The 72,089-nt window shown below is 48.8% G+C and overlaps 1 long non-coding RNA gene across 1 annotated transcript; it reads right to left on the bottom strand.

The window, feature by feature from the left end:
• Positions 1–25,610: 25,610 nt before the first annotated feature.
• Positions 25,611–66,500, bottom strand: LOC138498701 (uncharacterized). Its single transcript, XR_011278845.1, has 2 exons — positions 66,306–66,500; positions 25,611–25,874 (listed from the first exon to the last, which is right to left on the bottom strand). It is a non-coding gene; the product is annotated as an uncharacterized lncRNA (long non-coding RNA).
• Between the last annotated feature and the right edge of the window lie 5,589 nt (positions 66,501–72,089).

The following is a 72,089-nucleotide window of genomic DNA, read 5'->3' as shown; positions in this document are numbered from 1 at the left end:
GACGAGTTCCGCTACTCCTGACTGGTGGGCACATATGGGAATACGAGGTAGCGCATCAATGTCCTGGATAGTGTGGCAGACCTCAAGCAACGTGCAGCAGCTGGCCATGACCCAGGTCTCATGCCTAGGCAAGCATCCTCAAGCCTGGCAGGGTGGTGGTAAACCAGAGCTTCCAGCTGGCATGAGCCTCAGACAAGTTCTGCTACTCCTGACTGGCGGGCACATATGGGAACAAGAGGTAGCGCACCAATGTCCTGGATAGTGTGGCAACCACAAGCAATGTGTGGCAGCAGGCCATGACCTAGGTCTTACGCCTAGGCAAGCATCCACCATGATTGGTAGGGTGGTGGTAAACCAGAGCTTCCAGCAGACATGAGCCTCAGACGGGTTCTGCTACTCCTGACTGGCGGGCACATATGGGAACACCAGGTAGCGCACCAATGTCCTGGATAGTGTGGCAGACCTCAAGCAACATGCGGCAGTGGGCCATGACCCAGGTCTCATGCCTAGGCAAGCATCCCCATCCTGGCAGGGTGGTGGTAAACCAGAGCTTCCAGTTCCAGCGGGCATGAGCCTCAGATGAGTTCTGTTACCCCTGATTGGCAGGCAGATATGGGAACACGAGGTAGAGGAGCAATGTCCTGGATAGTGTGTCAAACCTCAAACAATGCGCGGCAGCGGGCCATGCCCCAGGTCTCATGCCTAGGCAAGCATACCCATCCTGGCAGGGTGGTTGTAAACCAGAGCTTCCAGTGGGCATGCGTCTCAGACGAGTTCTGCTACTCCTGACTGGCGGACCATATGGGAACACGAGGTAGTGCACAAGTGTCTTGGATAGTGTGGCAAACCTCAAGCAATGTGTGGCAGCAGGCCATGACCCAGGTCTTATGCCTAGGCAAGCATTCACCGTGATTGGTAGGGTGGTGGTAAACCAGAGCTTCCAGCAGGCATGAGCCTCAGACGAGTTCTACTCCTCCTGACTGGCGGGCACATATGGAAACACCAGGTAGCACACCAATGTCCTGGATAGTGTGGCAACCACAAGCAATGTGTGGCAGCAGGCCATGACCCAGGTCTTACGCCTAGGCAAGCATACACCGTGATTGGTAGGGTGGTGGTAAACCAGAGCTTCCAGCAGGCATGAGCCTCAGACGAGTTCTGCTACTCCTGACTGTCGGGCACTTATGGGAACACCAGATAGCAAACCAATGTCCTGGATAGTGTAGCAAACCTCAAGCAATATGCGGCAGCTGGCCATGACCCAGGTCTCATGCCTAGGCAAGCATCCCTATCCTGGCAGGGTGGTGGTAAACCAGAGCTTCCAGCGGGCTTGAGTCTGAAACGAGTTCTGCTACTCTTGACTGGCGGGCACTTATGGGAACACCAGGTAGCGCACCAATGTCCTGGATAGTGTGGCAGACCTCAAGCAACATGCGGCAGCGGGCCATGACCCAGGTCTCATGCCTAGGCAAGCATCCCCATCCTGGCAGGGTGGTGGTAAACCAGAGCTTCCAGTTCCAGCAGGCAAGAGTCTCAGACGGGTTCGGTTACTCCCGACTGGCGGCACATATGGGAACACGAGGTAGTGCACCAATGTCCTAGATAGTGTGGCAAACCTTAAGCAATGAGCAGCAGCGGCACATGACCCAGGTCCTACGCTTAGGCAAGCATCCCCAAGCCTGGCAGAGTGATGGTAAACCAGAGCTTCCAGTGGGCATGAGTCTGAGACGAGTTCCGCTACTCCTGACTGGTGGGCACATATGGGAATACGAGGTAGCGCATCAATGTCCTGGATAGTGTGGCAGACCTCAAGCAACGTGCAGCAGCTGGCCATGACCCAGGTCTCATGCCTAGGCAAGCATCCTCAAGCCTGGCAGGGTGGTGGTAAACCAGAGCTTCCAGCTGGCATGAGCCTCAGACAAGTTCTGCTACTCCTGACTGGCGGGCACATATGGGAACAAGAGGTAGCGCACCAATGTCCTGGATAGTGTGGCAACCACAAGCAATGTGTGGCAGCAGGCCATGACCTAGGTCTTACGCCTAGGCAAGCATCCACCATGATTGGTAGGGTGGTGGTAAACCAGAGCTTCCAGCAGACATGAGCCTCAGACGAGTTCTGCTACTCCTGACTGGCGGGCACATATGGGAACACTAGGTAGCGCACCAATGTCCTGGATAGTGTGGCAGACCTCAAGCAACATGCGGCAGCGGGCCATGACCCAGGTCTCATGCCTAGGCAAGCATCCCCATCCTGGCAGGGTGGTGGTAAACCAGAGCTTCCAGTTCCAGCGGGCATGAGCTTCAGATGAGTTCTATTACCCCTGATTGGCAGGCAGATATGGGAACACGAGGTAGAGGAGCAATGTCCTGGATAGTGTGTCAAACCTCAAACAATGCGCGGCAGCGGGCCATGCCCCAGGTCTCATGCCTAGGCAAGCATACCCATCCTGGCAGGGTGGTTGTAAACCAGAGCTTCCAGTGGGCATGAGTCTCAGACGAGTTCTGCTACTCCTGACTGGCGGACCATATGGGAACACGAGGTAGTGCACCAGTGTCTTGGATAGTGTGGCAAACCTCAAGCAATGTGTGGCAGCAGGCCATGACCCAGGTCTTACGCCTAGGCAAGCATTCACCATGATTGGTAGGGTGGTGGTAAACCAGAGCTTCCAGCAGGCATGAGCCTCAGACGAGTTCTACTCCTCCTGACTGGCGGGCACATATGGAAACACCAGGTAGCACACCAATGTCCTGGATAGTGTGGCAACCACAAGCAATGTGTGGCAGCAGGCCATGACCCAGGTCTTACGCCTTCGCAAGCATTCACCGTGATTGGTAGGGTGGTGGTAAACCAGAGCTTCCAGCAGGCATGAGCCTCAGACGAGTTCTGCTACTCCTGACTGGCGGGCACTTATGGGAACACCAGATAGCAAACCAATGTCCTGGATAGTGTAGCAAACCTCAAGCAATATGCGGAAGCTGGCCATGACCCAGGTCTCATGCCTAGGCAAGCATCCCTATCCTGGCAGGGTGGTGGTAAACCAGAGCTTCCAGCGGGCATGAGTCTGAAACGAGTTCTGCTACTCCTGACTGGCGGGCACTTATGGGAACACCAGATAGCACACCAATGTCCTGGATAGTGTAGCAAACCTCAAGCAATATGCGGCAGCTGGCCATGACCCAGGTCTCATGCCTAGGCAAGCATCCCTATCCTGGCAGGGTGGTGGTAAACCAGAGCTTCCAGCGGGCATGAGTCTGAAACGAGTTCTGCTACTCCTGACTGGTGGGCACATATGGAATACGAGGTAGCGCAGCAATGTCCTGGATAGTGTGGCAGACCTCAAGCAACGTGCAGCAGCTGGCCATGACCCAGGTCTCATGCCTAGGCAAGCATCCCCATCCTGGCAGGGTGGTGGTAAACCAGAGCTTCCAGTTCCAGCGGGCATGAGCCTCAGATGAGTTCTGTTACCCCTGATTGGCAGGCAGATATGGGAACACGAGGTAGAGGAGCAATGTCCTGGATAGTGTGTCAAACCTCAAACAATGCGCGGCAGCGGGCCATGCCCCAGGTCTCATGCCTAGGCAAGCATACCCATCCTGGCAGGGTGGTTGTAAACCTGAGCTTCCAGTGGGCATGAGTCTCAGACGAGTTCTGCTACTCCTGACTGGCGGACCATATGGGAACACGAGGTAGTGCACCAGTGTCTTGGATAGTGTGGCAAACCTCAAGCAATGTGTGGCAGCAGGCCATGACCCAGGTCTTACGCCTAGGCAAGCATTCACCGTGATTGGTAGGGTGGTGGTAAACCAGAGCTTCCAGCAGGCATGAGCCTCAGACGAGTTCTACTCCTCCTGACTGGCGGGCACATATGGAAACACCAGGTAGCACACCAAAGTCCTGGATAGTGTGGCAATCACAAGCAATGTGTGGCAGCAGGCCATGACCCAGGTCTTACGCCTAGGCAAGCATTCACCGTGATTGGTAGGGTGGTGGTAAACCAGAGCTTCCAGCAGGCATGAGCCTCAGACGAGTTCTACTCCTCCTGACTGGCGGGCACATATGGAAACACCAGGTAGCACACCAAAGTCCTGGATAGTGTGGCAATCACAAGCAATGTGTGGCAGCAGGCCATGACCCAGGTCTCATGCCTAGGCAAGCATCCCTATCCTGGCAGGGTGGTGGTAAACCAGAGCTTCCAGCGGGCTTGAGTCTGAAACGAGTTCTGCTACTCCTGACTGGCGGGCACTTATGGGAACACCAGGTAGCGCACCAATGTCCTGGATAGTGTGGCAGACCTCAAGCAACATGCGGCAGCGGGCCATGACCCAGGTCTCATGCCTAGGCAAGCATCCCCATCCTGGCAGGGTGGTGGTAAACCAGAGCTTCCAGTTCCAGCAGGCAAGAGTCTCAGACGGGTTCGGTTACTCCCGACTGGCGGCACATATGGGAACACGAGGTAGTGCACCAATGTCCTGGATAGTGTGGCAAACCTTAAGCAACGAGCAGCAGCGGCACATGACCCAGGTCCTACGCTTAGGCAAGCATCCCCAAGCCTGGCAGAGTGATGGTAAACCAGAGCTTCCAATGGGCATGAGTCTGAGACGAGTTCCGCTACTCCTGACTGGTGGGCACATATGGGAATACGAGGTAGCGCATCAATGTCCTGGATAGTGTGGCAGACCTCAAGCAACGTGCAGCAGCTGGCCATGACCCAGGTCTCATGCCTAGGCAAGCATCCTCAAGCCTGGCAGGGTGGTGGTAAACCAGAGCTTCCAGCTGGCATGAGCCTCAGACAAGTTCTGCTACTCCTGACTGGCGGGCACATATGGGAACAAGAGGTAGCGCACCAATGTCCTGGATAGTGTGGCAACCACAAGCAATGTGTGGCAGCAGGCCATGACCTAGGTCTTATGCCTAGGCAAGCATCCACCATGATTGGTAGGGTGGTGGTAAACCAGAGCTTCCAGCAGACATGAGCCTCAGACGAGTTCTGCTACTCCTGACTGGCGGGCACATATGGGAACACCAGGTAGCGCACCAATGTCCTGGATAGTGTGGCAGACCTCAAGCAACATGCGGCAGCGGGCCATGACCCAGGTCTCATGCCTAGGCAAGCATCCCCATCCTGGCAGGGTGGTGGTAAACCAGATCTTCCAGTTCCAGCGGGCATGAGCCTCAGATGAGTTCTGCTACCCCTGATTGGCAGGCAGATATGGGAACACGAGGTAGAGGAGCAATGTCCTGGATAGTGTGTCAAACCTCAAACAATGCGCGGCAGCGGGCCATGCCCCAGGTCTCATGCCTAGGCAAGCATACCCATCCTGGCAGGGTGGTTGTAAACCAGAGCTTCCAGTGGGCATGAGTCTCAGACGAGTTCTGCTACTCCTGACTGGCGGACCATATGGGAACACGAGGTAGTGCACCAGTGTCTTGGATAGTGTGGCAAACCTCAAGCAATGTGTGGCAGCAGGCCATGACCCAGGTCTTACGCCTAGGCAAGCATTCACCGTGATTGGTAGGGTGGTGGTAAACCAGGGCTTCCAGCAGGCATGAGCCTCAGACGAGTTCTACTCCTCCTGACTGGCGGGCACATATGGAAACACCAGGTAGCACACCAATGTCCTGGATAGTGTGGCAACCACAAGCAATGTGTGGCAGCAGGCCATGACCCAGGTCTTACGCCTAGGCAAGCATTCACCGTGATTGGTAGGGTGGTGGTAAACCAGAGCTTCCAGCAGGCATGAGCCTCAGACGAGTTCTGCTACTCCTGACTGGCGGGCACTTATGGGAACACCAGATAGCAAACCAATGTCCTGGATAGTGTAGCAAACCTCAAGCAATATGCGGCAGCTGGCCATGACCCAGGTCTCATGCCTAGGCAAGCATCCCTATCCTGGCAGGGTGGTGGTAAACCAGAGCTTCCAGCGGGCATGAGTCTGAAACGAGTTCTGCTACTCCTGATTGGCGGGCACTTATGGGAACACCAGGTAGCGCACCAATGTCCTGGATAGTGTGGCAGACCTCAAGCAACATGCGGCAGCGGGCCATGACCCAGGTCTCATGCCTAGGCAAGCATCCCCATCCTGGCAGGGTGGTGGTAAACCAGAGCTTCCAGTTCCAGCAGGCAAGAGTCTCAGACGGGTTCGGTTACTCCCGACTGGCGGCACATATGGGAACACGAGGTAGTGCACCAATGTCCTGGATAGTGTGGCAAACCTTAAGCAACGAGCAGCAGCGGCACATGACCCAGGTCCTACGCTTAGGCAAGCATCCCCAAGCCTGGCAGAGTGATGGTAAACCAGAGCTTCCAGTGGGCATGAGTCTGAGACGAGTTCCGCTACTCCTGACTGGTGGGCACATATGGGAATACGAGGTAGCGCATCAATGTCCTGGATAGTGTGGCAGACCTCAAGCAACGTGCAGCAGCTGGCCATGACCCAGGTCTCATGCCTAGGCAAGCATCCTCAAGCCTGGCAGGGTGGTGGTAAACCAGAGCTTCCAGCTGGCATGAGCCTCAGACAAGTTCTGCTACTCCTGACTGGCGGGCACATATGGGAACAAGAGGTAGCGCACCAATGTCCTGGATAGTGTGGCAACCACAAGCAATGTGTGGCAGCAGGCCATGACCTAGGTCTTACGCCTAGGCAAGCATCCACCATGATTGGTAGGGTGGTGGTAAACCAGAGCTTCCAGCAGACATGAGCCTCAGACGAGTTCTGCTACTCCTGACTGGCGGGCACATATGGGAACACCAGGTAGCGCACCAATGTCCTGGATAGTGTGGCAGACCTCAAGCAACATGCGGCAGCGGGCCATGACCCAGGTCTCATGCCTAGGCAAGCATCCCCATCCTGGCAGGGTGGTGGTAAACCAGAGCTTCCAGTTCCAGCGGGCATGAGCTTCAGATGAGTTCTATTACCCCTGATTGGCAGGCAGATATGGGAACACGAGGTAGAGGAGCAATGTCCTGGATAGTGTGTCAAACCTCAAACAATGCGCGGCAGCGGGCCATGCCCCAGGTCTCGTGCCTAGGCAAGCATACCCATCCTGGCAGGGTGGTTGTAAACCAGAGCTTCCAGTGGGCATGAGTCTCAGACGAGTTCTGCTACTCCTGACTGGCGGACCATATGGGAACACGAGGTAGTGCACCAGTGTCTTGGATAGTGTGGCAAACCTCAAGCAATGTGTGGCAGCAGGCCATGACCCAGGTCTTACGCCTAGGCAAGCATTCACCGTGATTGGTAGGGTGGTGGTAAACCAGAGCTTCCAGCAGGCATGAGCCTCAGACGAGTTCTACTCCTCCTGACTGGCGGGCACATATGGAAACACCAGGTAGCACCCCAATGTCCTGGATAGTGTGGCAACCACAAGCAATGTGTGGCAGCAGGCCATGACCCAGGTCTTACGCCTTCGCAAGCATTCACCGTGATTGGTAGGGTGGTGGTAAACCAGAGCTTCCAGCAGGCATGAGCCTCAGACGAGTTCTGCTACTCCTGACTGGCGGGCACTTATGGGAACACCAGATAGCAAACCAATGTCCTGGATAGTGTAGCAAACCTCAAGCAATATGCGGAAGCTGGCCATGACCCAGGTCTCATGCCTAGGCAAGCATCCCTATCCTGGCAGGGTGGTGGTAAACCAGAGCTTCCAGCGGGCATGAGTCTGAAACGAGTTCTGCTACTCCTGACTGGCGGGCACTTATGGGAACACCAGATAGCACACCAATGTCCTGGATAGTGTAGCAAACCTCAAGCAATATGCGGCAGCTGGCCATGACCCAGGTCTCATGCCTAGGCAAGCATCCCTATCCTGGCAGGGTGGTGGTAAACCAGAGCTTCCAGCGGGCATGAGTCTGAAACGAGTTCTGCTACTCCTGACTGGTGGGCACATATGGAATACGAGGTAGCGCAGCAATGTCCTGGATAGTGTGGCAGACCTCAAGCAACGTGCAGCAGCTGGCCATGACCCAGGTCTCATGCCTAGGCAAGCATCCCCATCCTGGCAGGGTGGTGGTAAACCAGAGCTTCCAGTTCCAGCGGGCATGAGCCTCAGATGAGTTCTGTTACCCCTGATTGGCAGGCAGATATGGGAACACGAGGTAGAGGAGCAATGTCCTGGATAGTGTGTCAAACCTCAAACAATGCGCGGCAGCGGGCCATGCCCCAGGTCTCATGCCTAGGCAAGCATACCCATCATGGCAGGGTGGTTGTAAACCTGAGCTTCCAGTGGGCATGAGTCTCAGACGAGTTCTGCTACTCCTGACTGGCGGACCATATGGGAACACGAGGTAGTGCACCAGTGTCTTGGATAGTGTGGCAAACCTCAAGCAATGTGTGGCAGCAGGCCATGACCCAGGTCTTACGCCTAGGCAAGCATTCACCGTGATTGGTAGGGTGGTGGTAAACCAGAGCTTCCAGCAGGCATGAGCCTCAGACGAGTTCTACTCCTCCTGACTGGCGGGCACATATGGAAACACCAGGTAGCACACCAAAGTCCTGGATAGTGTGGCAATCACAAGCAATGTGTGGCAGCAGGCCATGACCCAGGTCTTACGCCTAGGCAAGCATTCACCGTGATTGGTAGGGTGGTGGTAAACCAGAGCTTCCAGCAGGCATGAGCCTCAGACGAGTTCTGCTACTCCTGACTGGCGGGCACTTATGGGAACACCAGATAGCAAACCAATGTCCTGGATAGTGTAGCAAACCTCAAGCAATATGCGGCAGCAGGCCATGACCCAGGTCTCATGCCTAGGCAAGCATCCCTATCCTGGCAGGGTGGTGGTAAACCAGAGCTTCCAGCGGGCATGAGTCTGAAACGAGTTCTGCTACTCCTGACTGGCGGGCACTTATGGGAACACCAGGTAGCGCACCAATGTCCTGGATAGTGTGGCAGACCTAAAGCAACATGCGGCAGCGGGCCATGACCCAGGTCTCATGCCTAGGCAAGCATCCCCATCCTGGCAGGGTGGTGGTAAACCAGTTCCAGCAGGCAAGAGTCTCAGACGGGTTCGGTTACTCCCGACTGGCGGCACATATGGGAACACGAGGTAGTGCACCAATGTCCTGGATAGTGTGGCAAACCTTAAGCAACGAGCAGCAGCGGCACATGACCCAGGTCCTACGCTTAGGCAAGCATCCCCAAGCCTGGCAGAGTGATGGTAAACCAGAGCTTCCAGTGGGCATGAGTCTGAGACGAGTTCCGCTACTCCTGACTGGTGGGCACATATGGGAACAAGAGGTAGCGCACCAATGTCCTGGATAGTGTGGCAACCACAAGCAATGTGTGGCAGCAGGCCATGACCTAGGTCTTACGCCTAGGCAAGCATCCACCATGATTGGTAGGGTGGTGGTAAACCAGAGCTTCCAGCAGACATGAGCCTCAGACAAGTTCTGCTACTCCTGACTGGCGGGCACATATGGGAACAAGAGGTAGCGCACCAATGTCCTGGATAGTGTGGCAACCACAAGCAATGTGTGGCAGCAGGCCATGACCTAGGTCTTACGCCTAGGCAAGCATCCACCATGATTGGTAGGGTGGTGGTAAACCAGAGCTTCCAGCAGACATGAGCCTCAGACGAGTTCTGCTACTCCTGACTGGCGGGCACATATGGGAACACCAGGTAGCGCACCAATGTCCTGGATAGTGTGGCAGACCTCAAGCAACATGCGGCAGCGGGCCATGACCCAGGTCTCATGCCTAGGCAAGCATCCCCATCCTGGCAGGGTGGTGGTAAACCAGAGCTTCCAGTTCCAGCAGGCATGAGCCTCAGATGAGTTCTGTTACCCCTGATTGGCAGGCAGATATGGGAACACGAGGTAGAGGAGCAATGTCCTGGATAGTGTGTCAAACCTCAAACAATGCGCGGCAGCGGGCCATGCCCCAGGTCTCATGCCTAGGCAAGCATACCCATTCTGGCAGGGTGGTTGTAAACCTGAGCTTCCAGTGGGCATGAGTCTCAGACGAGTTCTGCTACTCCTGACTGGTGGACCATATGGGAACACGAGGTAGTGCACCAGTGTCTTGGATAGTTTGGCAAACCTCAAGCAATGTGTGGCAGCAGGCCATGACCCAGGTCTTACGCCTAGGCAAGCATTCACCGTGATTGGTAGGGTGGTGGTAAACCAGAGCTTCCAGCAGGCATGAGCCTCAGACGAGTTCTACTCCTCCTGACTGGCGGGCACATATGGAAACACCAGGTAGCACACCAATGTCCTGGATAGTGTGGCAATCACAAGCAATGTGTGGCAGCAGGCCATGACCCAGGTCTTACGCCTAGGCAAGCATTCACCGTGATTGGTAGGGTGGTGGTAAACCAGAGCTTCCAGCAGGCATGAGCCTCAGACGAGTTCTGCTACTCCTGACTGGCGGGCACTTATGGGAACACCAGATAGCAAACCAATGTCCTGGATAGTGTAGCAAACCTCAAGCAATATGCGGCAGCTGGCCATGACCCAGGTCTCATGCCTAGGCAAGCATCCCTATCCTGGCAGGGTGGTGGTAAACCAGAGCTTCCAGAGGGCATGAGTCTGAAACGAGTTCTGCTACTCCTGACTGGCGGGCACTTATGGGAACACCAGGTAGCGCACCAATGTCCTGGATAGTGTGGCAGACCTCAAGCAACATGTGGCAGCGGGCCATGACCCAGGTCTCATGCCTAGGCAAGCATCCCCATCCTGGCAGGGTGGTGGTAAACCAGAGCTTCCAGTTCCAGCAGGCAAGAGTCTCAGACGGGTTCGGTTACTCCCGACTGGCGGCACATATGGGAACACGAGGTAGTGCACCAATGTCCTGGATAGTGTGGCAAACCTTAAGCAACGAGCAGCAGCGGCACATGACCCAGGTCCTACGCTTAGGCAAGCATCCCCAAGCCTGGCAGAGTGATGGTAAACCAGAGCTTCCAGTGGGCATGAGTCTGAGACGAGTTCCGCTACTCCTGACTGGTGGGCACATATGGGAATACGAGGTAGCGCATCAATGTCCTGGATAGTGTGGCAGACCTCAAGCAACGTGCAGCAGCTGGCCATGACCCAGGTCTCATGCCTAGGCAAGCATCCTCAAGCCTGGCAGGGTGGTGGTAAACCAGAGCTTCCAGCTGGCATGAGCCTCAGACAAGTTCTGCTACTCCTGACTGGCGGGCACATATGGGAACAAGAGGTAGCGCACCAATGTCCTGGATAGTGTGGCAACCACAAGCAATGTGTGGCAGCATGCCATGACCTAGGTCTTACGCCTAGGCAAGCATCCACCATGATTGGTAGGGTGGTGGTAAACCAGAGCTTCCAGCAGACATGAGCCTCAGACGAGTTCTGCTACTCCTGACTGGCGGGCACATATGGGAACACCAGGTAGCGCACCAATGTCCTGGATAGTGTGGCAGACCTCAAGCAACATGCGGCAGCGGGCCATGACCCAGGTCTCATGCCTAGGCAAGCATCCCCATCCTGGCAGGGTGGTGGTAAACCAGAGCTTCCAGTTCCAGCGGGCATGAGCCTCAGATGAGTTCTGTTACCCCTGATTGGCAGGCAGATATGGGAACACGAGGTAGAGGAGCAATGTCCTGGATAGTGTGTCAAACCTCAAACAATGCGCGGCAGCGGGCCATGCCCCAGGTCTCATGCCTAGGCAAGCATACCCATCCTGGCAGGGTGGTTGTAAACCAGAGCTTCCAGTGGGCATGAGTCTCAGACGAGTTCTGCTACTCCTGACTGGCAGACCATATGGGAACACGAGGTAGTGCACCAGTGTCTTGGATAGTGTGGCAAACCTCAAGCAATGTGTGGCAGCAGGCCATGACCCAGGTCTTACGCCTAGGCAAGCATTCACCGTGATTGGTAGGGTGGTGGTAAACCAGAGCTTCCAGCAGGCATGAGTCTCAGACGAGTTCTACTCCTCCTGACTGGCGGGCACATATGGAAACACCAGGTAGCACACCAATGTCCTGGATAGTGTGGCAACCACAAGCAATGTGTGGCAGCAGGCCATGACCCAGGTCTTACGCCTAGGCAAGCATTCACCGTGATTGGTAGGGTGGTGGTAAACCAGAGCTTCCAGCAGGCATGAGCCTCAGACGAGTTCTGCTACTCCTGACTGGCGGGCACTTATGGGAACACCAGATAGCAAACCAATGTCCTGGATAGTGTAGCAAACCTCAAGCAATATGCGGCAGCTGGCCATGACCCAGGTCTCATGCCTAGGCAAGCATCCCTATCCTGGCAGGGTGGTGGTAAACCAGAGCTTCCAGCGGGCATGAGTCTGAAACGAGTTCTGCTACTCCTGACTGGCGGGCACTTATGGGAACACCAGATAGCACACCAATGTCCTGGATAGTGTAGCAAACCTCAAGCAATATGCGGCAGATGGCCATGACCCAGGTCTCATGCCTAGGCAAGCATCCCTATCCTGGCAGGGTGGTGGTAAATCAGAGCTTCCAGCGGGCATGAGTCTGAAACGAGTTCTGCTACTCCTGACTGGTGGGCACATATGGAATACGAGGTAGCGCAGCAATGTCCTGGATAGTGTGGCAGACCTCAAGCAACGTGCAGCAGCTGGCCATGACCCAGGTCTCATGCCTAGGCAAGCATCCTCAAGCCTGGCAGGGTGGTGGTAAACCAGAGCTTCCAGCTGGCATGAGCCTCAGACAAGTTCTGCTACTCCTGACTGGCGGGCACATATGGGAACAAGAGGTAGCGCACCAATGTCCTGGATAGTGTGGCAACCACAAGCAATGTGTGGCAGCATGCCATGACCTAGGTCTTACGCCTAGGCAAGCATCCACCATGATTGGTAGGGTGGTGGTAAACCAGAGCTTCCAGCAGACATGAGCCTCAGACGAGTTCTGCTACTCCTGACTGGCGGGCACATATGGGAACACCAGGTAGCGCACCAATGTCCTGGATAGTGTGGCAGACCTCAAGCAACATGCGGCAGCGGGCCATGACCCAGGTCTCATGCCTAGGCAAGCATCCCCATCCTGGCAGGGTGGTGGTAAACCAGAGCTTCCAGTTCCAGCGGGCATGAGCCTCAGATGAGTTCTGTTACCCCTGATTGGCAGGCAGATATGGGAACACGAGGTAGAGGAGCAATGTCCTGGATAGTGTGTCAAACCTCAAACAATGCGCGGCAGCGGGCCATGCCCCAGGTCTCATGCCTAGGCAAGCATACCCATCCTGGCAGGGTGGTTGTAAACCAGAGCTTCCAGTGGGCATGAGTCTCAGACGAGTTCTGCTACTCCTGACTGGCAGACCATATGGGAACACGAGGTAGTGCACCAGTGTCTTGGATAGTGTGGCAAACCTCAAGCAATGTGTGGCAGCAGGCCATGACCCAGGTCTTACGCCTAGGCAAGCATTCACCGTGATTGGTAGGGTGGTGGTAAACCAGAGCTTCCAGCAGGCATGAGCCTCAGACGAGTTCTACTCCTCCTGACTGGCGGGCACATATGGAAACACCAGGTAGCACACCAATGTCCTGGATAGTGTGGCAACCACAAGCAATGTGTGGCAGCAGGCCATGACCCAGGTCTTACGCCTAGGCAAGCATTCACCGTGATTGGTAGGGTGGTGGTAAACCAGAGCTTCCAGCAGGCATGAGCCTCAGACGAGTTCTGCTACTCCTGACTGGCGGGCACTTATGGGAACACCAGATAGCAAACCAATGTCCTGGATAGTGTAGCAAACCTCAAGCAATATGCGGCAGCTGGCCATGACCCAGGTCTCATGCCTAGGCAAGCATCCCTATCCTGGCAGGGTGGTGGTAAACCAGAGCTTCCAGCGGGCATGAGTCTGAAACGAGTTCTGCTACTCCTGACTGGTGGGCACTTATGGGAACACCAGATAGCACACCAATGTCCTGGATAGTGTAGCAAACCTCAAGCAATATGCGGCAGCTGGCCATGACCCAGGTCTCATGCCTAGGCAAGCATCCCTATCCTGGCAGGGTGGTGGTAAACCAGAGCTTCCAGCGGGCATGAGTCTGAAACGAGTTCTGCTACTCCTGACTGGTGGGCACATATGGGAACACCAGGTAGCGCACCAATGTCCTGGATAGTGTGGCAGACCTCAAGCAACATGCGGCAGCGGGCCATGACCCAGGTCTCATGCCTAGGCAAGCATCCTCAAGCCTGGCAGGGTGGTGGTAAACCAGAGCTTCCAGCTGGCATGAGCCTCAGACAAGTTCTGCTACTCCTGACTGGCGGGCACATATGGGAACAAGAGGTAGCGCACCAATGTCCTGGATAGTGTGGCAACCACAAGCAATGTGTGGCAGCAGGCCATGACCTAGGTCTTACGCCTAGGCAAGCATCCACCATGATTGGTAGGGTGGTGGTAAACCAGAGCTTCCAGCAGACATGAGCCTCAGACGAGTTCTGCTACTCCTGACTGGCGGGCACATATGGGAACACCAGGTAGCGCACCAATGTCCTGGATAGTGTGGCAGACCTCAAGCAACATGCGGCAGCGGGCCATGACCCAGGTCTCATGCCTAGGCAAGCATCCCCATCCTGGCAGGGTGGTGGTAAACCAGAGCTTCCAGTTCCAGCGGGCATGAGCCTCAGATGAGTTCTGTTACCCCTGATTGGCAGGCAGATATGGGAACACGAGGTAGAGGAGCAATGTCCTGGATAGTGTGTCAAACTTCAAACAATGCGCGGCAGCGGGCCATGCCCCAGGTCTCATGCCTAGTCAAGCATACCCATCCTGGCAGGGTGGTTGTAAACCAGAGCTTCCAGTGGGCATGAGTCTCAGACGAGTTCTGCTACTCCTGACTGGCGGACCATATGGGAACACGAGGTAGTGCACCAGTGTCTTGGATAGTGTGGCAAACCTCAAGCAATGTGTGGCAGCAGGCCATGACCCAGGTCTTACGCCTAGGCAAGCATTCACCGTGATTGGTAGGGTGGTGGTAAACCAGAGCTTCCAGCAGGCATGAGCCTCAGACGAGTTCTACTCCTCCTGACTGGCGGGCACATATGGAAACACCAGGTAGCACACCAATGTCCTGGATAGTGTGGCAACCACAAGCAATGTGTGGCAGCAGGCCATGACCCAGGTCTTACGCCTAGGCAAGCATTCACCGTGATTGGTAGGATGGTGGTAAACCAGAGCTTCCAGCAGGCATGAGCCTCAGACGAGTTCTGCTACTCCTGACTAGCGGGCACTTATGGGAACACCAGACAGCAAACCAATGTCCTGGATAGTGTAGCAAACCTCAAGCAATATGCGGCAGCTGGCCATGACCCAGGTCTCATGCCTAGGCAAGCATCCCTATCCTGGCAGGGTGGTGGTAAACCAGAGCTTCCAGCGGGCATGAGTCTGAAACGAGTTCTTCTACTCCCGACTGGCGGGCACTTATGGGAACACCAGATAGCACACCAATGTCCTGGATAGTGTAGCAAACCTCAAGCAATATGCGGCAGCTGGCCATGACCCAGGTCTCATGCCTAGGCAAGCATCCCTATCCTGGCAGGGTGGTGGTAAACCAGAGCTTCCAGCGGGCATGAGTCTGAAACGAGTTCTGCTACTCCTGACTGGTGGGCACATATGGAATACGAGGTAGCGCAGCAATGTCCTGGATAGTGTGGCAGACCTCAAGCAACGTGCAGCAGCTGGCCATGACCCAGGTCTCATGCCTAGGCAAGCATCCTCAAGCCTGGCAGGGTGGTGGTAAACCAGAGCTTCCAGCTGGCATGAGCCTCAGACAAGTTCTGCTACTCCTGACTGGCGGGCACATATGGGAACAAGAGGTAGCGCACCAATGTCCTGGATAGTGTGGCAACCACAAGCAATGTGTGGCAGCAGGCCATGACCTAGGTCTTACGCCTAGGCAAGCATCCACCATGATTGGTAGGGTGGTGGTAAACCAGAGCTTCCAGCAGACATGAGCCTCAGACGAGTTCTGCTACTCCTGACTGGCGGACACATATGGGAACACCAGGTAGCGCACCAATGTCCTGGATAGTGTGGCAGACCTCAAGCAACATGCGGCAGCGGGCCATGACCCAGGTCTCACGCCTAGGCAAGCATCCCCATCCTGGCAGGGTGGTGGTAAACCAGAGCTTCCAGTTCCAGCGGGCATGAGCCTCAGATGAGTTCTGTTACCCCTGATTGGCAGGCAGATATGGGAACACGAGGTAGAGGAGCAATGTCCTGGATAGTGTGTCAAACCTCAAACAATGCGCGGCAGCGGGCCATGCCCCAGGTCTCATGCCTAGGCAAGCATACCCATCCTGGCAGGGTGGTTGTAAACCAGAGCTTCCAGTGGGCATGAGTCTCAGACGAGTTCTGCTACTCCTGACTGGCGGACCATATGGGAACACGAGGTAGTGCACCAGTGTCTTGGATAGTGTGGCAAACCTCAAGCAATGTGTGGCAGCAGGCCATGACCCAGGTCTTACGCCTAGGCAAGCATTCACCGTGATTGGTAGGGTGGTGGTAAACCAGAGCTTCCAGCAGGCATGAGCCTCAGACGAGTTCTGCTACTCCTGACTGGCGGGCACTTATGGGAACACCAGGTAGCACACCAATGTCCTGGATAGTGTGGCAACCACAAGCAATGAGTGGCAGCAGGCCATGACCCAGGTCTCATGCCTAGGCAAGCATCCCTATCCTGGCAGGGTGGTGGTAAACCAGAGCTTCCAGCGGGCATGAGTCTGAAACGAGTTCTGCTACTCCTGACTGGTGGGCACATATGGAATACGAGGTAGCGCAGCAATGTCCTGGATAGTGTGGCAGACCTCAAGCAACGTGCGGCAGCGGTCTATGACCCAGGTCTCATGCCTAGGCAAGCATCCCCAAGCCTGGCAGGGTGTTGGTAAACCAGAGCTTCCAGCAAGCATGAGCCTCAGACAAGTTCTGCTACTCCTGACTGGCGGGCACATATGGGAACACGAGGTAGAGGACCAATGTCCTGGATAGTGTGGCAAACCTCAAGCACTGTGCAGCAGCGGGCCAGGACCCAGGTCTCAAGCCTAGGCAAACATCCCCCATGCCCAAAATAGTGTTGTTCCTACTGCCCATATCACCCCAGATACAACCGGGGTACCATGTTGTGATCCCATGGACACAGCTCCCAGCCTGGGGCCGTGTTGCCCTTGTAAGCATTGAGCTGTTCTGCAATTCCTGGCTCTTTAGCTCATTTCAATCTCTTTATTGGTACACAATGTATAGTTTTATTTTCTTACTATTAATGCAGGCCTAATGGTGTATGTTCTTTAGACCGTGTATCCTGGACTCTTTCTAGAAGAAACAGCGCAGGAAATATTGTGCAGATAAGACTGCACCGCAACAGACTGGCCGTGCAGTGGGTCCGGAAGAGTGGAGTGTTTGTAGGGGTTGGGGGATTGGGAGCGGCGGGGAGGAGGATAGGGGGTGCCATGGTTTCTTCGGACATATTTGGGCGAGTGTGGGCGTAGATGCAAGACTCATTAGGGAAGTTGGGAGAGGGGGAGGGGCAGGGTAGCATGGCATGGGTACTCTAAAACTATGTAATACTACTCAGGCAATGAGGAGACCATCTTGGGAACTGCTTGAGCATGGGCCACCTTGAGATGCATGTAATTTGTCCTCTGGGATAAATGTGTAATAAAGCCACCTACTCTTAGTCATTGTTTAATACAGTGATGCAGATTGTTCCAATGCGTAATAGGACTAAAAGTTGCATTCGCACAATAAGAGTCAGCAGAAGTGACAGAACATGATTATCGGTTTTAATGTATAAGTGTAAACCTTTTTTTCAGCCTGCAAAATTGAGCCTTAAATATAAAGTGGCAAAATTCCACAGTTATAGTTCAATTACATTGCCAGCAACAGTTTTTTCACTGCGCCACTATTTTAGCAGAATGCATTCCCTGTCAATCGTAGTCGCAGCCAAAAGGCATTGCGGGCATGGATGTGCTGAGGATGAAGCAGGAGCCCGTTTGTGTAAGCTTCCCGGCGAAATACAGCTAAGCGGAAAAAACACGACACACTCACAAACGAATCAATCATGCCAAGGAGTTAATATAATAAAATAATACATGCTGTGCCACATCCCCATTCTCCAGAGAAGAATAAAGAGTTCAACAAAGTTACTATTTATTAGTATTTAGCATTAGAAATGCAATTCACACACAGCAAGTCACAGCACCGATCCAGAGCTTCTCCCAGCTGCAATGAAGTGCTGATCAGCAGTGCCCAGCCACGCCACACGAAGAAAACATGAAGCGATAGCGATGTTTTTACTCTGCATGTGCACTGTACAAAACACCTCAATAAACTGTGAGGAACCTGGCGGTTTTGTGAGAAACCAGAGGGTATTCTCCCGGTAGAACCTCCGGAATCCCTTATTCAGGTGGCCAGGACATGGCCATCGCTGTTGGATCCAGTTTCTTAAGGGTGGACCAGTGGGAGAGGAAAACCTGGATGGGGAATCCGGGATTATACTCAGGGGAATGTCCGAGGTGAGACACTGTATTGTGCCAGAGAGAAGGGCAAGATGTCTGAAGCTTTCATAGGCTGTATTACAACTGCCTCCCTTCCTCCTGTTAAATCTCTCGGCCCAGATGCAACAACCCCTCCACAGAAACTCAATCCTATAAGGTCCCAAACCCGGTTACACCAAAAAAATATTACTCCCTGAATCATTGTTTCGCCAGTATCCATTCGAATACTTCCTATCTGTCTTCTTTTCGCTCCTCTGATTATCATTTTCTGCATTCCCAATCTGATCAGACAAAACCCTACGATTCCCACAATTCCCTTTGTTCATGTAACAACCCCAGCTATCCCCGCAAACCCTACCAATCCCGTCCCTCTGATTGTGGTTTTCCAAAATCCCTACCTGCAATGACAGAACGCTACTGTTCCCATCATCCCCTATGTTCGGTTTTTCATTCCGGTCATTCTCGTCCATTTCACAAACCGTACCCATTTTGTCCTTTTCGGTCTATCAACTGACTCCCGTCTGATAATCCAATCACTTCCCATATCCCGTAGGACAATCTGACACTCCAACCGCTCCCTTTCCCGACAGAAACACTGTTTTAAGAACTTGTAATACATCTGTGTACCTGAAATGTCCCAACCCGAGGGTCAGGCAAAGTCAGGCAATTGACTAAAATTACACACCCCTGACGGCCCTTTCCCTTCCCCACAGGGATAAAAGGTGGAGCTGAAGAGTACAGTATGAGCAGGATGGATACGACGGGCAGCACAATGAGACGGCAAATAGAAGATGGCAGTTCAAGAGAAGAAAAAAGGCGGCGGGAGAAGAGAGTGTGGCAAGGAAAAAAAATCGACCTCGCCCTTTTCACCCCAGGCCTGTGGAACCTTTTTGGAGAGGAATTTGAGACTGCATACAATAGAGCAAGTGTCCTGCTGAACATGTCAACGGTGCATGGGGCAAGCCTACGGCGATAAGGCAGAGCAGAGGAAACTCCCGCTCCTGTGGTACCAGCCTTGACTCCAAAGAAGCAGAAGGCCTAGCGGTTCATCACAGCCGGTGAGTCGAAGGGAGAATCGATAAGCATTGGGCTGTGTTGAGTGAGAATCGCAAAGTGGCAAGATTTGAACAAAGCTAATGAACTTTAAAAGGAACGGTTAAAAATGTGAAGGGGAGAGCAGCTGCAGAGGGAAAGCGGCACCACGTGGGTGCTAACTCCAGAGACTCTGGTCGAGCCCCATACTGAGAAACTACAGAAACCAGCAGCCCATAGGAAGGCTGCCAAATTAATGCAAAGTGGTCATACGTGAGGGTCGAGCAAAAGCCCAGTACTTTCGAAAGACTTTGATTCGTGAATTTGCATGAAAGCAAGGGAAGTGAATCCCGAAAACTATGAACTGTATAAAAGTGAACATTAAAAGGAAGGAGGGGTCAGCCCAGAAGAGGGGGACTCAAGGGTGAGCCACTATCACCCTGCTCAAGAGCCATACTAAAACCTGGTGAAGGAAGACTAAGAATCAAGAGGGGTCAGAGCCCGGCAGAGGGGGGTCCAAGGGTGAAAAGTGGTCACCCCAAAGAAGAAGTTAAAAGGGGCGGCAAGGGTGAACCTGAAGGAGGGATGCCAGAGATGAAGCTATCACACGAGTACTGACAGTCAAGCGAGGTCTGAGCCCAGCCGAGGGAGATCCAAAGGCAAAGCTTTCTTCTAAGCATTTTGTGAAAAACGACACGTGAAGGATCGGCCCAGAAAAGTGGGGCCCAGGGGTGAAACCAGCACCCTATTTTGACTTTGGAATACAATTTAAAAGGTTCAGCCCAGCAGAGGGGGGCACAGGGGTGAAACCAGCACCCACATTTAACTTGGAAATAAACCATTTGTTTAAAGGAACTTTTGTTTTGTTGATTAAATGAATCAGCCCCGAAGGCAAGAGACTTTCCCAGGAAACGAGACTTGAACATCGACGGTCCTAAGACTGTTTGCCTTGGAACTGTCGTCTCATGCTAAAGAAGCACGAGACTGTGTGCCTTGGAACTGTCGTCTCATGCTAGAGAAGGCCGAGACTGTACTTTGCTCCACCAGCTCCCATCTTACCCCATGCTAAAATGTGGGGAAGGGAGACCCTAACCACTGCATCCTGATTTATAATTTTAGAACACTTCCTTCTTTTCTTGAGAACTATCCCACCAGCTTTTCTGTAATAGTTGTAAGGTTTGGTGATAGGGTTCTTAGTATAAGCCCTTTTATTTTGACACAACGCCACTAGGGCTACGTTATTTTTTAATTTGATGGCTGACATCTGTCCTCATCTTAGATATAGGTTTAGATTAGGCATTTTTCCAACCCGCACACCATTTTTCATTGTTCAATAAACACCCTTGAACTGTGATCATGTGTGTCTGTCTTACTTGTGTCACCATGAGTTTCTCATATATGGTGCCAGGGGTGGGATGTGGCTCAATTGAAACAAATTGGGGAACCCTACAATTTCAAAATCTCCGCAGAGAGCCTCCAACCCTTCAATTACTCGCCATTTCACACTCGCCGGGACGTTAAACTCGATGAGAGGGCGGCTGGAGATTTGTCAGATCAGGGAAGGGGTTGGAAGCGAAGAAACAGCCCCCCATGGAGTTTAATGTCCCGGCGAGTGTGTGGAGTGAATTGGCCATGGATATTATGGGTCCTGTTGATCTCGGTTATGGAAGGGGAAAGTATGTTGTGTTGCTGATGGATTTGTTTTCGTGGTGGTGCAAGTTTAGAATCGTCAGGATCATTTCTGGGGTGAGTTTGGTTAATTTCATTCAAGAGGTTTTCGCGAGGGAAGGTGTGCCGGAGAGTATACTCACCGATAATGGCACACAATTTACTAGAGAATGTTAGGCCATAAGACTGTGGACATATTAGTCTCTGTCCAGGGCGGCAGTACACCCAGTGACGTGTGAAACGTCACCAATGAAGTGGTGTTTTATTGGCTGAGAACCGAACCTGTGATCATGTGGGCGCTAGGCGCGGACTCGGGTCATATCACATGTAATTGGTCTGTCTCGCATGGGTAGGCCAACCAGAACTACACAGATCTGGCATGGTGCTGAAAATCATTTCCCGCAAGGTGGGAGGATGCTCCGTTAGGAAGTTCATTGTTAATGCAATCAACTAAATGCATCTTACTTTTCAGTATGTGGCTCATTGAGTAAAACCCTATAGAAATCCCAAGGTTTGGCAGCTCGGGGTCATTATTTTGGGGCAAGGATACTCTGCCGGTTTCCCGGTCTACACCTGCTTCTACCTTTGCTGCCGGGGCTGTTTATCGGATTACTCGGTGCCCATTTTCTGGTTTCTCCAAGACAAAGAAAACGTGAAGACATCCTTTCAATTATGGAAAATAAAAAAACAGATGAACGCTGATGGAGAAGAAGACGAAGAAGAAAAGGAGAAGACAATCTGTGTTTTATCCACATAAACATGTGAATTGAAACCAGATTCCAAAATCAGAGACGCCAAAGGGGGTGCGTGTAGAGTAAACACAATAGGCCCTTGGGAGGGACCCTGGAGTAACCCCAAAAAGAGCATGTCACAATCTCTGTGATCAGCTGCTGGCAACACAAATAAGAGCCCGAGGTGCAAGGGTAGAGCTGAGAAATATTGGGGTGTCTGAGATTGTACCAGCATGCAATTCAGCGTACCTAGCTAAAGGGATATCGTGATGAGTTGGGAACAGCCACCTTGTTCCATACCTTTGAATGGAATAAACGCTATATGTTACTGCGACTGCTGTCCCTTCCTAGCTTCCTCGGTCATAGCCTATGTTTGCAGGATGTATCTCATTCACAACTTACATGCTTCAGACAGCAGTACTTTCACCCTAAATCACACCTCCTGCACCTCACATGGCCAGGCTCTAGATAGCAGAGCTAGCCCCATAAATCACACATATCACTCACACGCAACATGCAGACAGCATAAATACCCCCTAATTCAGACGCCCTGCATCATACATGGCCAGGCTCTAGACAGCAGAGCTAGCCCCATAAATCACACATATCACTCACACGCAACATGCAGACAGCATAAATACCCCCTAATTCACGCGCCCTGCATCATACATGGCCAGGCTCTAGACAGCAGAGCTAGCCCCATAAATCACACATATCACTCACACACAACATTTAGACAGCATAGATACCCCCGAATTCACACGCCCTGCATCATACATGGTCAGGCTCTAGACAGCAGAGCTAGCCCCATAAATCACACATATCACTCACACACAACATTTAGACAACATAGATACCCCCGAATTCACACGCCCTGCATCATACATGGTCAGGCTCTAGTCAGCTCTAGACAGCAGAGCTATCCCTATAAATCACATATCACACACACAACATGTAGACAGCCGAGATACCCGATAATTCACACGCCCTACATCATACATGGTCAGGCTCTAGTCAGCTCTAGACAGCAGAGCTATCCCCATAAATCCCACATATCACTCACACACAACATTTAGACAGCACAGATCCCCCTGCCCTAAATCACACATCCTGCACGGACATTTCCAGACCTTAATCAACAGAACTATCACACTAAATTGCATGTGGGTGTCCCCTTAAATTGAGAGCTTAGACGCCCCAAGAAAGAAGAACTACACAGACCCTATTCTCTGACATTCATCCTCAGACATCATACCAACTTCTATAAAAGCTGTAACCGGAAGAGAACACTCCAGTCAGCCCCCCACTTTCTGTAAGAAGGCAGCCTCTCTGCCACTTCCTCTCCTTGGTAGTGTAAAGAGCATTTTATGGGTGAGGCGGTACCTTACTGGCTGCAGGAGACCCCTATGGGGAACAGTTTACGCTGTGTACATTTGCAAATCCCCTCCTTAATCTAGCAAGGATGAAGCGTGTCTGCTTTTTCCCTGGTTCCATCATTTAGCTGTGGCAAAAAGCCTTGCATGGATATCGGCCAGAGAGCCTCACCCGTGAAGGTGCCAGAGAAACTGCAAACTCGAGATTGCAGTGTTACTGTATCGCGCATCCATCCACCCCGCTCAAACACCCTGACTGTCACTGCCAGGATGCTGAAGCTGCCGCACTTCCCTTAGGCCATTGTACTGCACTTTTGATGACTCCACATGCCACCTTTTATCTATTCTGCTCCTCGTTTCATCGGTTCCATGTGATAAAATGTCGCTATGCAAAAAATTCGCTGAAAAATTGCCATTTTTTGCGGAGACATTATTACATGGAACATGCGGGGGACACCCCTGCAGCCCTCCAAACCTTATTTTTCTTTCAAGTGGAGAGGGGGACACTCCCTCATCCACCGCTCTCCCTGTCCCTATATATATGGGTTACCTATATAATGTCACCACAAACTTTTTTCTGCAACATTATTTACGGCGACCATATATATATATAGGGGCATTATTACCTGATACCGTTTCATCAGGGCTGCATAATCTCTCTGATACCGTAATCCAGGTGCCACCGCAAAACCTGGTGATTTGAAGGCAGGGGGCAGAGCTAGCTAAACTGCGTGAGAAGAGTTTTGGGGCTTGAAGTAGACATCAGGGGAGACCCCCTAAGAGAAACTAGCAGAATGTTTGGCCTCCGATTGCTCAAGATGGGTCCTGCCCTTGATGGGCAGAATTCTCAGGTAGCCATGGAGCACAGCACCTGGGCATGCTAGAATGAGTTCTGAGGGATCTCTCAGTCTGCCAACCAGCACACTAAGGAAGGTGAAATGGGAGACCGGGGCCATCACATTTCAGGTAATCCTTTCTCTGGACAAAGTTTCTTGCCTCCCATGACTCTTAGCAAGTAGCTTATGGTAATTGAATGAAGTTTCCAGACTGCCCTGAGCTTGCAGATGCTTGTTCGGGGGGGGGGGGGGGGGGGGAGAGAGAGAGAGAGAGAGAGAGAGAGAGAGAGAGAGAGAGAGAGAGAGAGAGAGAGAGAGAGAGAGAGAGAGAGAGAGAGAGAGAGAGAGAGAGAGAGAGAGAGAGAGAGAGAGAGAGAGAGAGAGAGAGAGAGAGAGAGAGAGAGAGAGAGAGAGAGAGAGAGAGAGAGAGAGAGAGAGAGAGAGAGAGAGAGAGAGAGAGAGAGAGAGAGAGAGAGAGAGAGAGAGAGAGAGAGATATATATATATATATATATATATATATATATATATATGGGGTGGTGACTGGAGATGTGAGCTAGTGAAATGGCGCCTGTCGTCAAGAGGCCAGAGATGGGAGCGCAGGGGGTTCCAAGTGTTAAAATTGCAACAAAAACTGCAGTTTACACAAGAAATCTCAGCAAAAAGGCTGTGGTTTGGCTGCCGCAATCCATATAATGGATGCAGGGGACACCCCGCAATCGCCGGAACCCTTAAATGGCATAATGGGGTACACCTTTCCCGGGTCAATGGCATTTTTGCCGCGATTTTATTACTGCATAACGTGCAGCATTGCAGGTTGTTTTGCCTTATAAGGCCCACTCCCCACTTTCCCTTACTAATTGACTCCCCTCTAAAATCTCTTACCACCTTACAACACACACACACACACACACCCACACAACCAGCCACCAGAGGCCTAATAATGAGCACACCAAGACTAAACTCTTCCCTTCTTTCACACGCTCCCCCGTCAGCAGCTAACCAGACACAAAGCGCTGCAGTCTATCAGATCTTCCCTATGGATAACATACTGCAATGTTTCCCTGCCACACTCATACACAGAGGGTATCTCCCATGTCCCACTAAGGACCCTATCCCCTTTTCCTTACAGAGCCAAGCGCAGCAAGACCACCGATTGTGGCAGAAGGGTGCAGTACAAGAGCACTTATATAACAATACATTACCACATCCTTTCATGACTCTTATGCAGAATTTTGTAAGGCACTCTCCAAGACCCCCTTGACCGCCCACCTTTCACCAAACTGAGGGGATGGCCCCCTCTTTGGGGCCCGAAGGCTTTTTGGGGGGGCCCCAGATGCTACAAAAGCGGAGTATGGTGACTGCTTTTAATGGAAAATATAAGCAGGTATGGAAACTGAGAGGACCTGTCAACAATATTTTTACTCAAGGGGGGCACAGTAACAATATTGTTAATCAATAGGGGGGGGGCTCAGCATAAAACAAGTTTGAATACCACTGATATAAATGGACAATGTTATTACGTGAAACAACACCACAGTCAAGAAAGCATGCGTGAGTTTTTTTCTGTATTGCATACTTCAAGCATTCACTTCTAGGCGATTCAGGTTTTGCCAGTTAAGGAAAATAATGCACAGTGATGTAAAGTGTTTGCAAATGATCACATAGTCTGGATACAAAATGTGGTTTTAGCCTAGGTTCGTTTCTGATATAGTTTGCATTTCAGGCAATAGACTCCACCATCTTCCATCCGACCTTTTCTTTTACTCCAACGTACAATGCTTCAGTTGCAAAGACCCAAACCACATAGTAAAGAAACCTGTCAACATATAAGAGATCATTATAGAAATGGTAGGCAAAGTAAGTAGAGTTCCCTCTGACAAGCAAAGGAGCACAACAGAAAATGAATGGCTTCAGAAAGATGGCAGGGCAGTGCAGCAAAGTACTTAGGTTACATCTATGGTGCGCTCCACATTACATTGTTCAATGCAATGAAAGGAGATATTTGTGTACATACTAAAATCAGTGTTTTCCACAAATTTAACATGAATAACTACTTGAGAAGTTGACACGCTTGGTGAAAAAAACATTCTTCCACATATCATTTAGTGATTAATTAATTGGTTGGGTTCAGATATATGCAACAAAGTAACCCCCAACATGGAATAGCTCAGTGGGTTCAGGGACAACTGATGAGATGTGTGTGATCTCTAAGTTGCCAGTCAGAATTTTCAATAGGGAAGACAAGGTGTTTCATCCTTTTGATGTCATTAAAATTATTACTATTATGTCAAATAATAATAGCACAAGTTAATAAAAACTCATAGAAAATAAGGACTTGGGTTCTGTTTATAATTAGAACAAGTTCTGGCATTATTCACCTAACTTTCCATAAGCTGTCATCTATTGTATCCTATCCCCCAAGCCGATCTGAAAATCAAAAAGGCAGATCATAGCTTATGAGCGCTAAACTACTGCCATAAGCGTATCTGAGACATAATATGTGGGGGCTAGGGAGTCATTATAATTATTGTTACAGCTGGTTAGATAGCTCTCCCCTGCTATCCCTGCACACCCTGCTGTGGTAGGTTCTAATCCCAGCAGGGTCATCTCAGCCATTCATCCTTCCGAGGTCGATAAAGTGAGTACCACTCTGTGGGATATTTTTTTATTTTCTTTTTTTTCATTTTTAAAGCGCTCCCACAGCCCGCGCGCATCGAGGTGCTGTTAGAGGAATTGATTGTCCTAGTTGCGTATTTATAATGCGCTTAAATACACAGAGGTTTCCAGGGGATCGAACCTGTGCTGCTCGTCCAAGGCGAGCACGTTGCCGCTGAGCTATCCTCCAAGGATAATAATGTCTTCTGTTATTTCAGTGCTCTGAGACCTATGGTTGTGTAGCACTTTATAAGAAATAAAATAGTATTATAATATTTCAAAATTAAACATTTGGGGCAGCAGTATATCTTGCGTGGGTCAGCTGCTCAGTAGCAGTGAAACTGACAAATGGCAGAGCACTTTTGTCATCTAACATCACCTCTTCATTTACACAGGTGTTTCCAAAAGGCATGCAGAGGCAGAGCTCCTGTGTTATCCCCTTTTAATGTGAGATGTTCTCTGCCTGTCCTGGTCCTTTGGCTCCCCACATTTTGGATTTCCTATACGATATTAAGATTTAGAGTTTGAAAGGTGGTATGAGCCTGGAAGCCAGAGCTGATGGAATAGCGCCCTCTTGTCACTGGGCAGCTTTAAAGGGACCTGGGTGATCACTGAGACATTTTTTTTTCTCTTCAGGGAATTATATGCAGGCGTAAACTCCCCATTGAGCTCCCCCATATTCCACTTACATAGTGAACTACTCTAAGTCACCGCCACATATAATTGCGGCAAAAAACCCAAAATTAACTTTGGCTTTTTCGCATTCAGTATTTTAGTCAGCTCAGTAATTGACGGATACCCCCCCTTCAAAGGGGGGACTACATTCCAACAGGTCTTTGCGTATCACCTAGTAGAGCCATGACCTTAACTAATTACTTCATGAAGCCCTGTTTTCTCAGTCAAAAGCAGTGTGCACTCTGGGACTCGTAGTTTTGCTTTGCCAATATGTCATGACCAACAAATCATGAAATGCTGGGCGCTAAAGGTTTAAAAGCTAAGACTGGGCTCTTTATTTATTTATTTTGCAATTTTAAAGCACTCACGTAGCCCGGGGGCATTGAGGTGCTGTTACAGAATGTTTTTGTTTGTTGTTGTTTTAGTTGCATATTTATAACTCGCTTAAATACCCAGAGGTTTCTAAGCTAGGACCCAGGGATCAAACCTGTGTCGCTCTATGTGGTCTTGCTTACAAGGGGAGCGCGTTGCCTCTGAGCTATCCTCCCGGGACTAACTTTCCTACTTTCAGAGTTGTCCAACTTCAGGCCTCGAGGGCCGGATCCATGCCGGGTTTGTAGGATATGCCTCATTAATATTCAGATCAATTTGCATACAATGATTCTAAATGTATGCAAATTTGTCTTCACAAATATTAATGCTCGCGCCATTCTGGCACTTGCAGGATTCAGAACATGAGGCGGGGCTGGAGTGCAAATCCCACTGACATGGGACTATGCAAACGGACTCCCACAGCCTGAACTACTGAACACTTGCGCTTTTCGTGTAAGTCAGGGAACTTGTACCTCAAACCCCACTCTCGCTTTAGGCTCACACATGTACACGGGTCGACCAGCTACATCGGTTGGACCCCTTTCCGCTTCCGTTAACCCTCTTTCTTACACAGTCATTTTGAATTTAGTTGCTTAGACCACGTGTGGATTGAGGAAGCTGAAGCACATCCAATTGAAGTGGGCACCACACTGCTTTGGGGTGCTGAGCACATCCCATACAGCCAACAGCACTCAGAGTACACCTACGGGTTGTATCGGTGTTACTATCAATAATACAGCCATCGACTTAATGGTCAACACTTCATCTCACTCTAATTAGAAAAGTCCACATACATGCAGCCTTAAACAGGCAGACTATTCCCCCCCTGCTCCCCACCCAGCCCCCACAGCCTTTCCTTGCCCACCGCTTACTGGGTGCCTCCTGGTTCTTCAATTCCCTCCCAGTCCCGCTGCCTTATTGCCCTTCCACAGACCAAGGTCTGGGACCCAGGCGTGGGCACCATATGCCATGTCCACTCAGGCATGCCACGCCGCCGGAGGACCACTGTGGTGCTAACGGGAGTGGTATAAATGCCAGTGGAAGAAGTGTACTGAAAAAAGTAATGGAACTTTGGTCTCGGCAGGGGAGAGGGTAGGTGGACGCATTGTGCAACATGTGACAAAGTGTTGCACCTGGGGCATTGCAATAGCCAAAATCACTAGTAACCAAGGCTTTTATCACAACTTTACACTTGCATAGGGACATGAATGGATACATTCTCTATATAGAATGCTGAATATGGTCGTAAAAAGCAGAAGAACACCGCTCCCGACCGTTTCCGCTCAATTCGATCACTGATTAAATGCCCAGTACACTATAGTGGGTCATTTTCAGATCAAAGGTCACTGGCGATTAACTGGACCATACCAGTCCTTCCCAGTTCATTGCTGCCTGCTGCGGAAATGTCTTTTTCACTATAGCCCTGAGGAAAGCCATCAGATTTAAATTCTAATCGAAAGAAGAGCCTCGGGAGGATAGCTCAGGGGCAACGCTCGCCTTGGAAGCAAGACAACGCAGAGCAACACAAGTTCGATCCCCGGTCTGCGCTGAGAAACCTCTGGGTATTAAGCGCATTACAAATAACCAATCATAAAGAGCATGAGGCTTTGATGAAGCCCCATTGACTGCACTGGTCCCAACAAATAACTCAGACCAGACAAGAGATGCACTTCACCAGACACCACGTAAAACAAAGGGGGTGCTACACCCCATGTTCCCTGCCTTTAAATCTACACACCGGACGATGTGTATTTTTAAAACAGGGATCAGCAACATTTGGCTCTCCAGATGTTTTGGACTACATCTCCCATGATCTTCAACCGTTGGCTAGGCTTGTTGGGTCTGCTGGGAGTTGTAGTGCAAAACATCTGGACATGCAAAGGTTGCAGACCCCTGATTGAACCATTTCAGGCGTCTGTGGCTCATCTAGTCCTGGCTGTACTTTCCTTTGCATTTTTGGACTGGTGCCATGTCTTTACATCTTTGTGCACTTTAATTCAGGGGTCTGTGACCTTTGGCTCCCCAGATGTTTTGGACTACAACTCCCGTCAGCCGTATCCAGCAGTCAAATCTTGAGGGATCATTTAGTTATTTATGTATTGGTTATTTGTAAGGGCCTACACAACAAATGCTGTTTCAAGGCTTTTGGCAGCTCTGAAGCCAGACTGATGGTCATGGAGACAGCCAACAGATTCAGTATGGAGATTAAGCTGGGAGATGGCCAGTTTCTCCAGGAGCTTGCCCAGGAAAGGGGTAATGGAGATAGGACGGTAGTTAGCAGGGCAGGAGGGGTAAGAATAGGGCTTTTTAGGAGGTGGTGCACAGGGGAGTGCTTGAGGGGTGAGGGAAGGAGCCGTGGCAAAGGAAGAATGGTTACAGAAATAAGCCAGGGAAGGTGCAATAGAGGCCATGTTGTCCTTGATAGTTCTGGAGGAGCAGGTGAGCACCTGATTGGAGAGGACTTTCATAGAGAGGACTTGTCTAGAGACCTCATCCTGTGCTATGGTGAGAAAGAGGAGAGAAGTAGGGAAGTGGAGAGGGGAGCCAAGGGAGGCATGAGAGCTGGGTAGGGAAGCAGGAGGGGGTAGAGGAGAGCAAGGACATAATGTCCTGAGTTTTGGAAAGGAAGTGGGAGGCCAGTGAGGTACAGAGGGTCAAGGATGGCAGGGGAGATGTTTAAACTGCTGAAGGGTTGGCGAGTTCCTTGCAGATTTTAAACATTTCGCCAGAGTTGGTAGTGGCCCTAGTGATACGGGTTTGGATATGAGCCCTCTTCTTAGACCGGATGGAGAGTCTATATTGCCTTTGGAGCAGGCGACAGGCCAGTTTGTCAGAGGATGTGTCTGACGCCCGCCATTTCCTCTCAGCCTCTCTGAACTTGCTTTTCAGCGAGGCTAGGTCGGAGTCATACCAGGTGTTGCGCTTGGAGGCAGGATTCATGCGGATCCTCACAACAGGGGCAAGAATATCCAGGGTGTTGGTGATAGAGAGGTGGAGATTAGCAAGGGCAGAGTCAGTTTGGGAGGGCATGGCAGGAGTGGGCGGGGGGAAGGAAAGTAGTGGCAAAAGCAGCAACTGGCATTCGCTTCATTGGTCGAATCACAGAGAAGGAGATTGGCAGAGAAGGCAGAGGCTTAGCAGGGGGGCCTAAGAGATCCAGATGAGAAGACAGGAGGGAATGGTCAGACCAGGAAAGAGATGTAGTGGAATGGTTAGAGATAGAAAGGTCAGATGAGAGCATCCAAGGTATGTCCGGCAGAGCGCGTCAGCGTCGTCTGCATGCGTCGGTGGTGTAGTCCAAAACACCTAGAAAGGTGCAGGTTGCAGGCCCCTGATCTACTGCATTTGCATCGGCGTTCCTCCTTTTTTAGGGAACGGATAAAACAGATGGATAAAGGGGTAAGGTGCTAGAAAAAATATAAAGGTAGTGGGGTAAAGGGCGATTGCCCCCTGTTTTTACTCCAATAAGAAAAGATGCAAATGCGCAAACGCATAGAGCTGTGGGAGCAGCAGACGATAAGATATGTAACCCTAGGACTTATAGGCTCGCCTTTCCATTATCAGCGCAAAAATGTTAGGGCCAGAAGGAAAAGCAGCAACCAGGAGGGGTTGGGCTGCTAACACCTGACATAGGACAGTTGCGCGCCCCGCTGCTCAAGGACATCCTGAATTTGGGGTCGCCTCTTTTTGGCAATTGAGGAGGGACAGGCGGCTGCAAAGCTAATGCGTAGTTGGGCGCTCTGTCTGTTCACATTCGTCCCCATTTTTGGGTCTGCTCTTTTTCTCACTTGTGGGGGCCCAGGGACCCCAGAGCCAATGCTTTGTCTGTAGGCCTTCTCTTCTAAGCCTGGGATTTCTCTACATGGACCGAGGCAACGCCATTCATCTGCTTTCTTCTTTGTCCCTTCCCCAATTCTCTCCGACCCCGCCACCCCGCGCCCTTTCTGTTCCCCATAATCACACACATAATTTGGGGGTTACATAGAAGCTGAGGAATGCGCGCGAAGCACAAAAGGAGTGGGAGAGCCGGCGGCTGCTGCCCACAATGCCAGTGTCTTGGGGTGCATTTCTGCGCTGACCCCTGCTCCACCGTCGCTGGACCCCATGGCCTTTCTCTCCGCCTGCCCTGCCCGCACCATTGTCCGTCCCTAATGAGGCGTGCACCCCAAGTTCCTGTGAGCGGGCATGCGCAGCATCGGGTGTCTCTTTGTGTTGCTGTTTATGTGTGTGTGCCAGTGTGCATGAACGGGCGCTCCCAGCAGCGGCCCATCCCCTCTCGCCTGGCTGCACACCCTGCCAGCATGCAACCCCTGGAACAAGTGGCAATGCCGCCGACAGGAAGGGGTGTTTTCAAGCCCTACCGGGTGCAGTCAGCCGGGGACTCAGCCCTACCTAGCCCTGTGCTCCTTTCAAGTGTCTCTTTCTAGAGGCATAAGTGCTCGATAACAACACACTATAGTAAACAACACACCGCTAGGACACCACGCACACAGAGAACAACGCATTGTGTTATGCGTTGCTCTAGCACGCCATCAAGGCCCTTTGATGGGGCTTAACCCCGCATCACTCGGAAGGTAGGACGCATGAGTCTGTTTTTAGTTTATATAGTCTAACAATGGTCAGCGCTGGGGTGTCAGTCCACAGCTCACTCTCAGAGGAGGGTCCCCCACAAACATATTTATTTATAGCTATTAAAACCCAGGCACATTACATCAATCTGTATATGCTGTAAAAACGAAGTTTGCCTCTTTAGCTGGCAACAAGACGGAAATGAAGTCGCTGTGTGTTAGCAGTAAGTCTCCAGGGAGCTCTGCAGCCACCTGCCTTTCAAAAAAGGCATTACAATGACCTGAAAAGTTGGGCCTTATTAGGAGTTGGGCGGGAATTCAGGCCGCAGTGCCCCAGGCAGCAAAACACATATTTTACGTGGCCCATGTCATGCGGGCGGGGCGGTGGGAGCCACATTTTTCAATAGGCCCTGATGCACCCTATTGTTATTAAATTCAGTGCTTAATCTGTAAAAGAAAAATATGCGTCAGCACGTCTGGGACACATTGGGGCATACAACTCCCAGCCCACTGGTGCCACCATCCACGTCTGTGCCCCACAGTGTCAGCATATTTAGGGCAAAACCTGCAACTCTTAGAGGCCATTGCAGGTGATGTATGCACCACCCAAGGCCCCTTGTTGTGTGACAACTACTGAATGAGAGATAAATTATAAAGTTTCCAAAACACTACAGCATAATCAGACTGAGTCTGAGACAATAAGTGCTGTGGAATAAGTGCTGGTGCTGAGCCCTGGCAAACACACCCACAAATTAAGCAGTGAATGCGCTCTGCTCCCGAGAGCGGGGGGCATTTCATTTCATCGCATCTTCTCCCACCATGCCAGCCCTGGAGAGACCTTAAAAGACTCCCCCAGGCTGTCGTGCCGGGAGGCTAATGGTGCCACATGTGGTCGGGCCAGGGCGGCCCTACCCTAAGGCCAACCCTGGTTAACGCTGTGGTGTCCATCAAAATTGCAGCCACATTATTAGTGTACCGGGGAGCGCACCAGGCTGTACCAGTAATTCTCTCTGTCAGAATTGCAGCCGGAAATCATTTTAGATCAGTCATTCCTCCAATTTTCAGCAGAATTACCATTACCACCAGGATATTGGAGGAAATACCAAATGGTAATTCCACCGACAGAATTACTGCCGAGTACACAAACAGCATGTTTCCTTGTAGGGATGTTTGATTACACAGATGATGATATAAAACATATAACTCTGAATGAATACCATCTGGAAATGATTCCCTTGGGTTGGGACAGCTGTCTGGTGAGCATACTCCCTGTTTCACACCTTTTTTGTACACATTGCAACCACTAGATTGATGTCCAAGAATTCTATGAACATGACTTAGTTTTATTTTCTTGTTACAATACATTTGGTCCTCATTAATTATTTGGTTGATCCTGATGAAGGCACTTGTTTGGGAGGCGCCGAAACATCATGGACCTCAACCCTGCCCTCACAGATGTGTGGCCTTTCCGAATATGAGATACGTGAATTTAATTTGATTCAGCTCCCATAAATCACCAGTAGACTTGCATTAAAAACTCTCCCTTGGTCACCTAGATGGTACTATAATGAATGGGCAGGTTCTGATGTTATATAAACAAATAGAAACCCCTTTGAATACAGTCAACTATGTTGTGTTTTGAAATATACCACAAAATGTTTAATTAACAATTTTGTTAAAATTTGTTTTTATTGTTTCTTTTTATTAAAACACATTTTGGGGAATGTTTTTCTAAAATTCATAGACATATGCTTTTGAATCAGCAAACACAATTCATCTATTGATCAAGAGTGATAACCAAATTATCACTTTCCTTACTGGCAAAGTGACATATCCACGCTCCTCATTACCAGTGCTGTGTAACCCTGAAGAAGACTCTGACATAAAGGAGCCGAAACTAGTTGGGCTATTCAGATTCCTCAGAAGCACTAGATGTAGGAATCTTGTTTTAAATGTTTTCAACAAGTGTGTTGTTGTTACCGTCACAATACACATGGTGTGGTGATGGTATAATTTGGTTAGCACTAGTGATCACTACGTGAATGTTCTTTTTTGATTCACAAGGATATGTCTATGAATTTTTTTATAATTCCCCCCAAAAAATGTATTAAAAAAAGAAACAATCAAATCTAGTTTTAGCAAAATTGTTAATGGAAAATGTGATGGATTTCAAAACACGGCATGATTCACTGTGTTCAGAGGGGTTTCATATTTGTTTATATGTGTATTGCCCAATCGCCATAATCGCCTGTATCAGGTCCGCTTTTGAGGTTTTTAACATGATCTGATGTTACCCACACAAACGTATGATGATCTCTATAATTGATTTTACGAACTGGGAATTCAAATAAGTGATTGTTTACACTATGCACTTTTTGGCTATTTAAAATGTTTTTGGCTTATACTTTGTTTATCTGTTTAAAATATGTGAACTTTTATTTTTGCCTTTGATGTCAATTTTCATTTTGTTTGGATATCTGGTGGATATGCAAATTTGTCTGCATTTATTTTTCTCTGCTACACTTTTTTAATATTAAGTTTTATTTAAAGACTGTCCAATAAATTATGAACTGTGAAATACACATGAAGGTTCTCTAACTAGATATGACATATGGTTACCTAATAAACACACATGGATTGTTTGATTTGAATAATCTACACATTTTTGCCCAACGAGAACATTCTCGGATTTGTACGGAAAGTTCAGCTGTAGTCATCTTTAAAAACGCAATCCATTCTGAATCACCCATTTCCTGTTGCCATCCAAACCCACGAGTGCTAAACATGCCTCCAGACAAAGGCAAAGGGAAGGTGTCTGAAATGCAATGGAGTTAGCCCAAATGTGGTGTGTCGGAGGCTCTAGGTCCTTAAGGATGAAGGCGTCAGCCAAGCTGAGGAATTGTTTGGGGGCACAACAGAAAAAAACCTCTCTCTGGAGGAAAAATGGCAATTGGACAGAAATAAGGAAACAGGTTGTGGCGGTTGGCACCATACCACATTACAATGAAGACTGCAGGAAGCAGTGGAATGGACTTAAGGCCAGGGACGTCATTTAGGGGTCACCAGAGGTCTCCCTTACTACCCCTAAAAAAGAACATTTAAAACAAACTTTTTTTTCCCTTGAATTCAGGATCCTGGGATGTGGCCAGCAGCATGTTGCTCTTTGTTTCTGGAGTGGCTGGGCTGGTTTTCTGATAGCTACAGCCGTCAAGATAGTTCAGTGGCTTGAGCGCTCGCTGCTGCTATGTTTGTGTGATCTGCAGATTGCAGGTTCGGCTCCTAGCAAAGGTGCCCTCAGCCTTTTTTCCTGCTGAGGTTGATAAATTAGTACCAGTACAGTTTGGGTGATATTGTATGTATATTTGTTGTATATGAAGCGCTTAAGCATAAGTGCTGTATAATGACACATCATTATTGTTTGGCCTTGGACGTCTGCTTGCATTCACAGTAATTTGGTAAATGGCCCTATACGCGCTGATATTAATGATACATATGGTGATCCATTCTTTTACTAAATGTACATCACTTTACAGTGATATCGTAACCATATTTTTCATAGTGTACTTAGAAACATGGCTATGTGATGCCACTTCCTGTTCTGTTAAGAGGTGAAAGGTTGTGTTCCATCACTTCCAGTGATGTCACATTTGGTGGGGTCAAATGACATCACTTCCTGTGTTGTCATCAGAGGTTATGGGTCGTGTGATGGCACTTCCGCTACCCCAGGCATTTTGCTTAATGCCAGGGCCTGCAGCCCACAGCCCATCCACCAGCGGTAGACAGCTCCCACAGGAGCTGGTACGGTAGAGTCACTCAACCTCATGCCCTGGGAGGAAAAGTCTAGCAATATCCTTCACATGGTATTGGAAGAGCGAAAATTGGGGCATACAGTCATCCATTGACTGGATGCTCCACTGGTATCCCAGAGCGGGCACTGGACTGGCTGACCTCTTTGTTTTTGCATTTTATTGTTTATATAGCGCTTTAATTCAAAGCGCTTTACAGTTTAACAACAAGAAAACATCAAACATGGAACAGTAGAAGCAATAACAGTATACATGAATCAAACCAGAAAAACAGCATGTAGAACAATTTGCATATGAGAAGGAAGAGGAAAGGAGGGGGGAGGGGAAGGAGAAGAGGGAGAGAGAGTAGGGAGTAAAGTGAGTAGTAGGAAGAAAGGAGATCTTATGAGAGACGGGGAAATATAAGAAAACAAGGAAGAGGGTACTAGAAGGAGAGAGAAAAAGGGGAAAGGGGAAAGATGTCAGGGAGGGGAATGAAGGAGTGATTTCAAGGAGGAGTGGAGAAGGAATAGGTGGGGATGGAGCAGATAGTGAAAGGTAAGGAGTTCCAAAGTAGGGGGGCAAGGAGAAGAAAGGAGCGGAAACAAGAAGAGGCACAAGGAGGTGGGGGGACAGAAAGTAAGAAGAAATCAGCAGAACGAAGGGAGCGACAGGGGGTGTAGAATGAGAGGAGAGAGGAGAGGTAAGGAGGGGCAAAGGTCATGAAGAGACAAAGGAAGTGAAATTTAAGTTAGGAGTGGAAAGGAAGCCAGCCTAGGTAAGAAAGTGAGTTGGAGATGGAATCATGGGGAGAGAAAAGAAAGAGGGTACGGAAGGCAGAGTGGTAGAGAGATATAAGGGGGGCAAGATGGGAAGCGGGGAGACCGCAAAAGAGAGAAGAACAGTAGAAAAGGTGAGAAAAGATGATGGAGGAGATTAAAAGCTTGGTAGCATGGAATGTGAGAGAAGAACGGACTTTACGGATATTAAAGAGGTGGTAGCGACATGCGCGAGAAATAAGGGAAATATGATGAGTAAAGGAGAGGGAAGAGTCAAAGTAAATGCCTACATTACGGGCATGGGTGACTGTCCCTCACAGGTTATCCTGGGCTCTTTCTCCTCTCCCACCTCTATCTCGACCTGTGGCGTCCCCCAGGGTTCCAACCTTTCACTCTGGCTCTTAAAGTCTATCTCGCTCTGCTTCATCACCTTATTTCCACGTTCTCCCCCCACTTCCAGTGTTATGCAGATGACATCCAACTTTTCTTCAAACTCCACTCTAATCCTCTCCTTACTTCCTCTACCATCCCTGACTGCCTAAATCTAGTTTTAAAGCACGATCCATTCCGCTGGAATATAATTTTAATTTGGATGGGATTTTGGTTGGGCTTACTCTATCTGCCAGTAATACTCTATTTGTTCTCTTGATTTATCGCCCCCCGGGATATGATCGCAGATTTTGCAATGATTTTCCCGGGCTGGTTGCGTCACTTTGTCAGAAATACACTAATCTTGTTGTTGTGGGAGACTTAAATCTCCCTACCAAAAAAACCACTTGCGGTTTGGCCAAACAATTTATGGCCTCCATGTCGGATTTAGGGTTTTCCCAGTTGATTACTTTTCCTTGATCTTATTTTCACCTTACCTACTACCTTGTTGGTTTTCCCGCACTGCTCATCACTTGGTCTAACCACTGGGTGGGTCCCTTTCTTTCATGACAGTGGCATTTACCCAACTACGTCTGCCCTCGTCATCCCACTGCTTAAAAAGCCTGGCCTAGATCCCGCAGTTTTGTACAACTTTCGACCTATTTCTCTTTCACCCTGCCTTATGAATAATACTTGAATCTCTGGTGTCCCCTCTTCTTAGTACTTTTCTGGAGTCTTCTGCCCGGGTCGGGGGACTGAGTCAGCCCTGGTCTCGGTCATAGATGATCTGACCCGCCTGGTTGACTAGGGTGGGGGCCCTGTTTTTGCTTGATCTTTCTGTGGCATTTGATACCATCGGCCACCCTATCCTGATCACCGGGCTCACTTTGGCGAGCATCTTGGGTCAAGTGTTAGCCTGGTTTACTTTTTTTTGACGGGGCTCCCTCAATCTGTCTCTCTTCCTCTTTTCTGATCTCAGTTGATTTCTTTGCTTTGTGGTGTTCCCCAGGGCTCCTCACTGTCTCCTACTTTTTTAATCGTTATATCCAACTGCTCCTGCGTATCATACATGCTTTCGGCTTTCTGTGTTAGTCTTACGCTGATGATACACAGTTAATTGTGTGATTGGATCTTAGACAACCTGAAAATGCAGTTCGATTGAGAAATTGTCTTCAGGCCATTGGTGATTTAATGGCCTCTAATTGGCTTAAGCTCAATGGTGAAAAAACGGAGGTGTTGGTGGTTGGGACACCTTCACCCTCATTGTTTTGGACCCCGAAGTGTTGGCTGGAGAGTATTGGCTTGTTCCCTCTCCCAATTTCTTCAGTTAAAGATCTTGGGGTCAAAATGTCGGCCTCTTTATCTATGACCGATCAAAATTCTTCTGTTTGTCAAAAAGCCCATTATAAACTCTGGACTCTTCGGAAAGTTCTGCCTTTCATTCCCTATAAGTTCCATGCTCCAGTGATTTCATCTTTGATTATTAGCAATATTGACTATTGCAATGGCCTTTATCTCGCCATTCCTAGACATTTACTTCAGCGCCTCCAGCTATTGCAAAATTCAGCAGCCAGGGCTGTTCTCTATCCTCCATTTGGGGCCCACATTACCCCTTTTTTGCGTCAACTCCACTTGCTCCCAGTTGAACGACGGATCAGATTAAGTCCCTGTCCCTGGCCCATAAGCATCTTCACAAACTGGGAGCTGAGTTCCTTCAGGCTAAAGTTCGGTTTCTATAAACATGCTCAGCCACTCAGTTCTGAAGCCCTGAGGACTATTCAGCCCTTAAGGGCTAGATGTGTCCACCTAGGCGGCCAAGCCTTTTCTATAGCGGCTGCAAAGGGCTGGAACGCTCTCCCTTTTGCCCCGCATAGTATTGAGGCTCATTTGCCTTCTCGTCACTCTCTGAAGACCTTTCTTTTCAAAACTCTTCTAGGCATGTCACTTAGTTCTGATCTTACCTCGCGCCAAGATGCCTTCGGGTTTATGTTGTGCTTTACAAGTGTTATTAAGATAAGATCCTGGACCTTGCCAAGAAGGCCCATTTTCAATTTCACCTCCTTAGAGGTATCCTTCCTTTCCTCAATTTTCCACGGAAGCTCAATGTCTCTAGAGCTTTGGTACTCTCTACGCTGTACTACAGCAACCGGCTCTTCCTTAATCTTCCTTCGTCCTCTCTCCTCCCACTCCAGCTCATCCAGAATATGGCTGCAAGACTTATGCTTGGCCTCAAGCCCAGGAACCGTATCTCTCCAGCCCTAAAATCTTTCCGCTGGCTCCCAGTTGCTGCAAGGATCACATTCAAAATCCCTCTGCATCATGCAAAAGGCTGTCTGGGCCGGAGACCACATTATCTACAACTTGCTCTCACTAAATACTCTCCCTCCAGATCGTTACGATCCTCCGGCTCCAACTCTTTATGTATCAAGCATTTCTCTAAGCAGCAAGTTGGTGGCCTTTCTCTTTCCTCAGCTGGTTCCCTGCTCTGGAACAGCCTCCCACCTCCGTCCCCATCTTGAGTCGAATCTCCTCAAATTCCAGAAGCTCCTCAAGACTTTCCTCTTCACCTCCTCCTTCCCCCTCCCCTTCCCGTGTTAAACCCCACAGTCGCTGAGATTGGTGGCCTGGTCCCTCATGTGTCCTTCTGGGTCCTGGCCTTCCGCCAAATCGCCTTCAGCCTCAGCCCTGTCCCAGCACTTGCCTTTGGAAACCCACTGGCCTGTGTTGCCTCACAGGCCTGCACTTATTGTATTGGCAGGTGACCACTCCTTACCAAGTGATCTCTGCCAGGCACTTACCTGTTGCCTGCAACTGGTTGACTTCCTGACACTTCCCCCTCTGTGGAATCTCCTAGCACTTACCTGCTCCCCTTCCCTCTCCCTCTCTCTCTTTCTCTCTCTCTCTGGAATTGCATGCTCCGAATGCTCACAAGGCCCAGTAGGACCACCTCTTTCCTTTTCATCAGTTATATTTCTATCGGACTGTTGTTTTCATGTTCCCTCCCCGCTTGCCCTGGGGGTGCTTTGAAACACAATTCCTTGTTGTATAAGCCGCTTACAAATGCACAATAAATAAAAATAAATAAACCTGTGGCTGGTGAATAGGAATGTCACTGCTCTGATGTGAATGCATTACTTGACTACGTAGCCTAAGCATGTGACTGGCTGTGTAGTCAAATGACCACAGTGGCCAGGCCAACGGCCCACCAAAAGGCAGTGGGACCAATGCCAGGACATGAACATGCATGTGCAATCCATGGTGGTACACCCTCTCCACCTGACTATGAAAATAGAACTGTACCATTGCAGATATGGACATGTGACCTCATGCAACCTGAAGATGCACCTATCGAGGCAGGCCATGCTCATGCACTCAACTGAAAATCCTTTTGCCCACATGCATCCCTTATACACCCAAAGGTCAATCGACCCACATATAAATGTCATGCAAGCTATGCATATGCCAATTAGGGAATGCATGCATGATGAGGTAAATCCCCATGTGTCCTTGCCCTAGGCCATCCTCGCAAGTGCTGTGTGTGTTATCTGACAAAATACCCTGTCGATGGCCATGCTGGAACCACAGAGCAATCCACAAGGGGCACTTCACACCAAACACCATGTCCCATGTGTGTGTACCTCAGAGGCCATATGTAGCCATAGTTGGGTAGACATCCTCCTTAGCCTTGGTCAGCATCCTCCAAAATGCACAAGTGTCTTGCTTTGCCATGTATCAGTGTGTATAGATGAGTGACTGGATATCAATCACCCAAAAGGTACACAGACCACCCAGGGAGATGGATCCAGGCTCAGTACATCAGGGATGGATGACACTGGGAGCAAAGAGGGCACATATACAGCTGCAAGCACCTCTGCCTCCAACCCTGCACCCCACAACCATGGAATCCAAAAGAAGACTCCTGCCAAAAAAGCACCTCGCACCAGCATGCCAGCTGCACACGCACAGCAACGCTGGCTCCATCCCATCAAGTGTGGCCAGCAGTCCAAAGGTACGCTCTATGCAGAGCTTGGGACTAATATGTGCCTCACTGTAGGCCTCCTCCTGTGCTGTGCGTGGGTTCTGGACATTTGTCATCAGCCACGGGAGTTGGAGATAGCCAGAGCTACAAGCAAAGGCAAAGGGGATAGGTTTTCGTTAAAGAAGTATGAGCAAGTGTAACTACTGGTCATGACATAATGGTCAACATGTCTGCTACTGTACTAATGGCAGCACTTAAGGCAGAAAAGTACAATGAGCTGCCACTCAGCGAGTACCCACAGTGACAGCCTGACCTGGGGAATGGGCGCACTCCTTGCATGACATCTCCTCCACCTTTCTCCTGCTTGCGCTCCGTGGTGCTGCTGTACATGCCTCCGCAGCTCAATGTGCAGCAGGAGGCCCTGGATCGCAAGGTTCACAACTGCTAGTGGCTGCATGGTGTTGAGAAGTGTGTTTGGGGAAGGTGTGGGCTTTACACACCTTTTCGTGGCCAATTAGGTGCACATGTGGCTACTTTTCCATTATCTGTTTGCATTTACATCCACCTTTATGGTTGAGGTCCCTCCCCATTACCAACCCTTATTTTCTGTCTTGCACCAAAATACAATGTACATTATATAAATGTATTTGCATGTTGATATCATCATCTGTGCTTTATGCATTATTTCATTGGAACAGCCCGGTTTGAGAAAGGCCCGAGACCCAAAACATGTGTCAAATCTATAGGTTATCTGGCGCATCCTTGTGAGTACACAGAATCAGTCTTCGAGCAAGGGAGTGGGTTTATCCGTTTTACTCTGGGAAAGTGACTGATAAGGGATCGAGTCCCATGGGCACTACCCGTGAGAAAGAAATACACAAGAGTGGTACTACCATTTTTTGACAGTGTTTCGGTGGCATTTCCACTTGTAATGCAGTGAAATTACCATTTTTATTTCTGGTGCTGGTGGACAGATTGGCTATATGATTTCTGCTGGTTTTTGGCAGTAATTCCGCTGGCAGTAATTCTACTGGCGGTAATTCTTCCAGAGGAGTCGATAGAGTGATAAGCGTGCCCGTAATTTTGTTCCCACCACTTTTTCCACTTACTGCCCAACTCATGATGAGGCCAAATGTGAACATTTGTACAGTGGTGGACTTGCTTAAATAAAAAGATAGGTCAAAAATGCAGTGTTTCAAAGCTGAAAATACTCTTGCAGGTGACAAATGCCGGGGTAGCTGTCAAATACCTAAATCGCTTGGACGACGGGACCGTGGAGTCTTGACTGACAAGCTCGTACGATGTGAGGCCATGTTTCGTAACGCAGACTGTGCAGCAGGAGAACATAGCCCCCTGCCGCCCTGTGGATTTGGTACTCAGGAATGACTGGACACTGGCCCCCACACCAAGGGCTCGCCTTCTGGTATTTCCGTGGTGCGAAGACAGTGCAAAGACAGCGCAGACACTGAACCAGATGGTGCAAGGAACTCTGGCAGCGTATCCAATGGATCCACGAAAAAATACACTAAAAGGCAGATAAAAGGCCAGAGCAAGAGGGAAAGGAGAAGGATCAGGGAAGAAAGGCAAGGAACCACAGCAGACAAGGCCAGGCACACCTAAGACAGGTAGGCAAGAACAGGGCCAAGAAAGGAACAGAGCGGACAGGCAGGAGACCTGAGCAGGCAAGGTAACACGACCAGGAGACAACTAAGCAGCCTGGGCGTGTCCTGGGCGAGTTAGCATTTTATGGAGTCCTGCATAGTTGCCATGGCAACATCATGTGAACGTCGTAGGTGTACCCGGAGCTCAGGACGCGCTGCGTGACATGCTGTATCAGACCAGCTACCGCGATCAGTCCGCTGCCTCTCCGACCCAGAAGACTGTAGAACTGCTGTGCGTCGGGAAAACTGAGCGAGGAACGCCAGCGAGGATACAGGCGCCAATCCCTGAGCGGTAAGCTACTGTGGCGGTGGCCAGGCATTACAGTAGCACAAGGGCCAACCCTTCTAATGTGATTTGCAACTGCAGGGAAAAGGATTACTATAGGTCACAGAAGCACATGGAGGCTTTAACTAAATATATAGGCAAAGAAGGTCATGAATGGGGCACAGAAAAGCAGAAATCTGGACGTTTATGAGCAGAAAGAGCTCCCTGAAAAGCTTGATTTGTAAACAACTTTATGTAAGAACTGTATTTGGGAGTGGGCATTTCTAGGTGTTATTTTAAGAGGTCTAGATCATAAAGAAAGTCAAACTATAATTCAATTGAATTATTTATTAGAAACAACACATTTCAAATGCTGTGCTTTTTGCTTAAAAATACTAGAAGAAAAAACGTAAGGAAATGCCGTAATGAGGGACAAAGACAATTAAAGAACGGAAAGATTAGTAGATGGTGGAATGTGTTTGTAAGTCATTTCTGAGATGCTGCTCGCCAGCCATGCACTGCCTCATAACAGATTGTGGAGATGGGCTCTGAGAGCCACAGGTAAAACATTCTAATTAAAGATGTAATGAGTTGAAAGTGGAATGCAGGAAATGTTGTCTAGATGCAAGGGAACACGCCCCACCCACTAATTCCTAGAATAGATTGTCACGTGGGGTAGTTGGCTGTCAACTACAACCGCAATACACTAACAAGTGTATGTATATATGGGATAAAGTACCCCTTACTGTACAGTATAGAGATGCTGCAAGTCACAGAAGATTTCCTTCATAAGGTCACAGAACACTGAGGCGACTTGCAATATTGATTTCTGTACACTAGAGGGTGCTTTATTCCTTATGATATATCCACACACTGCCCTCCTCGGTAATACCTGGTCTCTTGTTTAATCTAATGTAAGGAATCTTCCAATGGATGATACATATAATCAGTGCCAAAATGGTTTGGATTAAAAAGAAAGAATACTCACATTCTAATGCGTTTCTGAAAAAACAGTTTAAGCAGTTTTATACAATGCATCTAAACATAATTAATAATGTGTACATATTGCTCCCGTGAGTTGTATTCCAGAAGGGCACAAAAGAAACAAGCAACCATAAAGAGATCCTGATCAATTGATGTCTGGAAAGTGTCACAGCAATCGATCTGACAAGCGAGGAATCTGACAAGCTTGTCAAAGCTTTGAGTGCTGCAGTGGCAGCTGGAATTCTGCTCTGTGCTGGCTCAAGCAGTAGGAATTGTGACATCACAAACACAGTAAAATAACGGATAATAGTGTCATATGTTTATTTTATTATTATGGTTTTTATTTAGTGTGGACCAAGCTTTGAGAAGCAACGGAGTGGTTTATAGAGGTATACAACAATACAGATACATAACAGAGCACATGTCAGAGGTAACAACAGAACAGATATACTGCTGGGGTAGGATACAGAGGGGCACAGAGGAGGGGTTCAGCTGTACAGGTCAGTGGGGAGCAGAGGGGCGGGTGGCATCTAGTGAGTCAGGTGGTGCGAGGGGTGATGTGATGACCTAGGTGTTGAGGAGAGATTCCTTGAAGAGGTGGGTTTCTTTTCTGAATTGTAGGAGCGTGGGGGCGAGTCTGATGCCGACGGGGCGGAGGTTCCATAGTCTTGGGGCGTCAGCAGAGAAAGCTTGTTTTCTGCTCCATTCCTTTTTGCAGTGGTGGATTTGATGTCTGCAGGTGTCCTGGCTTCCGGTGGTGTGCTTTCCACCAGAGATGCTGAGTTTCTCTGAGAGGTAGCTGGGTGACTTGAGGGCGACTGCCTTATAGATGATGCATCAAGACTTGAAAGCAATGTCACTTACTTTTTACAGGTCAGTAGTAATGTCACAACTAAACTGTAATAAGAAAATTATTGCGGCCATACATTATATGAAAATTATTTACAGGCTTTCATAAGAGGATTGGAGGCTGCCGTGTATTATCCTATTGTAGCGATGATGACTAAGTCCACCATAGCAGTGTGCTGGACAAAATGATTCTGATGATCATTTGGGCTCCTTCCTGACCACGGGCATGTTCTTTCTATCATATAGGGGGGCACATCTCCCGTGGCGCAAATGTGGAGATGCCCAGGAGCATCTCTGATTTCCACCTGTTACCTTATCCCAAATTCACTAAGCCATGAACTGGAACCTGCCTGCTGCTTCGGTGAGATGCTCATGGGCAAACACAATTCACAAAGGTTTGCGCATGGGCTGCCCGAGGATGGTCGAGGCACCTCCAGATGTGCTCCAGTTTTATGCCTGGTGAATCAGGTATTAAGTATCAGACGGGCTCCATGATGCTCACAGGTATCTCCTGATCCACAATCGGTCCCAAATTGTGAAATGGAGGCGGATTTGGGTTTTGAACCCCTGTTGTGATGAGTTCTACGCGGTTAAGCACTTTCGTTTGGATTGTGCTCAGTCCCCGCACATGGCAGTAGTGGATCATGAGTCAGTGCTCTGGCGACTATGGTGACAGACAGGAATCTAGGATCCACCATGGAGTGTGGTGAACCACACAGCATCTCCACAGCGCACACATGTGCACAGCAGTGATCTTCAAAAGGCGGTCCCCACGACAAACATGGTGGCCAGCATCGCACTGTTGATTTTAACAGATTGAGCCTACTTTTCCACAGGAAATCCAGGTGGTTCACAGAGACCAAAACGCTGATACCAATGGGCTTTCATTAGAAATTTATTTTTTTTGTTTAATAATTTTTATTAGAAGTATATCAATAATACATTTTAATAACCATGCAGAATTCAGTAAGGATACAAAAATGTAGAGGAAACACCTCATCTGCTATTGTAAAAAAAAGAAAACACTAAGGGCCTCATTACACGGAATGCGGTAAGGGTTTACCGGTACCGGTAAACCCTTACCACCTTACTATGAGGTCCCTTTGCGGGACCCGACCTTAACGGCTGGTGTAGATCAGCCGTTAAAGTTGGGACCCGCAAAGGGACCTTGGTGCTAATTACGTTACCGCAATTTGCAGTACTGTAATTAGCCCCTTCCCCATTCCCATTGAGCCCTATGGGGCAAAAATGGGATTGGGGAAGGGCCATCGAGAAATTACCGCCCTGCCAACCTTGGAATAGGGTGGTAATTCCCATTTTCTCCATGGTGGTACCGGTATGGTACCGGCGGCAACCATGGTGCTAATAGCGCCATGATTTACCGCATTCCGTGTAATGAGGCCCAAAGAGAATAATGGTTCAGCATAGGAACAAATGTGTGACAGTAAAATCTGCAATGAGAATACCGATGATGATGATATGTTAAGACGAACAGGGGACTACAAAGTACAAACAAGAGAACAGGAGGACTGAGTGGGGTGGGAGTGGGAATATGGGGGCAATATAACTTTAAATTCCGTTTTGACAAAATAGAAATAACATCATAAAAATCATACATATGTAAGATAGGCATTGATGTTCACGTACCATGTGAGGAGACATTGAAGCAGTCTAAGTAGCGATTGTAAAAAGACCATTTTGCGTAATAGAATCTTGAAAGTTGGCCATACATAATTCCAATCTTTGTGTATGGCAGATGTTGTCCCACCAGCCAATGGCATAAAGGGAGCGAAAGTTCTTCCAATTGGCAGTCATGAGTTTTAAAACAATGATAATAAATAAATCATAAAGCTTGGCTCAGGTCTGGAAATCACAAGATGTTACAGCTTAACTACCTAAAACAATATTTAAAAGGATAGCAGAACATCTACCGTAAATATACATTTAAGGTGTTTCCATACATCTTGCCAAAAAGTAAAGACAAAAGGACATTTAAACATTATGTGTTCATATGAAGCAGGAGGGTGACCACAAGACCAACATTTGTCATTATTAACCAACTTAGACTTTGATAGTTTCAATGGAGTAATAAACACTATGAATGAAGAAGAGGAAATGCTGTATAATATTAGCTGATACCGAAATGCCTTTTGTTTTGGAGAATATTAAAGACCATGTGTGATCATCAAGAGTGCAACCAAAATCAGCTTCCCATAATAAACGCACAGGCTGAACAACATAGGTTGAGGTGAGAACCTCATAAAATGTAGAAGCCCTGAGGTCGGAAATCATGATAAATTTCAATAACTTGAAAACATCCGGTGAAAGGATATTATTCAAGAAGAGGTGGAGAGCATCTAGACAGAAGTTGACCAATTTATTAAAGAAATTAAAATAATTTGAATTGGGAATGGAGAATAACTGCCTCATCTGTTGGAAGGAAAGAATGGATGAGCCGCTTATAATTTGTTGGATGAATCTAATACCTTTTTTAAGCCAGGATCTCTGCCTCAAGATTCTGTTGGTAATAAGGTTTTTATTGAGCCACGGCAAAGGGGAGAAGTTTTTATTAGGGGTTTTAGTATGAGGAAAAAGAAAGATCTTCAGTGCAGAAATAGAGGCTTTAATGGGGTCTGATAGAGCAATAGAGGTATGATTAAATAGATAGAGAAGGTCAGCTAGTTCATTTGGGTATACCAAGTGTTTCTCTACAATAAACCAAGATGGGTCGTCTAAAATATGTGAAGAAGTAAACCAGCAACGGGAGTGTTTAATAAGGAATGCTGAGTGAAATACTTTGTAGTCCGGGAACCTGACCCCACCCAGATCATGAGGATCTTTTAACTTAGCAACAGCAATTATTTTACATTTCCCATGCCCCCAAAGGAAATTAAGTAGGATAGAATAAATAGATTTGAAGAGAGACAGAGGTAGTGGAACTGGGAGAAGCTGCAGATAATGTAGGATAATAGGGGAAAGCACCATTTTAATTGTATCAAGCCAGCGCCACCAGGAAAGATAAAGAGGGGACCATTTGGAGGTTAAATCTTTACGTTTGTCTAGTAGGATTTGTGTATTGAGTTTAACAGTGTCATGTAATGTGGGAGCAAAGTGAATACCCAGATATTTAATGGAATCATTACACCACTTGAGACCAGAGACATCAACATCGTGCTTAAGGCAGGAGGAGCTGAGAGGTAGGATTTCGGATTTGTCTTTGTTGAGTTTATAACTTGAAACTAGACTGAATAGGTGGAGTGTGTTGAGTAAATGAGGGAGGTGGAGTTTGGGGTTTTTGATGAAGATGAGGGCATCATCAGCATATACAGCAATTTTAATATATGAAGTGCCTCCAAGTATTCCTGTTATGTTTTTGTCAGTTCTGATAAGCTCCAACAGAGGTTCTAATGAGAGGATATACAAAATTGGGGAAAAAGGGCAGCCTAGTCTCGTACCTCTGAGTAAAGGAAAAAAGGTGAGAATATAACATTAATATTGACAGAAAATTTGGGGCAAGAGTAGAGAAGTTTAACTAGGGATATGAATTTTTCACCGCAACCGTGCCAATGGAGAGATTGAAACATGAAATTCCAATTGACACGGTCGAAGGCTTTTTCTGCATGAAGTGCAATGGCCGCACAGCCTTGCCTATCTTTCTTGTCTTTGGAGACAATATGAGTAGCATTGAGTAAGAGTCTCGCATTGGAGGAGATATTACACCCTTTCACATACCCGACCTGGTCAGGTTTAATCAAAGCAGGGAGAGAGGACTCTATCTTGTTGGCAAGATTTTTAGCAAAAATGTTACCTGCCACGTTAATGAGAGAAATGGGGCGATAATTACATGGCAGTGTAGGGTCTTTATCTAATTTGGGGAATAATATAAGTAGAGCTTCAGAGAAGGAACCTGAACAGGATTTTTGAGAGATGAAGTAGGAAAATAAAAATTTTAGTTTAGGTGCGATGGAATGAGTAAGAGTGTTATAAAATTTGGCAGAGAGGCCATCTGGACCAGGGGCTTTACCCCTGCCCAAACCCTTAATGGCGTGAGTGATCTCATAAAGTGTAATATCATTGTCTAGGTGAGCAAGGTTAGTTTGGGGATAGGACGATCTATTAATTTTGTTAAGAAATGATTAAATGTTTTCAGACGAGATTGGGGTTTCAAATGTTTTGGAACAATTCAATATGTCATTTGGATGATTATATGAAGTGCCAGAAATGTCTTTTATGTGTGATATATATAGAACTTTTCTTTCTTAGACTTTAGGTAAGAGGCAAGGGACTTGCCAACCTTATTGCCTGTTTGGTATATCTTGGTTTTATATTTTAAAATGGTTCCAGCAACCAGATCAGTGAGTTCCTTGTTAATTTGGAAACATAGGGCCATGACACGATGAAGATGTATTGTATTAAATTTTTGATAATATTGTTGCTCATCGGACGACAGCTGAGAGTATAAGTGATCAAGGGGTTCTTTATGCAGTTTTTTCTTTCTCCCTGAGTAAGCCATAATATGGCCTTCAAGTGCAGCTTTGAACACATCTCAATTGTTAGCTGTGGAGGTGTCGCTATCAAGGTTTTCATTTTAAAACTGTTGAAAGAATGATTGTACAGGTTCAATAAACAGTTGGTCTTGCAGTAAATGATTAAGTTTACAGCGAGAAGAGGGTTTGCTAATGTCATCAAAATCAAAGGAGGTGCTAACAGGGGCGTGATCAGAGATGATAATGTTAGAAATTGTGGAATCAACGATGGTGCCTGTAAGAGTTTTGGAGGAGAAGATGTAGTCTAGTTGAGCGAGCGTGTTATGAGGAGATGAGTGGAATGTATAGTCCTGTTGTGTAGGGTGGGAGAGCCTTCAATTGTCAATTAGACCAGTTTTGGTACCAAGTAACATAGAAAGGATTTGTGGGATTTAGAGGATTTAAATACACAACTGGATTTTCTATCTAGAAATGGGTCAAGGACCTGATTAACATCCCCGCATACAATGAGATTGGTAAGGCTATTCTTGAGAATCATTTCCCTAATCGATTACCAGAAACCAGGGTCGGGTAGGGTGGGTCCATAGATGTTCATGATAGAGAGATGCATGGAGTCAATCAGGAGCTTAACCCAGACCCAAACTTTATATGGTAGATTTTTACTAAGTAATATGGCTTCTCCATTTTTCTTGGCTACTGCAGGGCTCATGATCACTTCTTTGACCCACAAGGACTTGAGCTTCATGGCTTCTTTGCTAGAAAGGTGGGTCTCGTGGAAATACATGCTACAGAAGGTTTTAATTTATTGAGATGAGGTATATCTTTACATCTTTTAATGGGATTGTTACAACTTTTAATATTCCAAGTAACACATTTAAATAACATACTCTTGATTAATTAGGGCTAAAGACATAATATAGAACCATAGTGAGCAGAAAACCAAAATAGATCTCACAGGGAGATGTTTCAAAAAAGCACCAGATTTCAATAATGTCAAAATACAAAAATAATCTCATAGGGCAAGACACAAAAGGGAAACACATGCGGAATCAGGGAAAGGAGGGGGGGGGGCCTGATCAGGGAATATTTAAACTGGGGTAGGAAATATAGAAAAAGTCTAATAGTTAGAAAATACCAGGAACTTAGCAGTGCAGAAAGGGAGATCAGACCAGGAAGAGGGAGAAAAAAGGATGACAAATGTAGCAGAGGCAGGAGACACCTGCAGGGCCGTCAAAAGGAAAAAGACGGCAAACTGTGGAAGAGAGGCGCTAACCCAACACCCGTGCCACCAATAATTATGATAAGAGGGTATTAATGGCATTAAGTGAGAATTTGCAGACAAGCAAGAGAGTAAGGACACCTTAAGTACCAGAGGAGGTTGAGGGATTCAGGGAAGGAGAGACGTCCATAGTTTCGGTTTTGATAGTACGTATAAAGGCTCTTAACTCAGCTGTGTCATCAAACATGACGGAACGACCATCATGCATGATCTTAAAAGAGCATCAGTGATACAGACCATACCAGATGTTGTGCTGTTTTAGCACAGGGGAAGTGATAGAAATTCTTTTTTGCGTAAAGCAGTACTTTTCGCAACATCCTGTGAAATATACAGCTTGTTACCACACCAGGTAAGAGACTTCTTTTCCTTAGATGTAGAGAGGATGAATTGGAGTTGAGTGTATTCGAGCAAGTAGAGTATGAGTGTTCTAGGAGTAGGGTTGGATGTTTCAGAAGTTTTGGGTTGCCCAATGGGTGAGCCCATTGTATGTTAAAAGGCGTAACTATGGGCAAGTGAAGGATGGCTGGCAGTATTTTTGTAAGAAAGTAATGGGGTTTGTTCCTTCACAACCTTCGGACAGACCAGATATTCGAAGATTATTCCGTCGGTTCCTATTTTCTAAATCTTCATTATGTTTCTGAAGGTCTTCGATGGACTTCTCAAGTTGCGCCACTCTGGGAGAAACATCTTCTACTAAACCCACTCTTCTTTCCACTTCCTCCATTCTATTTTTTAAACCCACCCCCCTATCATCTAATTGTTGTAGCTTTTGATTTGTGGTCTCAATGAAAGGTTTTAAAGCTCTGATTTCATTTAGTATGGCTTCGATGGATGGTTCAGAAATGCCAAGCGGAGGTGGAGAGTCACTCTTGGGCCTTTTAAGGTTGGTTGAGGAGGTATTTGTGTCTTTTGTAACTTGCACATTTTTTTTGCATATTTTTGCTGGCCGCCAACTTTGCCGCAGAGTAATGTTCAGCGTAGAGATACTAACACAGGGGTGCAAATGCTTGAAAGGCCAAATAAAACATGTAAATAAGAATTCCAAAGGCAAATGTTTGGTAGGATGGTAGACAGCTTTGGCACCTGGAGTTGAGGTTAGTTCTTAAGGTTGCATAAGTTAACGCTTTAAATATTGAAGAAACACTGGGCGGCATGCAGCAGTAATATAGTACCCTAAGGAGCAGACAGTAGATGCATATGGGTAAAATAAAACTCGGTAACAAAGAAGCGCAATGCTGCAGTACTCCGGTTACTGGATTAACGATCTTGTTGATTTGCTCAAAATCAGCTGGAAGCCACTTGAAGTTAGCCTGCTTCAGTAATTGCAGACATTAGTTGAAGGGAAGTTATATCTTAACACCTTCCTTCCAAAGTACATCCAGTTAAATACAATGCAGTACTGGCATCTGTATATAGCGATGTGTGATTGGGCACAATTTATTCAGAAGCGGTAATAAAATGCATGCGTTAGCTCACATTATTTATAATGTAAAAGGTTAGATAACAAGATATCTGAAGAATAAGCTTTCTGGTAAAGTAGCGCACCAAGGACTTATTAGTTACTGTTATACGTGCTTGATACTTCCACTTCAGTCACAAAAAAGGTTGAGGGAGCGTTGGAAATAAGTAATATTATCACGTTACTTCTGTGCCTTGTGGAGTTTGCTGAGTCCGCCTGTGTTGGTGGTGTTTATCAGGAGAAGGAGCTGCCTGGGCCGAAGCCGGCACGTCACAGAAAGAATGACGCTGAGCGTCTCCTCACGAAGAACGGTCGCAGCAAGGAACAGCTGATGGTGAAGAGCACGGAACCGCAGACCTGGCTCCAACAATGGCAGAACGGCATCAGAGCTTCAACGTTCTCTCACTGAACGAGCACGAAGTGTTCCGGTAAGTGAAGGGTGTGGGAGAAGTGATGACGAACACACTTAATGCCTTACAAATACTAAGGTGGGACGGAGCAGCTGAATCAAGCGGCCATCTTCCTCAGTGCCTGGCCACGCCCCCCTCGTTAGAAATTCCTGAATAAACGGGATCCCTGATTTGGAATTTCTGTGCCTGGTTCCCACTCCTTGCGCGTGTGCTTTTCATGTTTACCAGAATGGGGCAGATGCAGACAAAATTGTATGAAGACATTTCCCTGAATTGTGTTATAATCCGCCACAATTAGAATGCAGGTCTAAGCACTTTGAGAATAGGCGTAATCATTACCAGCTTTAATGATATTCAAATTATCAAGTCCAGAAGGATAAAGGGATGAGTGAACCTTGTCAGGGATTCAAACCCATGAATTCAGGTTTGGCTAAAGTGATGCGACGCAGGCTGTTAACATACTGAGCTAATTTACTGGCTAAGAGAATGCAGAAGTGAGGAGATAAGGGGAAATTCCCCAAAATCACCTAATTTGGTCAACTACAAAACTCTGGGATTACAGAACTGTCCACTGGGCCTCCAGTCACCAAGTCCCCCATCTCCAGTCCATGCTTATTAGATGACCGGGCCTTCATACTGGATTTATAAGGGAAAATGCAAGGCTACACGCCCCAGCATGATAAGCTGGACATAAATCAAGGATATGGGAGGATGGATTGCCGTCCGCTCACTTTTTACCAGAGGGTGGACCTATCCCCTTGGGCGTTTTTCAGGGCAGCAATAAAAACTTAATCCGTTGCTCCATTTTATTGAATTAAAGATTTACTTCATCATGTTCCAATCCAGACACTTACCTGCAGACCTCAGGAACACGAGAACAAAGTGTCTATAAATGTCTTATACCGAGACTTGGCAGAGAATGTTTCAATGCAGATTCTTAGGTTTACACTTCACCAGCAAAGTTATAAGAACATTGACGGTTATTTCTTTCGGTGTTTAGTATTTTCTGAAAGACGCATGCTAATTAATCTTTTTTTTTCCTCATCTGTTTATCGTTAAGTAGGTTGAACAACAAACTATAACAAGCAACTACCAAAAAATCTAAGACAAAAGCAGAAGGACATCCAACATAACATAACCTACGGATTCCAATAGAGGTGGCACATGCAGTCAGAACCGCCGCTCAAATATATCGGGGCAGAAGGTGGTAGTCTTCCCAGTTCCAGCACCAGCTAGCCCACATATCAGTTCCAGGCAGACCTATACTGCTCCACTTGTAGCTCTAGTACTTATGTAAGGGAGCATCCAGGTGTTCACGGGGTCTGTCATCAGATGGGCTGAACATTGCCAGCATAAGTGCATTCCAAGCTGTCATGCTTTCAGTGGGTTCACGGCTTCCCCTCCTCATGGCTATGTACCAAGTCACAGTTTCAGCCGTGCTCCATGTCTTAACATTGCTGTGCCAGAGCCGGTATTGCGGGCCCCCTTTCAGCTTCCATGCCATCACTATCTTTCTTTTGGCTAAAACACAGGATAAGTCCATGAATTTGACCATGTGTCTTCTTCTCTGGCCAGGGGTACACTCCCGGCAAACATTCCAACAGGGACCACTGATATCCACTAACTCTGGCCCCCATGCATGCCACCTCTATCTGATGCCGAAAGGTGCAGACCTTCGGGCAATACCAAAATACGTGTGTGATGTCGGCATTATCATTCCCACACCACGTCAGTTGGGCAACACCCTTGCGTCTATTTTGGCTATCCTACTCAGAGTCATATATGTCCTAGGCAACAAGCTAAATTGGAGAAGGCGACACCTGGCATTGCGTGAAACCTATTTTACAAAGCATAACACAGTATCCCATTGACCATCATCCAATGTTTGATCCAGGTTAGTTTCCCACTGCATTCGGAGGGTCGTGTTTCTCTCACTCGCTGCGTTCAACAAGCCCGCCTACAACCTGGAGACAGGTATCCAGCCATCCTCCAGTTCATAGAGCAGGGACAGCAATTTCATAGGTCCAGGTTCGCCTGGCCAGTCAGGTCATTTGCACTTCACCATCTGGACAAGCTTCATATACCTCAATAATTGGCCTTTGGGGAGCCCTTCCCTCAATACCAAATTGTCAAAGTCCCTGAACATTCTGTGCATGAACATATCCCCCCATGCGGTGAGCCCCACCTCATCCCATCTCCTAGCGACTGCCAGGTCACCAACCTACGAAAAAACATTGGCCGTCATGTGGACATGCAGCGAATATGGGTTCCGCAGCTTAAGGATTTTCACCAGCCGCCCCCATACCCTATATCCTAGGGCGATCATATGCAATTCTTGCCCCAAGCAGCAGTCCGTGACCCACAGGACCGCTTTGAGTACCTTGTCGCCCAGCAGTCGGGATTCCAGTGTCAGCTAGTCTGACACCCAGCAGGTCACAAACTGCAGCTGGGCAGCCAAATAGTAAAGCTCCAGCCATGGGAGCTGTGCACCCCCGTCTTCATAGGCCATGCAGAGGGTGGCCAAAGCTATTTTACGCCTACCCTGCTCCCACAGGAAGTCCCTAATCGTGGAGACCAAGCTTCGGAAAAAGCCAGCCGCGACAAAACAGTGGACATTAGTGAAAAAATATAATAGGCGTGGTAGTACAACCATCTTCACCAGCGCCATTCAGCATAGTAGCGACAAAGGCAGTCTGCTCTAAAACCTAATGGAGTGTTTACCCCATCTACCGCGTGTACCATGTTTTAGCATGCATGCTTTTCGTCGAGTGTGCAATAGGACCGCCCAGGTATATGAATGTATGCACCTCCCAAAGCAGCCCCAAGTCCGGTAAGTCCGGGAGATCATAGTAACAGTCTGGCCAGGGGGAACAAACATGACTCCCATCTGCTGAAGTAAATGCCAGACAGCCCCAAAACATTATCCAAGACCTCAAGGATCATACGTAGATTATGCATGGGCTCGCACAGGTAGAGCAGGACATTGTCCGCATGGACAGAGATAACATGCCTAGACCCTTCCACATGGATACCCACCTCTAAATACTCATTACGCAAGAACACTGCCAGTGGTTCCAGGGCCAGTATATACACCATTGGTGACATCGGGCAGCCTTACCTAGTACCTATCTGTATACCCCAGATCCCGGATATCTGCCTGCCTGTCCTGATACTTGTTACAGGATCAGAGTACAGTAGTTTAATCCAACATATAAACCCTTTGCCTATTCCGAATCCCAGTAGTGCTGCATACATCTATTCCCAATAGACAGAATCAAACGCTTTGATTGCATCAAGAGATGCCACTGCATACGGAGCTTCATGAGAGTTTGTCTGGTCAATAATATGTTGCAGGTGACGGAGGTTCATTGAAGTATTATGGCCTGGGGACAATGTCTGTCTGGTCCTCATGGATCAAAGTACCAATTACACGTTTAAGCCGTACAGCCAGCAATGCCCTTAGGATTTTGATGTCTTATTTAACATTGCCAGTGGTCGATAAGATTCACATAAGTCTGCCTGCTTCCGAGGTTTTGGTATAGGGACTATCACTGTTTCCTGCATGCTGTTAGGGAGCTGGCCCAGTTCATATTTAGACTTTAAGCAAAACATGTGCAAGGGGGGCAATGCCTTTCTGTATAGAATTTACAGGGGAGCCCATCTCCACCGGTGAATTCCCCATCGGCAAAGACGTAATAACCCCACACAACTCGCCCTCCATTAACGGCAGCTCAAGTGTAGTGGCCTGTTCAGAGTTAACTGGCGTCCCATTTGGGTATAGGTTTTGGTAAAATGCGCTAAATGTGCCATTGATCTCCACTTGTGAGTACAAGTGAGCCCCGCTTTCATCCCGTATTAATGTTATTGAATGTCTACGTTTTTCGTTCTTACACAGCAACGCCAGTAGCCGCCCAGACTTATCCCCTCACTGTGCATGTGTGCTATGTATACCTCATAATCAAACCCCTGGAGTCATAATCTCCCTTTTCTCTAGAACTTGAATTCGGTGCCCAAATGCCTCCAGGTCTTCCCGCAGCGATCCCCCGATACCTCCCACCCCAGCATTGGCCTCCCCTCTGCTCACCACCTATAGCATCTCCCAGACAGTCACCCATCGCTCCACGCTACCCACATTATTCCATAGAAAGTCTGCAAGGAAGCCCCCTATGCGGGCCTGAAAGATATCGTCTTGTAAAATCTCTGCAGACATACGCCATGTGGGCACAGGAGGCCTAGGTCCCCACCAGCTCCAGCGCACCAGCAGCGGGGAGTGATCAGAAAAGAAGCGACCAGCATATTCCGCCTCAATGAACTTAGCCAGCTGTTCAGCCCCTACAAACATATAGTCAATTCTAGTATAAACATTATGCGGGCAGAGTAATAAGAGTAACCCCGCGTACCAGCATATAAAGCGCAAAGCCCTCCATATGTCTGTCAGCAAAAGATCAGTCACCATTGTGTTAAGGGTCGATGAGGCAGCGATGGCCTAGGCTACCTGGAGTCTGACCTGTCATGGGCCGGGTCTAACGTGCAATTAAAGTCGTCTCCCCAAAGGAGCAGTGGCCTTAAGGCAGGCTAGTCTGCCACTCATTGGGCGAAGAAAGGCAGATACTGTATGGTTAGAAGCATAAGAGTTGACTATAGACATTTTTCTGTGTTAAACGTACCCATGCACTATAACAAGTCTATCCTCACTGTCAGTGTCTACATCAAGCAGTCAGAAGAGAACAGCAGCGTCAATCCACACCAAACCCCCCTGGCAAACTGGGAATACATGGACCCATATCCCACCTGCCCCATAGAGGTACCACACTCTCCTGATCTGCCGGCAGCAGAAGAGTCTCCTGCAACAGCGCTATCGAGATCTTCTTCCTGCAAAGGTATGATCATATCCGATTCCTCTGCAGATAGGAGTCCATACCCCTGACATTCCAGGTTAACACATTGAGTGTAGCCATTTTGGCAAGGCATAATCCTCCCACTCCCGTTCCACACTCATGGGACCCCCACTGACAATGAAACATGACCTCATCACCCAGCCAGCCTCAACCACCCACCAGGTATATTCGCACCCATCTCTTCCCAGGCCATGCTGTCGCGGATGATGGGAACCAGCGGATTATCCACCAAATCTGATAAATCAACATGCTCCTCACCTGTCTCTTTCGAAACGGTTTCTCGTCTGGAGGCCTTGTTCTTGGGCTTCTTCTTCTTTGTGAAGAGGTACGGCCGTCCGCGGGAAGAAGCCACCCTGATCCCCTGATAACCAGGGTAGCTACCGGCCCCCGTCCCGCAGAAACCAAGACGAGAGGAAAAAAGCAGCCGCTAAAAAAAACCTCTCTACGATGTAGTTGGTACGGATGCTGTGCAGGAAGAGATGACTGGAGAGCCCGGGAATGCAGGAAAAAACCGGAGCAGGAGAATCAAGGTAAGTCTCTCGGTGGGCAGTAGGCTGGATAGTCCGGAGATACTGATACTGAACTAGGAGCAGTGCGAGAGACTGGAATGGAAGTACCGCCAGGAACGAGATCCGGGAGAAAGGAAGGAGAGGAGAAACCCCGAAAGGTAAGAGGACCGAGGGGACGGAAAGGCAGAAAAAGGGAAGAAAGGGGGAGAAGCTGAGTGAAAGGATACCGCGATAGACTCCGCGGAAAATGGCAACAGGAAAAAGCACGGAAAACAAAGTAGCACGGCAACCAGGAAAAGGAAACAAAGTTGCAACGCACAGAGCCCAGGGGAGGGCGTGGTTAAATACAGAAACAAGAGAAAAAGACTAGACCGTCAAACCAGGAAGTGAAAGGAAAAAACACGGAACAATCTAATGGCGCCGCCAACGCCAAGCCTTCCATAACCGCCAGCGACCACCAAAAGACGGCGGCATGACAGTATGCCCCCCCCCCAAGGGACACCCCCCGGCTTACCCGGGAACAGACGGTGACACCGCTGAATCAACGCCGGAGCGTGCACATGAGACACCGGTTCCCAGGAGTCCTCCGAGTGGGGGTACCCTTTCCAGTGGATGAGATACTCCAAGCGGCCCTGCCGATAGCGGGAGTCACGAACGGAGGCCACCTCATACTCATCGGAAGGAACCACCTTGGGGACCGGGTCCCGTGGCAAAGGACGATGGTAGGGATCACCCCTACATTCCCTCAGGAGAGTGGAATGAAACACAGAATGGAGACGGTGCATGTGTTTGGGCAACCGGAGGCGGAAAGCCACGGGGTTGATCTGGCGAAGTATAGGGAAAGGACCCAGGTACCGGGGAGACAGTTTAGAGGGGTGAAGCCAGCGAGGCAGAAACCTAGTAGATAATCAGACCTTGGTGCCCCTCCGCCATGCCGGAACAGGCTGGCGCTTAAGATTGCAGTATGATCGATACCGAAGACTGCTTGCCCGCAAACATCCTGTAGCAGACTTGTGAGCGTCCGAGATACTGGTAAGTAGGGCATCCACAGATGGAGTGGTAGAAGGAGGAAAGGAGAGAGAAGAAATAAAGCTGGGATGGAAACCATAGGAACAAAAGAAAGGACTGAGACCAGTGGCACTGTGTTTGGCATTGTTATAGGCAAATTCCGCAGTGACCAACAGACTAACCCAATTATCCTGTTGGGCATTTGTGAAGCAGCGAAGATACTGCTCCAGCGTAGCATTGGTTCTTTCAGTCTGCCCGTTAGTCTGTGGGTGGAAGCCAGATGACAATGCTCGTTCCATTCCCAGTCTCTCACAAAGCTCCTTCCAGAACCTTGAAGTATACTGAGAACCTCCGTCAGAAATAATCTTGTCTGGAGTACCATGTAAGCGAAATATTTCTCTGGCAAATACAGCCGCCATCTCGGCGGCAGTGGGAAGACCAGCCAAGGGAGTGAAATGTGCCATCTTAGTGAAGCAGTCGACTGTTACCATGATGCATGAACAACCTTCCGAAGGTGGCAGATCCACAATAAAATCTGTGGAAATAAGGCTCCAGGGTCTCTTGGGAAGGTCCTGTTGTTGGAGAAAACCAATCGACTTTTGAGTGCAATGTTTGGATCGACAGCATACCGGACATGACTTGACGTAGGTTGAAACATCTTTGGCCATACCGGGCCACCACAACCTGCGATGAAGCAATTCCAAAGTGTTCTTAACACCTCTGTGTCCTGCCGTTGGATCGTCGTGGCACCACTTTAAAACCGACTGACGGTTGAATCTGTCTGGCAGAAACAATCGCTGTTGCTTGAAACATAAACCATCTTGAATGGATAGGTCCTTCGAGAGAGGAGAGGTGGACCGCGTGGCCTTGCGGACCCTTTCTAAGAAAGATTCCACCGAACAGATTACCTTGACCTCAGGAAGCATGAGACTGGGAGATTCCTTCTGAGACACATCTGGATATGGCTTTCTAGAAAGGGCATCGGCTAGTATGTTCTTGGAACCTGGTAAGTAAGTCAATGTGAAATCATATTGGGAGAAAAAATGCGCCCAGCGAGCCCGACGGGAGTTGACACATTCCATCTTTTGTAGAATTTTAAGATTCTTGTGGTCAGTTCTGATCTCAAAGGGATGGTTTGCACCTTGTAGGAGAGGTCTCCATTCTTCGCATGCGGATTTCATGGCCAGGAGTTCTTTTTCTATCACCGAATAGTGTGTCTGGCTGTCATTCAGTGTCTTGGACATGTAGGCAACAGGATACTCCAAACCTTCATGTTCCTGTAGAAGAGCTGCACCAATCGCCGCAGAGGAGGCGTCAGTCTCCACAATGAATCTTAGATTCTGATCTGGTTGACGAAGTATCGGGGCAGAACAGAATTCCTCCTTAAGTCGTTGGAAAGCTCGGTTTGCCTCAGAAGACCAGATAAAGGGCATTGAAGACTTTTTTAACAGCCTCGTAATGGGAAGAACACGATACGAGAAACCTTGGATGAATTTGCGATAAAAATTGGCTAGCCCTAGAAACCTTTGGACGTCTTTGATGGAATGGGGTGTAGGCCATTGCAATATGGCGTCGATCTTAGTGGGATCCATGCGGATTCCTTCCGAAGACAGGATAAAGCCAAGGTAGTTGACCTCGGAGGCTTGAAAAATGCATTTATCAGCATTGGCCTTAAGTAGATTGTCTCGCAGTCTTTGAAGGACTTGGTGGAGGTGATCAGAATGGAGTTGGGCGTCTTTAGAATAAACCAGAATGTCGTCAAGATAAACAACGGCACAATGGAAAAGTAGATCAGAAAAGATGCGATCCATGAATCTTTGGAATATCGATGGAGCGTTGACCAGGCCAAAGGGCATGACACAATATTCGTAGTGTCCGAAGGGAGTGCGAAAGGCCGTCTTCCATTCATCACCTGCTCGTATCCGCAAAAGGTGGTAGGCTCTTCTTAAATCGATTTTGGAAAAGACTTTCGCTCCTTGAACTGCTTCCAGAATGTCTCCGATAAGTGGCATGGGATACCTATCCCTAAGCGTGACTTGGTTTAGGCCCCTATAATCAATGCAAGGACGAAGTTCATTGGAACCTTTCTTTGGAACAAAAAAAAGTGAAGCCCCAGCGGGAGAGAATGAAGGTCGGATCAGGCCATGATGTGAATTAGAATCCAGATATTCCTTGAGAGCCTTCTTTTCCTTGAGAGAAAGAGAAAACATTCGTCCAAAAGGGACAACAGCATTAGGCTGGAGAATGATCTGACAATCCTCTGGTCTATGAGGAGGTAACTCCTGCGGGCCATCGTCTGTAAACACCTCCTGATAGCGGAGATATTCTTTAGGGATGCTGTTTACCTTCAATATATCTGAACTGGAGGTCATATCTGGAAAAATGTGGACAGAGGTATGCATGGTCTGTGAAGTACATGACCGACGACAAAATGATGAAGTAAATGACAGTTGATTCTTTGTCCAATCAATGGTCGGGTTATGCTTCCGAAGCCAAGAGATTCCCAGGATTACTGGAAAATGTGCTGCTCGGATAAGGTCGAATTGAATGGTTTCGTTGTGATGTAGGATCTTCATCTGCATGTGATAAGACCCGAGCTGAGTGGTCTACCATCCACACCTTCCACCTTTTGGTCCTCATCTTTCTGCAAACGGCGAATACCGACCTTTTCCGCCCAAACCAAGTCCATAAAGCAGCCAGCAGCGCCGCAATCCAGTAGAGCCAGAACCTCATAGGACTGCTGAGAGATGCATAACTCTACTCCGACTACCATAAGACGGTTGTCTTCTGTAGTAAGCATGGGTGTGACTGATAAAGAAACGAAGGGACCAGGAAATCCCCCTCGGTAACTTGTCCCTACTAGCTCCGAGGACTGGCGTTTCCCGAACGTCTTGGTGGTACATTAGGGCAGTCTCTAAGAATATGCTGGTTAGACCCACAATACATACACAGGTTGTTCACCCTGCGTCTTCTTCTTTCTTCCGAGGTGAGTGGCCCTCGAGTAGTTCCAATTTGCATTGGCTCTTCTTTCGACATACAGGTATGAGAAGGAGAGGTAATCCCAGGATCAGGCGTAGCAGGAAATCCACGCTGTCTTCGACGTTCAGACCGCCGTTCTGAGAGACGGAAATCCAGCTGAACCACTGTAGACCACAAGTCGGTTAAAGTGGCTGGTCTGGTTACCCTTGCTAATTCATCTTTAAGGTCTTCCCTTAATCCTCGGCGAAAAATGGTGTACTGAGCGTCCTCTTGCCAGCCTGCGTCTGCAGCCACCCGTTTAAAGCGGGAGATGTAGGACAGAAGATCTGAGCTTCCCTGTCGAATGTCCAGTAACTGTTCACTGGCGACTACCGCTGTCTCTTGCCTCTCGAAGGCCAATTTGAACTGGACGGTGAAACCGGCGTAATCGTGTAGTAACGGGCTGACACCGGTCACAAGTGGAGTAGCCCAGGAAAGAGCGTTACCCGTAAGGTTAGAAATCAGAAAACCTATGCGGGCTGCATCCGAGGCATATGTCTGAGGTCTGAAGGTGAAATAGATTATGCAAGCCTCCATGAATTCCTTAAATCTAGTAGGTGAACCATCATATTTACCGCAGGCTAAGAGCATGGGAGGCAGATCACTCCAGGACTGTTCGAAGTGGTCGACTCGCTGTCTTAAAGCAGCGTTTTCGGCCTTCACAGCCTGTAATTCTAATGTTACATTCTGCATTGCGGTGAGCAGCTCTTGGACCTGTTCCGGAATAGACATTGTAATCTCTTTTTGGCGTTGCAAACTGTCACGGATGATGGGAACCAGCGGATTATCCTCCAAATCTGATAAATCAACGTCCACCTCCCCTTTCTCCTCACCTGTCTCTTTCGAAACGGTTTCTCATCTGGAGGCCTTGTTCTTGGGCTTCTTCTTCTTTGTGAAGAGGTACGGCCGTCCGCGGGAAGAAGCCACCCTGATCCCCTGATAAACAGGGAAGCAACCGGCCCCCGTCCCGCAGAAACCAAGACGAGAGGAAAAAAGCAGCCGCTAAAAAAAACCTCTCTACGATGTAGTTGGTACGGATGCTGTGCAGGAAGAGATGACTGGAGAGCCCGGGAATGCAGGAAAAAACCGGAGCAGGAGAATCAAGGTAAGTCTCTCGGTGCGGCAGTAGGCTGGATAGTCCGGAGATACTGATACGGAACTAGGAGCAGTGCGAGAGACTGGAATGGAAGTACCGCCAGGAACTAGGAACGAGATCCGGGAGAAAGGAAGGAGAGGAGAAACCCCGAAAGGTAAGAGGACCGAGGGGACGGAAAGGCAGAAAAAGGGAAGAAAGGGGGAGAAGCTGAGTGAAAGGATACCGCGATAGACTCCGCGGAAAATGGCAACAGGAAAAAGCACGGAAAACAAAGTAGCACGGCAACCAGGAAAAGGAAACAAAGTTGCAACGCACAGAGCCCAGGGGAGGGCGTGGTTAAATACAGAAACAAGAGAAAAAGACTAGACCGTCAAACCAGGAAGTGAAAGGAAAAAACACGGAACAATCTAATGGCGCCGCCAACGCCAAGCCTTCCATAACCGCCAGCGACCACCAAAAGACGGCGGCATGACACATGCATGCCAACATCCCAAAAAAACAAGGAAATTAAACAACCCACACCTGAGCGCTAAAAGCGCAAACAGGAAAAGAACAACCAAGCTCAACAACCCAAAGCCTTTCGAGCCTCCTTGATTCCACAAGACGAAACAACGCCATTGGGATATCAGGTGATAGATACCAGCGGGTGCTGGGTATCATTCGGCACGTCAGCCGCGGTGTCGCCTGTTACATTACACTGTACAGGGCAGCACGGAGCCCCCGATTCAAACATAACCACTGCTAATAGTAGTGTTCATCACTACACCCTCAGGGCTCATCCTCTCCGGGCTTAAGAGCCCTTTGAACGTTGATCCAGCACAGTTGCTGTGACATTATCCTGCATGCCGTCGTGGTCCATCTGAGTCGTTGCTTCTTCTGGCATATCGAAGAAAATCACCTTCCCGTTATAGAGCACTTTCAGCTTGGCCGGGTAGATAAGCATATATTTGAGTCCCAAGTTGCAGAGCCTCTACTTGGTCGGGACAAACATGTTCCTCTTCCTCTGCACCAGGCACGTGTAGCCTGGGAAAATAGCTAGGTTCACGTTGCTACACCGCATGGTGCCACCCTCCCTGGAGTGTTGTAATATTACCTCCTTGGTCCTGAAGTTAAGGACCCTCGCAATAATGGTCTTGGGTTGACTCCCGGCGCAAGCCTTCTACGTAGCATGCAGTGAGCCCTCTCAATTGTAAAGCCTTGGGAGAGCCTGCCCGGGCCAACCTCCTGCAGGATCAGATTCCCAATCTAGGTGGTCAGATCTGTTACCTCCTTGCAGGCCCATGATGAAAAATGTTGTTCCGCCTCAAGCGTCCCTCTGCATCTTCAGCACGTAATTCCAAGGAGTATTTCCTGGCCTCCAAATCCCATACTCTACACTCCAGGGTGGAGGTGGTAGCCGCAGTGTAATTCAGCAACGATCCATAGCGGCCACCCTTTTGGCCGAAGAGCAGACATCATGTCTCAGCAGATTCATGTCTATCTTTAACTCCTCTTGCTTAGTCTCCAGCGAGATCCGGGTGGCCACAATGGCGGCAAGGATCTTATCTTCATGATCTGCCTCCTGGGTGATCGCAGCCCCCTCTGCCTCACATAGCAGCCCACGGTCCAGCTGCTTCCCCTTCATTGCAAAAGAGTCCATGATGGTGCCTTTTCTCCCACTTCTGTTTATTGGCTGGCATGCCAGGGAGCACGCAGTGGGGGCAGACCGCAGAACACCACGCCACCGTCGGTAGCAGATCCTCGCCCTCAGAATCGCCTGCAGTGAGCGCGCCAAATCCACAAGTGGTCCCCAGTGTCTGCACCCCGCTAGTGGTCTCCACTAGCTGCAACATCGGGGCAAGAGTTAATTCAGAAACATTTCAGTTTTCAGGCTTGACCACGGGCTGCAACCTGTGAGACTTCCATTAATCAGTACAACACAATAGGGCCCATCAAGACAGTTATCACTGCATAGTCTCTAGGGTTGTGTGGAATAAACTGTGCAGGGGTTCTGTTAGCCCCCTGCTTCTAAATTCAGCACGATGTGACACAGCCCAGGAGCAGTTATGCCCAGTGATCACGCAGTGAAGTGTCCCAAGCACCAACTGGCAGCTCAGTGTGACTCCCAGTCTTCCAGCCCGCATGCAGATGTCTACGAAGCACAAAGTTTGCCCCAGCGAACATACCTCCTCAGTGCAGCACCTCCCAGGTGCTGCTGCCAGCAGTATCGCGTCAAGTCCTCTCGGGGTGGGGGGTCCCGGCAGCCCGCAGGACCACACTGGGCCTCTCATCAAGCGTGGCCTCCTCTGGCTCCCGGCAGCAAGCGTCAGGCGCTGTTGGCCTCAGTCCACAGTGTCACCAGAGTCACAGAGCAATCGCTCCATTTAGGTCCATTGCAGGCACAGCTCTCCTCCGGGGAGCCGCCGCAGAGGATCCCAGTCCCCGGGACACTGGTAATGCTATTCATGGGGGCGCACACCACTCATCCCAGCCGCACAGTTATTCAGAGTGAGTCAGCTGCTCCTGCGCATCTGCCTTCTTAGCTCCACTAGGGCCGGGCAGGCCGCCTCCTCCTCCTCCATGGCAAATACAGGGCTTCCAGAGGAATAAAGCTGTCTGTCTACCTCCACAGCGTTTGCGCCACCAGATATGCCAGGATCAGTTTCTTGTGCACTTCCTGAAAAGTATTTTTACGGAGGATTTAGCGGGAGCTCGTAGCAAGCAAAACCTCACTGCATGGTCCCTTTCCACACACCCCACTGCTAATTCATCATGTGCACTTTCTTATATGCAAGGCCAATGGAATACATTTTCTGTTTTAAGATATGTTCTTTTCCATTGTGCGTGTTAATGAGCCCCCACCCCCTTTGGATCCGATAAAGGCTTATTTGCTAAAAAGCTAGAACAGAGTAAAGGTGATAGATAATGGTGGTTTGCACAGGGACTGATCTGCTCCAGAGACATTTCCACCTGATAGAATGTGCAACTTGTAACTAGATATCAGCATCAATTCATGTCTTTGGCTTATAATACGTTATTTTTATTTTACTGATGGAATCTTATTTGTGTTTACAAAAATAACATATGCCACAAATTAATCCACTAGAACACATTTAAAACCAGATCCTTGCAATTTCTACCAATATCACTTAATTTCGGTTACCTGAGCATTCTCCCTTAAAGCGCCACCAAGCCGTGTACCTTTCATGGCATCAGTTATAAACATGCCTTGAGAAGCATGCCAGTCGCAGAAATAACACCAGTCCCGATTAGCCGCCTCCAGGGCGACGGCGTTACATATTTATGCAACCTTTCGTATAAGGCGCGAGCTGCGCATTAAAGTGGACCCTGTGGCGCCATAAGTGCGTCACGTGGGCCTAGCGGGCAGCGTTGCGAGGGGCGCTTCCTGTCACACTCTATGCCCCTGACGCACTCGAGCGTCTCGCGCCGTCGCCCTGTAATGGCGTGATTGACGTCCAATCCTTCGTGTTGCGTGAGTGTTTCTACGTCACCTGGCGTCACCATATCTGGCCTCTAGATCTGGGGAGCAGTTCGTAAACTGTTGGAGCTATCGCATTGTTATAAAAAAAAAAAAAAGAAATAGGAGACAAGATCCGCAGCACCATGAGAGAGGACCTCATGTGGGCGGGTCATGGAGGCAGAGTCTAGAGTGGGCAGGATTGCAAAATGATGAACTTTACTGACAAATGCTACATTCATTTGAATTTGTGTTTTTTTGTTTTTTGTGTTTGGGGTCTGTGGCTGCCTCTAGCTAGAGACAGCTGTGCCTCCTCACCAGGGTTTGCTGTCAATGGCAGCAATATTGAATAATACAGATTTTCCACACATTCGTTACAGAAAGTCATGATTCTATTAAAGACTCAGAGGCGAAAGATTATGCTCTGACTTCTCTTTACTAACTCGAGCAGCAACCATATAAACAAAATAAACATGGAAAACCAATAAAACTACAAAGTCCAACGAAACCCAGTAATTTTGTAGTTCGTTTTCCATAGGATAAGCAAAACCATGTGATCCATTCTTCCAATCAGTTTCACTTCTCCCTTATAACATCCCATAACTCTGAAGTCCTTCCTCTTTCTTTCGCTGCACCGACAAACTCGCGCCCCAACCGGTAGGCGACTTGCTTCAGCCAAACTTTTCAAATTGTCGTTTTCTGTTCCGCTCCTGAAACAAACATAAATCGTTAGAAATTCCTTCATATTCGTCTTAGTTCTCCTTGTTATAAAAAATATTACCCCTGAAGGGGAAAAAGACTTTCTGTTTGTTTTTAACGCTCTCACGTCCGAGACTCTTTTACAGGAAATAAGACACAGAAGGGTAGTCCACTTAGCCCATAGTGCTTTCCGGGACAAGAATTCATTGTCCGGCCAACTCTGAAACATTCTTAAAACTATACTCACATCCCACAAACGAGTATACTTGGGAGCTGGGGGTTTCATACACCTAATGCCTTTCAGAAGCCTACATACCAAGGGATGCTCCCCTACCGGCTTGTTGTCTATGTACGCATGGCCTGCTGAAATCGCCGACCTATAATTATTAATGGTCCTGTAGGCCTTTGCCTGCGCTGCCAAAAAATTCACTATGTGTATCACATCTGTATATACGGGATCAACCTGTCTCTCCAGACACCAATTACTCCATCCATGCCATGCCACTCTATATGCCTTGCCTGTCGATGGAGCCCAAGATTCTCTGATGAATTCCTGAGCTGTGCCTGAAAGTCCTGGCTTAGACCAGTTCTCCCTGAAATCGCCCAAGCCAGAAGACTTAGATTCCCTGACCTGACTAACGGATGAATCTCTCCTGCCGGATTCAGCAGGATATCCTCCCTGGCCGGCAGCCGAATAGGGGCTTCGAACGACAGTTCCAGAAGGTCCGGGAACCAAGCTTGGCCTCTCCAGTCTGGTGTTATCAGAATCACTGTTGCTAACTGACGTCTGACCTGTGCCACTGTGCGTGCTATCAAGGAGAATGGGGGAAACCCGTATACCCTTGCAGGTCCCCATACCTGGAGAAAAGCGTCCGTTGCTGTCGCTTCTGGATCCGGTCTCCAACTGTAAAATCTGGGAAGCTTCCTGTTCAACCTGGAAGCAAAGAGATCCGTCTGACAGGGACCTCTGCGGCGCATTAATTCCTGGAAGACTGAGTCGTCCAGCTGCCAGTCGCTGGAGTCCTTCAGGTATCTTGAGTTCCAATCTGCTATCAGATTGAGCTCCCCCGGTAAATGTTCTGCTCTCACGCTTATCCCCTTTTGGAGACAGGTCTGCCAAAACTCCTTGGCCATCTCCGTCAGCTTCTGTGACCTTGTTCCGCCCAGTCGATTGATATATCTGACTGCCGAAACGTTGTCCATTTTCAAAAGAATGGACAATTTCGCCGCTTTCTGTGTCCAGCACCGAATCGCGAAGGAACCCGCTAGAAGTTCCAGGCAATTGATGTGGAGGCCCAGTTCCTCTCTCGACCATCTCCCCCCTGTCGACTGGTCTCCGCATCTGGCTCCCCATCCCCAGCGGCTGGCGTCGGACTCTATCACTAGGTCCGGGGATGAGCCAAATATCGCCCTGCCGTTCCAGGCTTCCATGTGGCAGAACCACCATTCTAGTTCCAGTCTCGCTTCTTGTGATAGTTTCACTTTCTGTTCGTAAGAAAACCCTTTCCTGAGATGGCTGATCTTCAACCTCTGTAACGCCCTTTAATGCAGAGGGCCTGGAAATATCGCCTGTATCGATGATGACAGACGTCCTATAAGTCTCGCTATTTCCCTCAGAGAAACTTCCTGTTTCGCCAACATGACCTTGATTTCCCTTTTGACTGAATTTACTTTGGTTAGGGGTAATCTGAGAGTGCCCTGTGTTGTCTCTAAGTTGAACCCCAGAAATTCCAGATCCTGAGTTGGCTCTAGCTGTGACTTCTCCCAATTTATCAGGAACCCCAGCTGTTGTAATAACCCCGTGGTTAACAGGACCTGTCGAACTAGAACTTCTCTGTCCTGGCACATTAGACATATGTCGTCCAGGTAAATAATTAACCTGATCCCCTGTTCTCTCAGGCGTGTCACTATAGGTTTCAAGAGCTTGGTGAAACACCATGGCGCCGACGCTAGCCCGAAGGGGAGACATTTGAATTCCCACTTCTGTCCCTTCCAAAGGAACTGAAGAAGTTTTGTCTGCTCTGGCCAGATAGGAATCGTTAGATACGCATCCCTGAGGTCTATCCTTGCTAGCCAGTCTCCCTGTTGGAGAACATCCCTTAGAAGATGGATGCCTTCCATTTTGAAATGCCTGTACACTAGAAAGAAATTTAAACCCCTCAGGTTTATCACTGGTCTGACCTTGTGTCTTTTCTTGACTAAAAACAGATTGCTTATAAAAACCCCCTGGTCCCTCTGAGGCTGGACCGATTGCATTCTTTGCCCTTAGCAGATCCGCCTCCCTGTCTAGCAGGGCCTCGTCTTCTCTGCTGAAATTTATCTTTCTTGGCCGTACTACTTGGTATGGCTCCCGCCAGAATTCTAACTGAAACCCTCTTACGGTCTGTCTTATCCAGGCGTCTGAAGACAACTCTTCCCATATTTCTACATATCGTTTCACTCTCCCCCCTACTGGAGGAATACTTGCATTTGACCTTGCTAGCACTTTCACATCTCTCACCTGGGGGACTCTGGTGATGTTGCCTTCCGTTGTTCCTCCAACCCCTGCCCCTGCCTCTTCCCCTACAAGGGATGAAAGGGTTGGACCTTCGGTCTTCTTGCCTCCAATTTCTGTCCTTGTAGGAGCCTCTGTACTGGCCACGGCTGGACGAGCGGCCCCTTCCTCCTCCAGCCTTGTGGAAAACTCTTCGACCGAAAATATTCTTCAGGGAAGATTGGGCCCTGTCCATCGATACATAAGTACTGGCGAATTTCGCCATGTCCTTTGATAAACAAGTCCCCGAAGAGCTTGCCCTTCGCGGCTGTGGCCTGCTCGGAGGTCGCCATCTCCCCTAATCTGGAGTCCAGTTTCATTAGGATCGACCTTCTCAGTTCGGTCGCCAACGCTGTATTTGCGTTACCGAGCAGGCAGATAATTCTCTGAGCCCAGCCAGATATAATTCCTGGATCCATGGGCTCCTTCTTGGCCTTTGCCTCCTCGGCCAGTTGCCAGATCTTGGTGACCGGCCCTAGCATATCCAGCACCTTGTCCTGACAGGACCGCCAGGATCTGTCGATGCCCCTCTTCACGTCCCTGCCATACCGGCCTAGGAACGTCAGAATTCTTTCATCAATTTCCGGGGTCTCTGCTACCCCGTCCGGGACTCTCGGCCTTGGGCACTCGGCCTTCAATTTAGATCTGGCCTGTCTACTTAAAGGTGCCCGCAGGCGCCGTCGAAGGTATTCCGCGATCTTCTCCGGGGGATCCCATTCATTGGACCTGGGGTGAATGAGCTCATTGGGATCGAACTCCTCCCTGAGAAGATCTTCCTGTTCCTTCCTGCCTTTCTTTTTAGGTTGGCTCTCCTCCTCTTCCGGGGAGGATTGGTCTTCTGAGGAGGTGTAAATTTCAGACCTAGAACTGCTCTTGCAGTAGTCGTCGTCCGACTCGCTCGAGCTAGTGGTCCGTCTGTCGCGGGATCTCGCCTTCCTTTTCCCCGATCCGTGGGGTGAACCCAGGGGGGTCTGGGCGCTACTGCCCCTGCGGGTTTTGTGTCTACTTCCCCCTCTCTTTTTGCGAGCTTTGCCCTGGGACAAAGCCGCCAAGCTTCGCAATATGCCCCTCTCTTCCCGGGGCCTTTCGGCACTTTGCAGCATTTGAACTGCTTCGCTCATGCGGCGCCCACTGACATGAGGGCCGTCAGAGTCATCGGTGTAGTCGCTCATGGTTTCACCGCCTCTGAATATTGTGACAGTGCCTTGCAGTTTGCTTGGGTTGCCCCCGTCAATTTCTGTATTGTGAAGCTAGGCGAGCCCTTCTAGAACCGCAGTCTTACCTGGGACTGAGCCCGTCAAGTGGAGGTCTGGGCCTCTCTCACCTCCTCCTCAGTGGCAGAATAAGGATGGGCTATAGACTGACTTGCAGTCCTCTGTGCAGGAATTACTTGCCTGCGGTACCCACTTAAGCCACTAGGTGGCGTGCTCTGCTAATACAGGAGCCGGTGAACTACAATACACGGCTGAATAGCGGAGTCCCGGGAGCTCCGTAACAATCAGGGAACAGGATTAACTGTGCAAAGCAAATAAACAAGGAGCCTTGTGTTCGATCTCCTGTCATTGACGCGTAGGTTCGCAACGGCGCCGGAACTCCCGAGGTCCCGTCGCGCCGTTGCGAACTTCCGTGCCCACAGTGCCTCCTAACGAGGAAAGCGACGCCGGAACGAAGGTCCCGTCGCGTCCTTCCCGCGGATATGCTCCGCCCACGTTCCACGCGCGTATTAACGCAAGCGCGTGTATACTGAAAGCATACTTGGCTAAGCGATCGTAATTAAATCAACACACATACACTTCAAAACATTTAGTAAGATGAAAGGGTACTTATCTCAGCTGCTCGAGCAGCAAAGAAAGAGGAAGGACTTCAGAGTTATGGGATGTTATAAGGGAGAAGTGACACTGATTGGAAGAATGGATCACATGGTTTTGCTTATCCTATGGAAAACGAACTACAAAATTACTGGGTTTCGTTGGACTTTGTAGTTTTATTGGTTTTCCATGTTTATTTTGTTTATATGGTTGATGCTCGAGTTAGTATAGAGAAGTCAGAGCATAATCTGAGCCTCCGAGTCTTGACATAGAATCATGCCTGAACCTAATGTTGGAAATGGTAGGGTTCAAGGCACTGGGCTATAATATGGGCAATGGGAAGGGACATTACAGGAGGTTATATCACAGGATAATTCCTACAGCATGCAGAACCATTTTGTGCATGTCCCTGGTGTTCTTACCCCATAC

The sequence above is a fragment of the Ambystoma mexicanum genome, chromosome 5q (assembly GCF_040938575.1).
Source record: "Ambystoma mexicanum isolate Mex_15411 chromosome 5q, UKY_AmexF1_1, whole genome shotgun sequence".
Taxonomy (NCBI): Eukaryota; Metazoa; Chordata; class Amphibia; order Caudata; family Ambystomatidae; genus Ambystoma; species Ambystoma mexicanum.
Note: the sequence above shows the minus strand (reverse complement) of the source record. Positions and strands in the feature narration are given on the sequence as shown.